This window comes from Sus scrofa, chromosome 7 (assembly GCF_054392235.1).
Source record: "Sus scrofa isolate SSC_HxYL_T2T_F1_AM1 chromosome 7, Sscrofa_HxYL_maternal_Yorkshire_Landrace_v2.0, whole genome shotgun sequence".
NCBI lineage: Eukaryota > Metazoa > Chordata > Mammalia > Artiodactyla > Suidae > Sus > Sus scrofa.
The window spans coordinates 26,243,338-26,315,426 of NC_139389.1; the positions used below are offsets into that span (position 1 = coordinate 26,243,338).

At 38.1% G+C, this 72,089-nt stretch overlaps 5 protein-coding genes and 1 pseudogene across 5 annotated transcripts; all 6 read left to right on the plus strand.

Annotated features, from left to right (window-relative positions):
- Positions 1-9,208: 9,208 nt before the first annotated feature.
- LOC100518792 (olfactory receptor 14J1-like) lies at positions 9,209-13,367 on the plus strand. Its single transcript, XM_021082299.2, has 2 exons — positions 9,209-10,111; positions 13,332-13,367. Exons 1-2 carry the CDS (start codon positions 9,209-9,211, stop codon positions 13,365-13,367), a joined length of 939 nt encoding a protein of 312 aa, XP_020937958.2.
- Positions 13,368-21,988: 8,621 nt separating this feature from the next.
- On the plus strand, positions 21,989-22,936 carry LOC146401437 (olfactory receptor 12D1-like). The gene has a single exon (XM_084970387.1). It carries the CDS (start codon positions 22,010-22,012, stop codon positions 22,934-22,936), a length of 927 nt encoding a protein of 308 aa, XP_084826513.1. The 5' UTR covers positions 21,989-22,009.
- An 8,493-nt stretch (positions 22,937-31,429) lies between these two features.
- LOC146401438 (olfactory receptor 14J1-like) lies at positions 31,430-32,368 on the plus strand. The gene has a single exon (XM_084970521.1). The coding sequence runs from the start codon at positions 31,430-31,432 to the stop codon at positions 32,366-32,368; it is 939 nt and encodes a 312-aa protein (XP_084826647.1).
- Positions 32,369-45,788: 13,420 nt separating this feature from the next.
- LOC110258123 (olfactory receptor 12D2-like) lies at positions 45,789-46,784 on the plus strand. The gene has a single exon (XM_021081281.2). The coding sequence runs from the start codon at positions 45,810-45,812 to the stop codon at positions 46,782-46,784; it is 975 nt and encodes a 324-aa protein (XP_020936940.2). The 5' UTR covers positions 45,789-45,809.
- Positions 46,785-57,301: 10,517 nt separating this feature from the next.
- On the plus strand, positions 57,302-58,240 carry LOC110258918 (olfactory receptor 14J1-like). Its single transcript, XM_021082197.2, has one exon. It carries the CDS (start codon positions 57,302-57,304, stop codon positions 58,238-58,240), a length of 939 nt encoding a protein of 312 aa, XP_020937856.2.
- Positions 58,241-68,695: 10,455 nt separating this feature from the next.
- LOC146401439 (olfactory receptor 1f45-like) lies at positions 68,696-69,602 on the plus strand (annotated as a pseudogene).
- The last annotated feature ends 2,487 nt before the right edge of the window (positions 69,603-72,089 follow it).

The window sequence follows — 72,089 nt, forward strand, 5'->3', positions numbered from 1 at the left end:
AAGATCACTTGAGTAGATCAGAAGGATCTTGGATAATGACTAATATAACTACTGATTAATCTCATAATATTTATTCATGATACATTTTTTCTGATGTTTTCTAATATCTACTGTGCTTTCATCTTTGTTTCTGTGCAATTCTCTTGCAGCTTGAGTAATCAAAACTTCCTGTCAATGTTATTTATTTCTTGCTTCACGATTGCACAGATTTGTTGACTACAAAATCTACATGACTGTAACAACAGATGGATGAAAATGTTTGATAAATTTCAATTATTTTATGATAATAAGTCTCAGGACACTAGAAATATGAATGCAACTAAATTTAATAAATGACAACTGAAAAACTTACTAAAATATTGTCTATCAAAACTACAGTCAATGTCATGTGCTGTGAGGAACTTTAGAAATATACCTTCAAGATTTGAAAGAAAAACAAATGTTTTCCACTATCACATTTCTACTATTATAATTGAAGTTCTCAGTCAATATAATTATATAAGAAACTAAACAGTAAATAAAAGAAGAGGAAAGTAAGAGGCAAAAATTCTAAAAATGAAGACTATATTATTATTATTGTTAAAACCCTGTAGATGTACCCTAATGAATTTTTCCATTCATACAAAAATATAAACATGGATGTTTATAGCAGCTTCATTTGTAACTGCCAAATCTTTTTTACTGATTTTTATTTTTTCCATTATATTTGGTTTACAGTGTTCTGTCAATTTTCTACTCTACAGCAAATTGATCCAGTAATACACACACACACACACACATATATATTCTTTTTCTCAAATTATGCTCCATCATAACTGACTAGATATAGTTCCCAGTGCTATATGGCAGGATCTCATTGCTTATCCATTCCAAGGGCAATAGTTTGCATCTATTAACCCCAGATTCCCAGTCTATCCCACTCCTTCCCCCACCCCCTTGGCAACCACAAGTCTGTTCTCCCAAGCCCATGAGTTTATTTTCTATGGGAAAGTTCATTTGTGCCGTATATTAGATTCCAGATATAAGTGATAGCATATGGTATTTGTCTTTCTCTTTCTGGCAATCTTCACTCAGTATGAGAGTCATTAGTTCCATCCTTGTTGCTGCAAATGGCATTCTTCTGTTCTTTTTTATTGCTGAGTAGTGTTCCATTGTGTACATATACCACAACTTCTTAATCCATTCATCTGTCGATGGACATTTGGGTTGTTTCCATGTCTTGGCTATTGTGAATAGTGCTGCAATGAACATACAGGTGCATGTGCCTTTTTCAAAAACAGTTTTGTCCAGATATACGCCCAAGAGTGTGATTGCTGGGTCATATGGTAGTTCTATATTTAGTTTTCTGAGGTACCTCCATAATGCTTTGCATAGTAGTTGTACCAATTGATATTCCCATCAACATTGCAGGACGGTTCCCTTTTCTCCACAGCCCCTACAGCATTTGTTATTTGTGGACTTAATAATAATGGCCATTCTGATTGGTGTGAGATGGTACCTCAGAGAAGTTTTGATCTGCATTTCTCTAAAAATCAGTGATGTTGAGCATTTTTTCATGTGCTTGTTGGCCATCAGTATATCTTCTTTGGAGAAATGTCTATTCAGGTCTCTTGCCCATTTTTTAATTGGGTTGTTGGCTTTTTTGGTGTTGAGTTGTATAAGTTGTTTGTATATTTTAGAGATTAGGCCCTTGTCAGTTGCATCATTTGAAGCCTTTCCTCCAGTCCATAGGCTTTTTGTTTGTTGTTTTTAAGGTTTCCTTTGCTGTGCAAAAGCTTCTTGGTTTGATTAGGTCCCATTGGTTTATTTTTGTTTTTATTTCTGTTGCCTTGGGAGACTGACCTAAGAAAACATTTGTAAGGTTGATGTCAGAGAATGTTTTGCCTATGTTCTCTTCCAGGAGTTTGATGGTGTCTTGTCTTATGTTTATGTTTTTAAGCCATTTTGAGCTTATTTTTGTGCATGGTGTGACAGTGTGTTCCAGTTTCACTGATTTACATGCAGCTGTCCAGGTTTCCCAGTCCTACTTGCTGAAAAGACTGTCTTTTTCCCATGTTATATTCTTTTCCCAAAGCCTCCTTTGTTGAAGATTAATTGGCCATAGGTGTCTAGGTTTATTTCTGAGTTTTCTATCCTGTTCCCATGGTCTGTATGTCTGTTTTGGTACTAGTACTACATGTCTTGATCACTGTGGCTCTGTAATATTGCCTGAAGTTTGGAAGAGTCATGCCTCCTGCTTGGTTTTTGTTCTTCAGGATTGCTTTGGCAATTCTGGGTCTTTTATGATTCCATATAAATTTTTGGATTGTTTGTTCTAGTTCTGTGAAAAATGTCATGGGTAATTTGACAGGGATTGCATTGAAGCTATAGATTGCTCTGGGTAGTATGGCCATTTTTACAATATTAATTTTTCCAACCCAGAAGCATGGAATATCTTTCCATTTTTTTGAATCCTGTTTCATTTCCTTAATTAATGTTTTATAGTTCTCAGCATATAAGACTTTTACCTCCTTAGTCAGGTTGATTCCTAGGTATTTAATTTTTGGAGTTGTGATTTTAAAAGGTATTGTATTTTTATATTCCTTTTCTAATATTTCATTGTTAGTATGCAGAAATGCAACCTATTTCTGAATGTTAATCTTGTATCCTGCTACATTGTTGAATTCATTGATCCATTCAAGTAGTTTTTGTGTGGAGTCCTTAGGGTTTTCTATATATAGTATCATGTCAACGGCATAGAGTGACAATTTACCTCTTCTCTTCCAATTTGTATACATTTTATTTCTCTTGTTTGTCTGACTGTTGTGGCTAGCACTTCCAATAATATGTTGAATAAAAGTGGTGAGAGTGGGCATCCTTGTCTTGTTTCAGGTTTAGCAGGAAGTCTTTCAGCTTTTCTCCATTGAATATTATATTGGCCGTGAGTTTGTCATAAATGGCTTTATCATGTTAAGATATGTTCCCTTTACACCCACTTTGGTAAGAGTTTTTATCATGAATGGATGTTGGACTTTGTCAAATGCTTTCTCTTCATCTATTGAGATGATAATGTGGGTTTGACTTTTCTTTTGTTAATGTGGTGTATGATGTTGATTGATTTGGGTATGTTGAACCATCTTTGTGAACCTGGGATGAATCCCAGTTGGTTTTGGTGTATGATCTTTTTTATATGTTGTTGGAATCAGTTAGCTAAAATTTTGTTGAGAATTTTTGTGTCTGCATTCATCAAAGATATTGGCCTATAATTTTCTTTTTTGGTGGTATCTTCATCTGGTTTTGAAATTAGGTGATGGTGGCTCCATAAAGTGTCTCTGGGAGTGTTCTTTCTTCTTCAACTTTTTGGAAAAGTTTTAGAAGGATGGGTATAAGTTCCTCTTTGAATGTTTGGTAGAATTCACCTGAGAAGCCATCTCATCCTGGACTTTTGATGTAGGGAATGTTTTTATGACATACTCAGTTTCACTTCTAATGATAGGTCTGTTCATCAAGGTCTGTTTCTTCTTGATTCAGTTTTGGTAAGCTATAATTCTCTAAAAAGTTGTCCGTTTCTTCTAGGTTGTCAAGTTTGTTGGCATATAATGTATCATACTATTCTCTTATGGTTTTTTGTATTCCTGCATATAACTGCCAAATCTTGGAATCAAATAAGATATTCTCCAAAAGGTGAATAGGTAAACTGGTACATCCACACAATGGACAATTATTCAGCAGTTTCAAAAAATACAACTATTAAGCTACAAAAAGACAGGAAGGCATTTTAAAGGCATATTGTCAAGTGAAAGAAGTCAATCTTTAAAAGGCTACATACTGTATGACTCCAAGAATATGGCATTCTGGGAAAGGAAAAACTGAAGCTAGTAAAAAGATCAGCGGTTGCCAAAGGTTTTAGGAGAGGGAGAGACAAAGTCATCATGCTCAGGATATTTTTAGGGCACTAATTGTCTTCTGTACAATACAGTAGTGGTGGATACATGACTATATACATTTGTCAGAATGCATAGAATGCACAACACAAAATTGAAACATAATTAGAATCTTAAGAAATTCTGCCTGATACAAGACCAACATATACAAATCAATCATTCATCTATAGCAGTAAGAATTATGAAGAAAATTTAATCAGACATAAGTTACAATGAAAATAGAAACAAATACACTTTTTAAAATGAATAAAATGTGCAAAAAATTTAAAATTCTATTGATATTTAAATTAAAACTGAATAAAAATACTAATACACCACATGTACAGATGAGATCATTAAACATTATAAACTTGTAATCCTGCATATACACAAAAATGAATTTAATATAAATAAATCCCAGGAGAATTTTGTGAGGAATTCAACAACCTGATTCTAAAATTTATATTGAAGAATGAGATCTAATCAAACTGACAAGCTTTTGCACAGCAAAGGAAACCAAAAAGAAAACAAGAAGACAACTTACAGAATGGGAGAAAATAGTGTCAAATGATGCAACTGACATGGGCTTCATCTCTAAAATATACAAACAACTTATACAACTCAACAGAAAAAAGCCAACAACCCAATTGAAAAATGGGCCAAAGACCTGAATAGACATTTCTCCAGGGAAGAAAGACAGATGGCCAACAAGCACATGAAAAAATGCTCAACATCTCTGATTATTAGAGAAATGCAAATACTATGAGATACCACCTCACAGCAGTCAGAATGGCCATCATTAATAAGTCCACAAATAACAAATGCTAGAAGGGGTGTGGAGAAAAGGGACCCTCCTGCACTGTTGGTGGGAATGTAAGCTGGTAGAACCACTATGGATAACAGTATGGAAGTACCTCAGAAAACAATATCTAGAACTACCATATGACCCAGGCATATATCTGGACAAAACTGTCCTAAAAAAGATACATCACCTCTATGTTCATTGCAGCACTATTCACAATAGCCAAGAGCTGGAAACAACACAAATGTCCATCAACAGATGACTGGAATAGGAAGATGTGGTATATGTACACAATGGAATACTACTCAGCCATAAAAAAGAATGAAATAATGTTATCTGCAGCAACATGGATGGAACTGGAGCCTCTCATCCTGAGTGAAGTAAGTCAGAAAGACAAAGACAAATACCATATGCTATCACTTATATCTGGAATCTCATATACGTTAAAAATGAACGTTTCCACAGAAAAGAAAATTATGGACTTGGAGAATAGACATGTGGTTGCCAAGGGGAAGGGGGAGGCAGTGGAGTGGTGGGGGAGCTTGGGGGTAATAGATGCAACCTATTGCTTTTGGAACGGATTAACAATGAGAGCCTGCTGTGTAGCACTGAGAACTATATCTAGTCACTTATGGTGGAGCATGATAATGTGAAAAAAAGAATGTATATATGTATGAGTAACTGGGTCACCATGCTGTACAGTAGAAAAAAATTTGTATTGGGGAAATAACAATCAAAAGAAATTTTTTAATAAAAAATAAAATTTATTTTGAAGAATAAATGGTCATAGATAGATAATTTTGCAGAAGAATTTTACTGACTGGACTTGATCTAAAAAATAGTGCAACTGGAATTTCCAATGTGTATAGCAGGTTAAGGATCTGGCATTGCTACAGCAGTGGCATAGTTCACAACTGCAGTGTGGGTTCAATCCCTGACCTTGGATCTTTGACATTCCAAGGGTGCAGCCAAAAAATAAGTAAAAAATAAAAAACAGAACAACTAAAGGAGCCCACATTAATAAAAAGCTATCATTTACTAGCATAAGAAGAGGTAAAGAGGAGTTCCCATCGTGGTGCAGTGGTTAACAAATCTGACTAAGAACCATGAGGTTGCGGGTTCGACCCCTGGCCTTGCTCAGTGGGTTAAGGATCTGGCATTGCCGTGAGCTGTGGTGTAGGTTGCAGATGTGGCTCAGATCCTGAGTTGCCATGGCTCTGGCGAAGGCTGGCAGCTATAGCTCTGATTAGACCCCTAGCCTGGGAACCTCCATATGCCACAGGAGCAGCCCTAGAAAAGACAAAAAGACAAAAAAAAAAATGAGAGGTAAATAAATCCATATACCCTATCTGTCTTGCTGTGAGAAGTCAACACACAAGGAGAGAATACATTCAGATGCTGCAGGTGCCCTGTTGAGTTTTCACCCAAGAGCCAATATCAATTGCTCATCATGTGAGCAAATCATTTTAGACTTTCATTGAAATTGAGTATTCAGGTGACTATGAACACTGCTAAAATCTGCCTGTAACTGAATAAGCGATCTCAAGCAAAAACTCTTCATCCACACATACTAGAGAGAAAATAATAAATTGTTGTTTTAAGTCACTTAGTTTGCTCTGCAGTGATGTACAACTGGAAGATGCTCACTAAGTGTTCCATCCTGGATGTACTGTGTAAGAGTTAAAAATTTTGCTGAGATTACTTGACTAGTAAAGTTCTCATATTACTTAAATTCTTAGGAGAGGAAAAAATTCCTCTATGTCTGTCACCAGAGGAAAAAAATATGTTAGAGCTTAATTAAATTCAATTCTACAGATAATTAAGAAGATCTGTTGTGGATAAGGCACAGTGCAAGATGGAGGTTGTAAAAAAAGATGAACTAGATAAGTCATTGTTTCAAAGAAATAACATTCTAATAAAATTTTTATTTTTTCTAATAAAATTATTAAAATAGCTGAGAAAATGATAAATATCTATAGAGTATTACCTACTTCAACTTTGCAGTGACACACAGAGGGAACATGAGTCCCTTGAATAGGAATTTTCGTTGCAGTAACAAACTGAAAAATAGATTTAACCCTTAGTATGTTGGGTTTTCCAGAATATATGCCACAAGTTGCAATGTGTTTCAATAATTTAATCCCATGAACACAAATAAGCAGAAATTCCAGATAACTAGGTATGATCATTAACTCAAATCAAGAGAAAAATATTCCATAGGAAAACTCTATATAATTGCAAGTTTTGGCCCCAGGGTATTTTCAAGGAGCCCCAAATACCAAGAGCATTTGAAAATCTCTCCACTCATGACAGAGGAGCTATATAGAGGAGCATAAACTCCAATAATGAGAATGGAAATCCTTATTTTTCCTCTCCACAGACAATGCTTTACTGAAAGTGGCTGAATTACCTTCTGCTAAGTAGTAGCTAACAAATTTTCCCCAAGTTTAGAAAGGAAGTTCCTGGATTTGCTCTGGTGAGTTTCTATGGGGTCTAAAATGGATGATTATACTCAATAATAGGGTTTGAGTGGGTGGGATAAAACCAGTCATTGTCATTTACTTCATAACAGAAAGTTTAAATATCAACTGTGAATTTTTTACATAAAAACTGAAAATCCAGGGAGAGATTTAAATTGTTTATTTCAGATACATTTTGTGCGGTTTAATTCCCATTTTCTCAGCAATTCCTTCCTTTTTGCAACTAGCAATCTAGAATAAATGAACCACAGAATGAAATCACTTGATATCCTTCTCTTCTTATTATTTATTTACCCTAACGGGGACTTAGAAGAGATGTGAGATCTTACCTATATCTGAGATAGAGTGTTCTAACAGTACGGAAAAACGAAAAAGCTGATGATGTATCAAAATATTGTAATGTCCGCAAACAACCACATTTTCCATTTTCACAAAACAAGGGCCAGTAAAGATCCCAGAGAGAAAGACTGTAAGGACACAAAGATTGTGAGAAGCATGTGAGAATATGGTTCCTGTCACAACCAGTCATCTGGGTTTCAAGTCTCTTCTATGTCTTAGGGAGAAATTCTGATGTCAATGAAATACAAAAATATTCAGTAACGATAAAGGCATGGTCCATATTTTGAGGGAAATACAGAAAATATTTCACAACCAGAAATAAATGATACAAATTATTAAATTATTCATATACACTTTTTGTTGTGTATTAAAAACACTAATATCTGCTTAAAAATAAGACCAAAGATAAAGGTATGAGGATTTCAATACCTCATATGCTAAAAGAGAGTCAAGTTGCAGAGAAAAAGTACTCACTGAGATCAGAGAAAAAAAAGTAATTAAAATTCTGGATCAACATTCAAAGTAGAAAGCTACAAAAGCTTAGCAATTTCACTAAAGAAGTGACTCTTTTCTATCACTAATAACTTCTGAATCACTGATAAATATATCTTACTCTTGCTTTAATTTTTATTTAATTAAGAATAAAGGATAGGTCTGAGAATGAAATCTTATAAAATTAGGTCATGATGATACTCATACAACTATAAATATAATAAAATTGATTGAGTTAAAAAAAAGAATAAAAGATGAGCAGTTGCTGTTGTGGCTCAGCAGTAATGAACCCAAGTAATACCCATGAGGATGTGGGTTCAACCACAGCCTTGCTCAGTGGGTTTAGGATCTGCAGTTGCCATGAGCTGTGATGTAGGTCGAAGATGCGACTCTGATCTGGTGTGGCTGTGGCTGTGGCGTAGGCCAGAAGCTGCAGCTCTGATTTGACACCTTACCTAGGAAATTCTATATTCCACAGATGCAGCCCTAAAAAGCAAAAAATCAATAAAATAAATAAAATAAAATAATGGATAAATAATTTTAGCCATTTATCAACATTTTATTTCCTTTTAAAAATAATACCAGAAAGTTACTGGCCTTTTCCACTTCCTAATAGGAACTTGGCTTACTTTGCATTAATTTATATAACATTTTGTGTTAAAGGTAATGATTATTTGTATATTATAATGCAAATAAGAAAATGTCAATAAAAATGTGATTTTCATTTTCAGTATTCATTTTTTCAAAAAACAACTACGAAAATGGATTGGGAATTTGTCCTCTCATACATGAAAGGAAATTTAAAAACTGCAGTGAAAGAATCAGTGTGGTGGTGGTACAAATAGATATAATAACTAATGAGGCAGAACAGTCACCTCAAAAACTTATTAATAAATATGAACATGTGTTTGAACTGAGTGAAAATTTTAACATCCATAAAATTTTGATGCACCATACTTCCCAATAATAAAATATTTTCCTTTCCTTGACCTGAAAAACATGACATTAAAATTCATAATCCAATTTACCTAACTCTTATGCTTCAGTCAAAGTTATTTAAAATTACTCAATATGATTATTAGTATACAAAGTTACATAACATTTACAATGATGAACTGTTGATTCTGGCATTATTTCCATAGGTCTCCATTCTGTCTTGCAGCCAGCAGCCTCCTTGGAAACTGAGAAGGAATATGGCCAATTTCACTACAGTGAGTGGGTTTCTCCTCATGGGATTTTCTGCCAAGCCTGAGCTAGAAGTCTTATGGGCCTCTCTGTTCTTAGTCTTATACTTAGTGGCTTTAACTGGCAACACACTCATTATCGCTGCAACTTCCATGGATGACAGTCTCTACTCCCCTATGTATTTCTTCCTCAAACAGCTTTCCTTCTTAGATATATGCTATATCTCTGTGACGGTACCAAGGTCCATTTGTAACTCTTTCAGGCATACTAGCAGTATTTCCCTCTGGGAATGCATACTACAATGTCTAGCTTTCACTCTCTGTGCATCTGCTGAGCTGGCCATGCTCACAGTGATGTCCTACGATCGCTACGTGGCCATCTGCCTTCCCCTGCGCTATGAAATCATCATGAATGTCAACACCTGTATTCACGGAATCCTAGCCGTCTGGATCAGTGGGGTCATCTCTGGAGTTATGCACACATCTGCTACTTTCTCCATCCACTTCTGTGGTGCCAACGTCATCCACCAATTCTACTGTGAGGTTCCCCAGCTCCTAAAACTCGCCTGTTCTGATGAGTATGTCAGTGAGCTTGGGGTCACTGGCTTTCTGTCCTTGGTGGCATTTCTTTGCTTCCTCTCCATTGGATTCTCCTACACACGCATATTCTCTACTGTGCTGAGGATCCCATCTGCCGAGGGGAGAGCCAAGGCCTTTGCCACTTGCCTCCCCCATCTAGCTGTGGTCACACTGTTTCTCTCTACTGGTGCCTTTGAGTTTCTGAAGCCACATTCTGACTCTCCAACTGCATTAGACTTTTTGCTTACTCTTTTTTATACTGTTCTGCCTCCCACACTTAATCCGATGATCTACAGCCTGAGAAACAAAGCCATGAAGGCAGCTCTACAAAAGGTTGTTAAAAGAAGAAAAGCTACCTCTTTTGCTGAATCACTGTAAACTTAATGAGGAAGTCTATTCCTTCCTCACTGAGGCAAATCACAATATACTGGAATAAGAGTCAATCAAGTAATTAAAGCTCTAATAGAAGTCATTATGAGCAAAGCCATAGGAATGGACTATCTTTGAGTATCAAAAACATTGACATGGAGTTAAACAAAAATTACACTAGTATGTGCAATAGATTTAAATTTTAGTCCACAATGTCAAGTATGGTGAAAACGTGAATTTCTTTCATTCAAAAGTCTCCAAATTGATTTCCCTTCCTGGTTCATTTCTATCAAAGTAGAGGAAAATTCTTTTTTTTTTTTCCTGAGTTACAATCAAGTTTGAAATATTATATAGTATTGAAGCATGCAGAATAACCACCTGGTTCAATATTCTCTGGCTATTCAAGCGTCCAACTGCTGTTCTAGTCATCTTTCAGGGTTTCAATTGGTAATGCACAATGGTCACCATGGAAAAGTCTATGTCAATTGTGTTATGTGAGTGAGAAGCTTAAGTAGTACAACAATCAGTGAATCAGAGAATGAATACAAGAAGAAATAAAAACACAATTAAAATAATGTTTTAAAAAGTCACATTTGAAAAATAGCAAAAACTTGATATAAATACAATATATAGTGACCAAAAATTAAAACCTGATGGATAGTACAAGCAGCAGATAATATTCAAGAAAAGACAGAAACAGGAGTTCCCGTCGTGGCGCATTGGTTAACGAATCCGACTAGGAACCATGAGGTTGCGGGTTTGATCCCTGCCCTTGCTCAGTGGGTCAAGGTTCTGGCGTTGCCGTGAGCTGTGGTGTAGGTCGCAGACGCTGCTCGGATCCTGCGTTGCTGTGGCTCTGGCGTAGGCTGGCAGCTACAGTTCCGATTCGACCCCTAGCCCGGGAACCTCCATATGCCGCAGGAGCGGCCCAAGAAACGGCAAAAAGACAAAAAAAAAAAAAAGAAAAGAAAAAAGAAAATACAGAAACAATGCACTGACAGATCCAAGAATTTCCCAGAAAATGAGGAAAAAAGGAAGATACTTTTTGGTTAATGAAAAAGACTTTGGAGTCACAAATATACAGAGGAAAAAGTTCAATATTTGTCTAACAATAGTTTCAGAAAGATCTAATCTCCATGTATTAAGAGAATGCATAATAGGCAACATCCAGTGCAACAACATTGAAGCCATTTCCCCAGAATTCTTTTTTTTTAATATGTTTTTTATTATAGCTATTGTATAGTGTTCTGTCAATTTTCTACTATACAGCATGATGACCCAGTTACACATATATTATATATTCTTTTTTCTCACATTATCATGCTCCATCATAAGTGACTAGACAGAGTTCCCAGTGCTACACAGCAGGATCTCATTGCTTATCCATTCTAAAGGCAATAGTCTGCATCTATTAACCCCAAGTTCCCAATCCATCCTACTTTCTACCACTCCCCCTTGGCAACCACAAGTCTATTCTCCAAGTCCATGAGTATCTTTTCTGTGGAAAGGTTCATTTGTGCCATATATTAGATTCCAGATGTAAGTGATACCATGATATTTATCTTTCTCTTTCTGATTTACTTCACTCAGTATGAGAGGCTCTAGTTTCATCCATGTTGCTGCAAATGGCATTCTTTTGTTCTTTTTTATGGCTGAATAGTATTCCATTGTGTATATATACCACATCTTCCTAATCCAGTCATCTGTCAATGGACATTTGGGTTGTTTCCATGTCTTGGCTGTTGTGAATAGTGCTGCAATGAACATCTTGGTCATGTCTTTTTCAAGGAAAGTTTTGTCTGGATATATGCTCAAGAGTCACTTCCCCAGAATTCTTAAAAACACAGATCTTCAGGATTGAGAAGCATAATAAAAACTGGTCAGTGTACGTAAAATGAATGCAAAAGTAGTTATAGCATCCTGAAACCATGGAATAATAAAAATGGAAATTTTTTAAATTTTAAAACAGAAAAAGTGATTTTATGTATGACTGACTGGGTCACTTTGATGTATAAAAGAAATTGCCAGAACATTGTAAATCAATCATAATAAAAATTTATAAAAATAAAACTGTTGAAGTGTAAAAAAATTAAAAATATAAATAAAAGAATACCAGTATTGTATCCCAGAAGCTTTATTGTTTTACCTTTCATGTTTAGTTCTATAATCCATTGGAAACTTACCATTGTGATGGTATAAGGTGTTACTGGTCATTTTACTCACTGTTATCCAATTAACTACAATAATTACTTGGAAACAAACTTTCCCCCTACAGAATGCAGTTGGTGCATTTGGAATAAATTTAGGAATTGTATGTATGTAAGGGTCTCTTACCTGTTCAACTGATCTATGTGTTTATGCTTATTCTATCAAGCTCCATTAATTACTGTAGCTATATAGTAGTATTTTATATTGGATAGTGTAAGTTTTCTAACTCTGCTCTTCCAGATTTTGTTATCTACTCCACATCTTTTGCTTATCTATATGTTTTAAATCAGGTTTTTAATTTGAAAAAAATATCTACTAAGATGTTCACTGAAGTACACTGAATCCATAGCTCAAACTGAACTGTCCTTTTACCCCCACTGGACTTACCAGAGGATTTTAAAACCTTTACTTATAAGTCTACTGGCTCATTGCTATTGCTCATTTCAGTATGGTACACACATTCTTCCTCTAATTAAATAATAGAAACCAGTTAAAAGCATAAGAAAAAGAAGCCAAACTGTCTTCTTCAAAAGATTGTACCTACTAATGTACGAACAAGATACTTTTGCATTTTTTAGGTTCTTAAAAAATTCATTCAGGAATGATACATAATTTTGGAAGTACTGGGTTTTATACATTTTTCATTCAATTTGTTTCTCTATATCTGATGTTACTATAAAGTGTATTTTTAAAAATTTATTGTCTAATTTTTGTGGTCAGCATATAAAAATTCAGTTTATGCTTGTATACTGATTTATACTCATTGATCTTCTATATTTACTTATAACTTCTAATAGACCTTTACAGAGATTCTTTCAAGTTTCCATTCCACATTGTTTTCTGTAAATAAAGAGTTCTATCTCTTACTTGCAAACTTAAAACTTTTATTTATTTTCCTTATTTTGAGCTGGCCAGGGACAGACTAGGTCAAATTATGGTACAGATTCTCACTAGCAGTGCAATCAGGGGCAAGCAGCTTATTTTTTCTGAAACTTTTGTAGGCAAGACATGAATGCAACACCTACTCTGAAAACAACTGAGATAATGAACGTGATATATTGCACAGGTCTTTGCAAATTATCCAAAAAACAGCAGAAACTAGTAAGAAAAATAACATAGAATACTTAAATTCTGTAATGGTGTTGATTAAATCACCTTAAATCTAACATAAAAGCTAAAAGACAAAATCATTTAAAATTATTCTAGAAGAGTGATATCACCAAGAAGACAACATAGATAATTCCCAGCTTCTATCCTCCTCACAAGGAGAATAACTAGCAACTATTCATAGATAAGGCATCACAGAAAAAATGACAGAACACAGAGGTGAGGCCAAAGCAGTCCCCTGTACCACAGAGACCAGGACAAATGGCATTAGAAAGGGAGGAGGAGGAGCTCCCTGCTGCCTGCATTGCCCCTCCCCCAGGTCAGTGCAGCACCACACTGAGAGGTCTCCCTTGAGCCTATGGTTTCTCCAGTGGGGAAAAGAAAGATCAAGGTGGACATCCCACGCTCCCCAGCATTGCAGGTCACTGCGTGGGGACCCCTTCTCCAGGCTTACACCACAGGGACGGCAAGAGGGCTCTACAGAGCTTGACTGCTGGGAATGTGAATGTGATGGAGAAGAGGAAGGGGCTTCCAAAAACTAGTATTTGCATCTTGGCAGCAGAGTCCCTGCCTGTACCACCCAATAGTAGTCCCAGCTAGCAGTTTTGCTCATTTTCAGAATCAAGAAAGTGGCACAGTCCATCCAGAAAAGTGGTCAGGGCACACAACTGCCTATTAAGGGCCCTCAAAAGAAGAGCCTTTCCAGTCCTGCAGCCTGGGATATGGCCATCATCAAAAAGACTACAAACAATAAATGCTGGAGAGGGCATGGAGAAAAAGGAACCCTATTACACTGTTGGTGGGAATGTAAACTGCTGCAACCACTGTGGAAAACAGCATGGAGATTCCACAGAAAACTGGAAATAGAATTACCATTTGATCCAGAAATCCCACTCCTGGGCATCTTCCAGAGAAAACCATTACTCGAAAAGACACATGTACTCCAATGTTCATTGCAGCACCATATACAATAGCCAAGACATGGAAACAACCTAAATGCCCATCAACAGAGGAGTGGATCCAGAAGATGTGGTACATATACACAATGGAATATTACTCAGCCATTAAAAGGAACGAAATACTGGCATTTGCAGCAACATGGATGGACCTAGAAATTATCATGCGAAGCAAAGTCAGTCAGACAATGAGGCACCAACATCAAATGCTATCACTGACATGTGGAATCTATAAAAAGGATACAATGAACCTCTCTGCAGACAAATACTGACTCACAGCCTTTGAAAAACTTACCGTTTCCAAATGAGACAGACTGGGGGATGGGGGGATGCACTGCGGGTTTGGGATGGAAATGTTATAAAATTTGGTAGTAATGATTGTTGTACAACTATAAATGTAATAAAATGCATTAAGTAGTAAAAACAAATAAATAAAATTTTTTTTTTTTTTGTCTTTTGTTGTTGTTGTTGTTGTTGCTATTTCTTGGGCCGCTCCCGCGGCATATGGAGGTTCCCAGGCTAGGGGTTGAATCGGAGCTGTAGCCACCGGCCTATGCCAGAGGCACAGCAACACATGATCCGAGCCGCGTCTGCGACCTACACCACAGCTCACGGCAACGCCGGATCGTTAACCCACTGAGCAAGGGCAGGGACCGAACCCGCAACCTCATGGTTCCTAGTCGGATTCGTCAACCACTGCGCCACGACGGGAACTCCTAAATAAAATTTTTAAAAAGGGTTCTGAGCATAGAGAATCTTGGGATTAAGAACAATAAATAAAGTGCCCATAAATAAGCATTTGGGAGGAAATCTCCACTCTTTACCACCACGTTTACAGAGTCACTTAACACCAAGGCTGTCACAGAGCATATATGGTATATGGGAAATGACACTAAATAGAAATTAGGAAAACTAGCTTCTAAGTCCCACTCCTAGTACAGGCTTATTTTATATATTCCCGAGTTAGGTACATGTGTTATATATTATACTATCATTATTGCAAAATATTATATCAGTTATATGTCAAAGGGAATATATTTTGCATGATAATATAGAAATAGGTATATTATATAAATATAATATCCTGAAGTGCGGACTGGATGAGCTGTTCTCTAAATTGCCTTAGAACACTAATATTATTGAAACTTGATCATCTACTTCCCTCATTACCAACATTTTCAACATCACTGCCATTTCTGTCACCAGTTCAATAATGAATATCCTCACCATCAGCTTTATATAGTCAATATCATTTTTGTTGTCATCAGAATCACCCTACAGATCACCATCTTTGATTGCATTCCCATCAATATCACCAGTCCTCATCATGAGTAAGAGCAGAAACAGGCGCTATGCACATTTCCCTCCTTAATGCATCATTTTTTCAGAATCTTTTGTCTAATTGTGTGTTTGAGCTATACTGAAGGTGTCTAAAGATTCTAGGCATCACTGCTGATATTGAAAGATTAGCAACAATTGGCCTATTTTAAGGTTATATTCCTGAGTTTTTAATAGAATTAAAAACATTTCCCATATAAGTGTTATTCATGAACTTTGTTCTGTAAAAATAAATTATCTATATATCACTCAAAAAAAGAATTCTTCTTTCTGATAAAGACTATCAAAAAGTGATGCAGAGAAAGGATTTACTGCATTTTAAACAGAATGTACTCCAAGTTACTCACTACTGCTCCACCTTGTCTCTATATACTAAGCACTGTATCAAAGCAGAGAATATGTATTGTGTTTCTTTATGATTCTCCCTGTAGTTCATGTTATGGTACATTGTGCATTGTAGGATCTGACGAAATAATGGATGATTAATTCTGTCTAGGAAACCACTCTAGCTAGATAGATTAGGTAGAACCCTAATTTAGTATGAGTAACTCAGATGAAGCAGCTGGAGGCTGTGATATAAAGCATTAGAGGGAAGACGCTATGGCTCTGGGACCCTAGAGGTACATGTGCATGGGGAGCCTGTGAGCTTTGACTGAAGGCAAGGCCATACATGTGAAGGGAAAAACTATTTGAGATGTAACAAAGAACAAACTGCTATAGAACTGAAATAAAAAGGACGCTAGGGATGGAGTAGGGCTTGGGGAAGAGGAACATCAGGAGAATATGATTTTCTGACCTATCTGAAGTGGGGAAATCTCACTAACACCTCATTAATAACACTGCCATCCAGGTGAGACAATAAATGGCCAAGCTTTTACAGTAAAATCTAGAGTATATATTAGTCAAGATTCAGCTAACAAAGCCCAAAACCAAATCCTACCAACGCCTTTATTTTTTACAATTACCCACATATTTTTAGTTTAAAATAAAAACAACATAAAGATTATTATAAACATAAAGACTAAATTGTTATCAGGAGAGGACCAAATGAATTATAGGATCCCATAATGAAATATTATGAACTCCATAAAAATGAAGTATCTCTAAAATAATGACATGAAAAAATGCCTACAGTACAAAAAGATTTGTGACCACTTTATATGTATTTTTTAATGTTAAGTATGTTATAACTAAACAAGTAGAAAAGGAGCTCTCTCAGCGGTAGAGTGTTTTTCAATTTTCAAATCCATATTTTTATAAGATTTAATTTTTTTGTCATTTTAGGGCTGAACCCATCGCATATGGAAGTTCCCAGGTTAGGAGTGGAATCGGAGCTGCAGCTGTCAGCCTGCACCACAGCCACACCATGTGGGATCTGAGCAGCGTCTGCGACCTATATACCACAGCTCACAGTAATGCCAGATCCTTAACCCACTGAAAAAGGCCTGACATCAAACCCGCATCCTCTTGGATCCTACTTGGGTTCCTACTGCTGAGCTACCATAGGAACTCTAAGATTTACTTTTTGAAAATAAGATGCATGACTTTTACATGAAAGAAAAACACTGAAGGGGGAAGGGGAGACAGGCAGGGAGTGTTTCCCATTGGTTCCCAGGCCCACAGCAGAACAGAGCACCAGAAAGCTGACTCCAAGGTTCTGTGAACCTCAGTCTTAACACTGAGCCATTTGAGCTCTTGCCAGCTACTTGGTTGGGCAGGAAGGGTTAACAGGGAACTCCATCTTTAGCCCTCAAAGCCTCCCTTGATGTGCACATGTCCTCTTGTGCCCCCTGCAAAAGAAATGAGCCAGTTGAAATGACTCCCTCCTTTCTCCCCACTGGGACTACTCTAACATCTCTGCTATGGAGATTAAGGTTTGCTGGAGCCATGAAAAGAAGAGAGGGAAGAGAAGGCCCTGGGATCTGCAGATCTTTCTAGAGGTATGTGGCCTGAGACTTCCCCTCTCCCCTAATCTCATTGAAACTGGAGATGAGGGTGGGCTCTGGAGAGACTGCTGGGTCTTGCCAGATTCTCAGGGTGGGGGGATTTAGCTGCTGAGCCCCCAAAAACTAGGGGGACAAGCCTGAGCAGTTCCTCCTTGGCACACTGGAAGCACCCACCAGCCTAATTTATATAACCAGCCATAGCTTCCCTTGTGAGCACCAATGTAATATCTCCAAAGTCTGCTATACATGTTTCAGCATCAGCTCAAAATCAGCATGTTCAACCACAAAACCTTTTATCTTCCCCCAACCACACTGTATACCAATAGAGTGACTTAAAAACTATGCCTTATATACCAGCTTACTACATAATAGTTATCTTTATTTTGACAACATCTTTCATTCCCCATCCCCCAATTCAGTAAAGGTTTATCAAGAGTTCCTCAAAAAAATTTTTAATATATTTTTTCCTCACTACCCCATGCCTATCTTAGCACAATGTCCCTCTATATATCCTCCTAGTTTCTAGTGTTTCCTCACCCTTATAAAAACAATCTTTCTTAAATATGTCTTAACTAGGTTTGTCAAGTGTTTATGTTATAAATATGATAAATGATAATGTCATAGGGAGCATAGGTACTGTGAGACCAGCATGAGATCAAACCTAGACTGGACTTGGGATGGGGGGAAGGTTGGGAAAGCATGAAAGCCTCCTAAAGAAGGTAGCAGGTAGGCTAGGTTTTAAAGGAGAGGAAACAGTTGGTCAGGCAAGGGACAAGGAACTAGGAAGGGCATTCCAGGCAGCAGGGGTATATTTGAAAGTCAAGATGTGCAATTCAGCACAGCACTTTTAAAGATTTGAAAATGAGTGTCTGTACCTGTAGAGAAGATGCTATCTAGAGAGATGTGGGTTTTATATTGAAGACCATGAGAAGACATCAGTGTTTGGGAGCAGACAGGAATGCTATGGGAAAAATATATGTAGATGTAGACTTAGGTATCTACATAAATACATACTTCCACTCTTAACACTGTTATTTCTAGTTGTCAAATTAATAAAGGAACTTCAAAAGAGTCCGAAAATAATTAATAAAATGGTAATAGTAAGTCTTTGCCTATTCATAATTCCTGTAAATATAAATGGATTAAATTTTTTAATCAAAAGATATAGAACATCTAAATGGATTTTAAAAAAACTGAGATCCATCTGTATGCTCCATACAAGAGACTCACTTTAAGGAACGGACTAAAAGTGAAGGGGTGGAACAGGTATTCTATGCAAACCTTTGTGAAGACAAACTTGCTGGTCTGTCTACACAGAGAAAAGGCAGAGCCAATTCTGGATGATTCTATGAAAACATTTAAATATGAACTCTATAAAACTGTAGTTCTAAATAGCAAGTATAAAACTTATCTCTAATAAACAAGAAGAGTTGACACGATTTGCTGGGGACAGTGTCAAATAAAAATGCAGTACCCTTTACACAAAAACTATTAAAAATTTCAAAATGAAGGGGAAAAAAAGCATTAAATCAAGCATGGGGCCCTGTTAACACAGATCCCTTAGTGACTGTATAGATGATATGCCCATGAAGCTTGCCTTGTAATAAAAGAACATTTTTAAGACAATGTCATTTTGACTTGAGGAAAAAAATAATTTGTAAGTAATACTTCAAAGAGACAAACATGAAACAGGAAAATCTCTGATCCTGACTTCATCAAAATGATGGCTTGCTAGACAATTGAGGAATCTGCAGATGAGATGATCAGTATTGGAGGAATACTATTACCCTCTAGAACTAGAAATCCTCAATTTAAATCCTATTTTCACAATTTGTTGAAAAAACAGGGAAATTTAATGATGACTATAGTTAATAATATGATATTGTATACCCAATTTATCATATTGTGCACCTTGAATATATGCAATTAATTTCTTCAACTGGTCCTCAATAGAGTTGAGGAAGGAAGAACAAATTTTATTTAAGTTGCCTGAGACTTGTGTTTCTTAAGATAAAATAGAAATGATTTTAGTACTTACTTCTCTGGGTGTTTGGAAGAAGTAATAGACTAATACATGTAAAGAACTCAGAATAATAATTTACACAATCAGCAAGCAATAACTGTTTTTTATTTGTATTATATTTATAGCATATTCTATAACAAGAAATTATTCATGGGATGAATATATAATGAACTTCTGGAAAACCACAAAAATGAACCTCAGTAGAAAGATGAACGAAGTACGCAGCATTCACAACTAATTAGAAAGCTTGGATAGATGTCAGAAAGCACACAGATATTCCTTGGATGAAGCAGAAAATATTCTGCCTAAAGGATATAGCAAGAAGTGAAGATACACATTGGAGAGACCAGCCTCATTCTCATGGAGAGAAATGTGAGCTTTAGGATCCCAAACTTAGAAAGTAATTTAGTGTCATTACCAACATTGAAGAGTCAGATTTGGAAGAAACAAAAGCAATACTACTCCGTAATCCTCTTCTTTTGTCTTCCATAGAACCACATTAATAAATGAGTAGAAAACTAAAGATAATCATCTTTCTATCTGAATCAATGGTATGTGATTGGCCTTCATGCTTTAACTGTTATTACCCAATTCTTTCAATTTTACACATAGAGTTTTTCTGGGGAAGTCCCCAAGATGAGAAAGTGTATCCTTCAACCCTGTCACAGGAAATGAAAAGTAATTTAACTACAAAAACAGGAGGCTAGAAAAGTAATTTAACTACAAAAACAGGAGGCTAGTAAGAATTGTACTGTCCACGGTTCTGAACCTAAGAAAGAAACATATTAGGGAAAAAAAAAAAAACAGAGGCAGAGTGAAAATAAAAATGGAACTCCAGATAGGAGTTCCCCAAGGAAAATTCTCCTAAATGGTAGATATAGGAACAGATCTTGTTTATTCTTACAATAATCTTCTCAAACCCAGGGGATACTCTCTCTCAGGGTTTGCATGTCTAGAGATCTGTGGCTCTTAAAAGACAAGCAGAATTTCAGGAAAAAATGGCTGGGGAAGATGACAAGCTTATGCTGCACCCCCAATAGAAGCTATCACTTCAAATATTTTTCTACTACTTCCTTTTCAAATATATTTCTACTACTTCCTCTTCATGAGTATAAACCTGAACAGATTCCATAGCTGTGAATTTGAATACTCAACAGGTATAAGAATGAATCACGAGACAAGCTGGGAAGCTACTCATGTTCTCTATCATCTTGCTAGTATTAAAGCTAAATGCCCAGAATTTAGAGCTGGTTTTCTATCTCAGCATAGACTCCTCATTGTGTTGGTGATTATGAAATCCCTATACTGCCTACATTTTTATTGCCATTTCTCTAGATAGTCTGCAAAGTAAATATGTAATCTCTAAATATTCATATGTGGTGAATAAAATAAATCATTTAGTAAAGGAAATCTTATTATAATTTTCTTTAAAAGTCAGGAAAATTTTTTCTCCAAGTGAATTTTTGATATAATATTGATTTGTGGGTCAGAGAACAAAAAAATTGTATTTAAACATATACGTCTTAAACAAGAGTAATAAATTTTAACAATATACACAATATATGCGGCTATAAAAGAAAGCTACTCTGAATTCCTTGAAGCCAGCATTTTATACTGGTGGAAAAAAATTTAAATAGTTCCTCAAATTTTTCTCTAGCCATATAGCCTAGAGACCCCTAGAAATGTTCCCTAGTTCACATTTTTTTTCTTTTTAATTCATACCAAATTTTTTTCTTCTCCTTTCAGGGATTTTCCAGTTTTTGAATGGGAGATTTTTAGAGGAAAAACAACAATTTCTGCATATCTATTCAGATGTACTTATAGATTTTATTTTTGTCAAACTATCTGTTCTTAAGTAAAAATCACTTCAGACAGTTTCTTACTAGGTCAGAGATAGTGGTGTAATGGAGTAGTTTAAAACTTACTCTCTGTTACAGCTGACTTAGGATAAGAAAAGGCAACTTGTATCAGAAAGTACAAGTTCGCAGTCACATCAGATGGCAGGATGGCAACAGGCTCTGAATCCCTGAGAGAAACAAAAATACTATGATAAATCTAATGAAGAAAAACAGGGAGGTGAGTAACAGTTCATAACCAATATCTAACCTTTGCATTTTATAAGCTAATGGTCCAAATACTGTAAAACCTCCATGCTGGGACTATTTACAACAACAATGCTCTCCCTCAAAATGTTGTCGTCCAGGAGGGAAGATCCTCAGCCAGAGGACTCTAATTTCCAGCAGAGATAGCATTCCATATACTCTTTTGTCTTTGCTTTTAAGTGATGCCCAATCAAACATCAGTCACTGAATTTCTTCTCCTCGGAGTGACAGACATCCAAGAACTGCAGCCTTTGCTCTTCGTGCTTTTCCTCGCAATTTACTTGGTCATCGTGGCTGGGAATGGAGCCATCCTGATGGTTGTCATCTCTGAGCCAAGACTCCATTCTCCTATGTATTTCCTCCTGGGAAACCTGTCCTGTCTAGATATCTGCTTCTCCACAGTGACACTGCCAAAGATGCTGAAGAACTTCCTCTCCTCACACAAAGCAATTTCTTTCTGGGGATGCATAAGCCAGCTTCACTTCTTCCACTTCCTGGGCAGCACAGAGGCCCTGTTGTTGGCCGTGATGGCTTTTGACCGCTTCGTGGCTATCTGCAAACCACTTCGTTACACTCTTATCATGAATCCTCAGGTCTGTGCTCAAATGGCTGTCACTGTCTGGATCATTGGTTTTTTCCATGCCCTGATGCACTCCATAATGACCTCTCACTTACACTTCTGTGGTTCCAACCATATCCATCACTTCCTCTGTGATATTAAGCCTTTGCTCAAGCTGGCCTGTGGGAACATTGAGCTTAACCAGTGGCTGCTCAACACTGTTACAGGGACTATTGCCATGGGCCCATTCTTTTTAACACTTCTCTCCTATGGCTACATTATCACCCATCTTTCCTTCAAGACCCATTCTTGCAGCATGCTTCATAAAGCACTGTCCACTTGTGCCTCCCACTTCATGGTAGTTGTTCTTTTCTTTGCTCCCGTTGTTTTCACGTATATTCGTCCTACCTCAGGTAGCTCCATGGACCAGGACAGGATCATTGCCATTATGTACAGTGTGGTCACTCCTGTATTAAATCCACTCATCTATACTTTGAGGAACAAGCAAGTAAAGGCAGCTTTGAAGAGGGTGATCAGAAGGAGGCTCTGAATTGAAGGAATCTAGAGAACTATTCTGAGTATAAATAGACAGGCAATGAGTAAGTTGAGATGTGAAAATAACCTGCTTCTCAATTATTTACCATATACATAACAGAGGAAACTGTATAAATAAAAAATAAATGGGAAAGTCTAGTTGACTTGTATAAAACAATGTGTTCTTAGGTAGGAAAAAGGAAACTTGAGCACATGGAACACTACCCGTCAAACTCCAATGCTAAATTTAGTTTTGACCTATGATGTGACAAAATTGACTTGTTATATATTCTAATGTGCTCACCTCTGAATTTATATATACAAATATGCTTATTTTATCCATGAAGTGTATAGATGGATAGTTTTTAGGTCTGATTATCTGTACGATCCCTCCAAGTTAGCAATTTCAGTATGATAAATAAAATCAGCAAGCTTTTATGTTTTTAAGGATTTTCATTTAAGACCATAATTACTCAATTAGAGAAATAAATGTTAACATACGTGCTTTAAGGAGAATTTTTTAAGACATACTTCATGATTTCTTGTTATCTAAGCAGGCAGGTACCAAAAAAAGTAATTAAAGAAAATGACGGAGTTCCCGTCGTGGCGCAGTGGTTAACGAATCCGACTAGGAACCATGAGGTTGCGGGTTCGGTCCCTGTGCTTGCTCAGTGGGTTAACGATCCGGCGTTGCCGTGAGCTGTGGTGTAGGTTGCAGCCGCGGCTCGGATCCCGCGTTGCTGTGGCTCTGGCGTAGGCCGGTGTCTACAGCTCCGATTCAACCCCTAGCCTGGGAACCTCCATATGCCGCGGGAGCGGCCCAAGAAATAGCAACAACAACAACAACAACGACAACAAAAGACAAAAAAAAAAAAAAAAAAAAAAAAGAAAATGACATTGTAATCATAAATTAACAGAAATAAAATAACCAGTGATTCATCTAAAAAGTTCTGGAACCATTATTTTCACAGATTTTTTACAAGTCAAACAGCCAAAACTGTCAAGGATTATGGTGAAATATTACTAAAAGTGGAGGCAGCTTTTTAAAAAATCCAAGAATATCTTTTATCCTATTTGTGGTTTATTTTTATTCTCAGCTTCATGTCATGGAGAGCATTGACTTACAAAATTTTTTCTACTTTTTTGTTTTGTTTTCCTATTCTACCCTTATTTCAACAAACTAAATTATTACTGTCATTTTTCAGTAACGTAGAAAGAAATAAAACTAGGTAAATGACTCGCTAAAGGTTATTGTTCACAGAGGAAGAAAAAAGAACAAAGATGTTTGGAGTCTTGAATTCTAATTTATGCTTATCCCCATGTGACAGTAATTGTATACAAAGACCCTGGTAAAGCAGTTAAGAAACAATGACATGAAACAAGAAAGTAAATAAAGAAAAAAATCTCACAGATAATGTCAAAAAAAGATAACTATACCTTGTCTAATAACTAAATAAAAGAGTATTTTTTAAAACTACAAAAAAAAGATACGTAGGTACAATAGATGTCCTTTCTGTGTTTCATATTATAGTAGACAACCGTGTATGCCTTTCTTGAATTCCAGATCAATTATGAGAGTTAAAGATCTGCATAAACTGACTTGGGATTTCCCAAGGCTGCTAAGGGAAGAGACAGATTAAGATCAAAGTTGCATGTATCATGCACCCGCATATTCATTGCAGCACTATTCACAATAGCTAGGACATGGAAACAACCCAAATGCCCATCAACAGATGATTGGATTCGGAAGATGTGGTATCTATACACAATGGAATACTACTCAGCCATAAAAAAGAATGACATCATGCCATTTGCAGCAACATGGATGGAACTAGAGAATCTCATACTGACCGAAATGAGCCAGAAAGACAAAGACAAATACCATATGATATCACTTATAACTGGAATCTAACATCCAGCACAAATGAACATCTCCTCAGAAAAGAAAATCATGGACTTGGAGAAAAGACTTGTGGCTGCCTGATGGGAGGGGGAGGGAGTGGGAGGGATCGGGAGCTTGGGATTATCAGACACAACTTCAAATAGATTTACAAGGAGATCCTGCTGAATAGCATTGAGAACTTTGTCTAGATACTCATGTTGCAACAGAAGAAAGGGTGGGGGAAAAAATGTAATTGTAATGTATACATGTAAGGATAACTTGATCCCCTTGCTGTACAGTGGGAAAATAAAAAATAAAAAAATAAAAAAAGAAACTAAAAAAAAAATGCATGTATCAGCTAGCACATTCTAGCAAGAATAACCGTGGATCTTAATTTTGAGAGTGCTTAGGAAAGAGACTGAACATAAAATTGGATTTTATGTTAGAATCTCTTCCTTCGGGGACACTGGATTCTTAGGCAAGGACCCAAGGAATGTGGCCCTGAGAAGCTTAAACAAGGCAGTGTTCCATGATATCAGTGTGGAAAATGCCTGAGTTGTTGTGGCAGATGGTACGAGAAGGATAAGAGAGATTCGGGAAAGTGGAGTGGACATATCATGTAAGGTGAGAAAATACACTAGAATCTTATGTTCCACGAGAGACCATAGAGGAGATATAGCACTCACCAAGATCAGCAGGAATGTTCTGGTAGAGGAGTATCAGAATTACCAAGAAGTTCAGTGGTGACTCTCCCCTGTAGAATGGGGATAATGGTTGGAGAGAAAATTACAGAGCTGGTCCATTAACACTGATGGAGAAAAGGGGCATCTTAAACAATAGAGGACAGATGGTAGAACTGAACCACCAGAATCAAGACACTTAAAATTTTCATAAAATTTTCAAGGCAGCCAAGAAGCCCTGACTTACAGAGTTGTGGACACGGTTAAGAGAGTATGGTATCTCTGGGGGCAAATTTAGGGAGCAGTCAACAGGGATACTGCTTAAACTCTACAGTTAAAAGGCAAGAGTGGAGAAGCAGGACACTGATGTTCTTCCCCAGTAAAAAGTCAGGATTACCTACTCTGTTTCTTAACCTTCTTGCCTGAAAACGTAATCATGGCCCTGGAGAAGTGGCCTGCAACACCATGGCAAACATTAACTGAAAAGATACCCCTATTTCTCCCCAAACGGAACTATCTCCATTTCTGCTGGATTTAACTGTATACTGAGAAAATGAAAATACCAAAATATTTCAAGGACTATTAGACACTTGGTCTGAGTTGGCATCAACATGTTAGAGTGGGCATAGGGAGATCAGGTAATAAATGGAATCAGGTTAAGTCCCAACTTACAGTGTATCTCCTGGTACTGCAGACACCTTCAATGGTCATCCCCCAGCAATTAGGCATAAAATTGGGATTGAACTACCTAGAAGCTCCTTCAGCGTGTCCTTGGTCAGTAGGAAATGAGCTATCATATTCAAGAAGACCAAGTGGACACCATTGAATGTGTCCATCTGGCTGGGATATTAAACTAAAACCAGTAACATATTCTGAGAGGAATAGCCAAGATGAATGTCCCCTTTAAATATCTAATGACAAAGATCACTCGAGGACATCAGATGGATCTTGGACGATGACTAATCTAACTACTATTTATCTCATAGTATTTATTCATGTTGTATTTTTTCTGAAGTTTTCTAATATCTACTATGCTTTTATCTTTGTTTCTGTGCAATTCTGTTGTAGCCTGAGTAATCAAAACATCCTGCCAATGTTATTTATCTCTTGCTCGACTCTGCCACGGAATTCTAAACCACAAAATTTACAAGAGTATAATAACAGATGGATGAAAATGATGATAAATTTCACTTATTTTATGATAACTCTCAGGACACTAGAAATATAAGGAACACAACTAAATTTAATAAATTATAGCTATGAAACTTACTAAAATGTTGTCTATCAGAACTACAGCCAATGTCACGTGCTATGAAGAACTTTAGAAACATCCCTTCAAGATGTGAAAGAAAAACAAAGGTTTTCCACTATCACATCTCTGCTACTATAACTGAAGGTCTCAACCAATGTAATTAAACAAGAAACTAAATAGTAAATAAAAGAAGAGGAAAGGAAGAGGCAAAAATCCTATTCAATGAAGAGTACATTATTATTGATATTTTTAAAATCCTGTAGATTTACCCAAATGAGTTGAAAACTTCTGTTTATACAAAAACGTGTACATGGATGTTTATACCTGCCCAAACTTGGAAGGAAACAAGTTATCTTTTAATAGGTGAATGGGTAAACCAGCACATCCATACAATGGACAGTTTACAAAAATATACCTGTATCAAGCTACAAAAAGACACAAAGTCATCTTAAGGGCATATCCTTAAGTGAACAAAGCGAATCTTGAAAAGGCTACATACTATATGACTCCAAGAATATGGCATTCTGGAAAAGGAAAAACTGAAGCCAGTAAAAAGATCAGCGGTTGCCAGAGGTTTGAGGAGAGGGAGAGATAAAGAGGCCATGCACAGGGAATTTTTAGAGCAGTAAAATATTCTGCACAGTACAGTAATAGTGGATACATGACTATATACATTTGTCAAAATGCATAGACGGCACAAGGCAAAGAAGGAAACAATTCTAATCTTAAGTAATGCTGCCTGATACAAGACAGACATATACAAACCAATTATTCATCTACAGCAGTAAGAATTATTTAGAAAGTTTAATCAGATATAAGCTACAATGAAAATAGAAACAAATTTCACTTTTGAAAATGAACAAAATTTGCAAAAAAATTTTTTTTTCTTTCTTTCTTTCTCTCTCCCTCTCTCTCTTTCCTTCTTTCTTTCTTTTAGGGCTTCACTGCAGCCTATGGAGGTTCCCAGGCTAGGGGTCTAATTGGAGCTGTAACTGCCGGCTTCCACCATAGCCATAGCAACAGGGGATCACAGCCGCGTCCAAAACCTGTAACACAGCTCAAAGCAATGCCGGATCCCTAACCCACTGAGCAAGGCAGGGATTGAACCTGAATCCTCATGGATGCTACTCAGATTCGTTTCCGCTGAGCCATGACGGGAACTCCAAAATTTGCAAAAATTTAAAAATTCTATCCATAGATTTTAATTAAATCTGAATAAAAATAAAAATACAACACATGTATAGATGAGATAATTAAACATTATAAACTTGTAATTTGCACATGCACAAAAATGAATTCAACATACTTTAAAGAAATTTCAGGGGAATTTTGTGAGGAATTAAACAACCTGATTCTAAAATTTATACTGAAGAATAAATGTTCATAAATAGATAATTTTGCAGAAGAATTTTAATGATTGGACTTGGTCTAAATAACAGAACAACTGGAAGTTCCCATGTGGTGTAGTGAGTTAAGGAACTGTCGCTGTTGCAGTCGTGGCACAGGTTACAACTGCAGCGTGGGTTCTATCCCTGGCCTAGGAATTTCCACATGCCAAGGGTGCAGCCAAAAAATAAGCAAAAAATGAAAAACAGTACAACTAGATGAAGCCACATTAATTAAAAAGCTCTCAGTTACTAGCATAAGAAGAGGTAAACAAATTCTAATAACCTAACTGTCGTGTTGTGAGAAGCCAAATCATAAGGAGAGATTACATGCAGATGCTGCAGTTGCCCTGTTGAGTTTTCAGCCAAGAGCCAACATCAATTGCCCAATGCTTGACAGCTCATCAATGTGATGATGATTAATTGCTCAGCAATGTGAGCAAATCATTTCGGACTCCCATCTAAATTGAATTTTCAGGTGTCTATAACAACTGTTGAAATCTGTCTGAAACTGAATAAGAGAGCTCAAGCAGAAACTGCTCATCCACACATACTAGAGAAAAATAATAATTTTTTAAGTCACTCTGTTATGCAATGATGGACAACCAGAAGATGCTCACTAAGTGTTCCATCCTGGACGTACCGTGTAAGAGTTCAAAATTCCTGCTGAGATTATTTGATCACTAAAGTTCTTATATTACTTAAATTCTTAGGAGAGAAAAAAATTCCTGTCTATGTGTCACCAGAGGAAAAAATATGTTAGAGATTAATTAAATTCATTTTCACAGGTAATTAACAGGATCTGCTATGGATAAGGCAGAGCGCCAGACAGCATTTGTAACACAGAGATGAACTGTTTCATGGAAACAGAGTAAGTCACTGTTTCATGGAAATAACATTCTAATAAAAATTAATAAAAGAGTTGAGAAAAGGATAAATAACAATAGATTACTGACAATTACTTTGAATTGGCAGTGATACACAGAGGGAACATGATTTCCCTGAATAGGTATTTACATTGCAATGAAGAAACTGAAAAATCGATTTAACCCTTAATGTTGGGTTTTCCCAACAAATATGAGCCACAAATTGCAATGTGTTTCAATAATTTAATCCAATGAACACAAATAAACAGAAGTTCCAGATAACTAGGTGTGATCATTAAATCAAATCAACAGAAAAATACTCCACAGGAAAATTCTATATAATTGCAAGTTTGGGTCCCAGGGTATTTTTCAAGGAGCCTCAAATACCCACAGCATTTGAGGATCTCTCCACTCATGACACGGGAGCTATATAGATGAGCATCATGAGAATGGAAATCCTTATTTTTCCTCTCCACAGAAAATGTTTCACTGAAAGTGGATGAATTACCTTTGGCTAAGTAGTAAATGATTAATTTTCCCCAAGTTTAGAAAGGAAGTTCCTGGATTTGCTCTGGTGAGTTTCTGTGGTGTCTAAAATGGATGATTATACTGAATAACAGAAAGTCAGTGAATAACAGGGTTTGAGTGGGTGGGATAAAACCAGTCATTGCCATTTATTTCATAAATGCCAAAATTAAAAAGCATTTTAATGTGGATTTTTTAAATGAAAATTGCAAATTCAGCAGAGAGATTTAAATTGTTTGTTTCATAAACATTTTGTGCAGTGTAATTCCCATTTTCTCAGCAATTCCTTCCTTTTTGCAACTAGCAAAGAAATCTGGGATAAATGAACCACGGAATGATACCACTTGATATCCTTCTATTCCTGTTATTTATTGACCCTAACGGTGACTTAGAAGAGATGTGAGATCCTACCTATATCAGAGATAGAGTATTCCAACAGTACAGAAAAATGAAAAAACTGAGTAACAAAATATTGCAGTGGCAGCAAAACAACCATATTTTCCATTTTCACAAAACAAGGACCAGTACAGACCCCAGAGAGAAAGACTGTAAGGCCACAAAGATTGTGAGAATATGCTTCTTGTCACAACCAGTCATCCAGGTTTCAAGTCTCTTCTATTACTTAGGGAGAAATTCTGATGTCAATGAAATATAAGAAAAATTCAGTAACAATTAAGCCATGTTCCATATTTTGAGAGAAATACAAAAAATATTCCATGATCAGAAATATATGATACAAATTATTAAATTATTCATATACACTTTTTGTTATGTATTAAAAGCACTAATATCCACTTTGAAATAAGACAAAGACATGAGGATCTGAACGCCTCATTTGTTAAAAGAGAGTTAAGTTGCAGAGAAAAAGTACTCAGTTGAGATCAAAGAAGTAAAAGTAATTAAAATTCTGGATCAACACTCAAATTAGAAAGTTACAAGAGCTTTGTAATTTCACTAAAGAAAAGTGACTCTTTTCTATCACTATTTCTGAATCACTGATAATTTTATCTTATTGTTACTATAATTTTTTAATTAAGAATAAAGGATTAAATAATTTTTAGGTGTTTATCAACCTTTTATTTCCTTTCAAAAATTATACCAGGAAGTCGCTGGCCTTTCGCCATATCCTACAAGGAATTTCAAAATTTTCAAATTAATTTATTTAATATTTTATGTTAAAGGTAATGATCATCTCTATATATCATAATGCAAATAAGATAATGTCAATTAAAATGTGCTTTTTATTTTTGGAATTATTTATTTTTTCAAGGAATTCTTAGAAAAAAGCATTGGGAATTTTTTCTCTCATATATGACACATACTTATAAAATTGCATTGAAACAGTGGGTATTTTGATGCTAGAAATAGATATAATAACTATATCTAGTCACTTATGATGGAGCATGATAATGTGAGAAAAAGAATATATACATGTATGTGTGACTGGGTCACCTTGCTGTACAGTAGAAAACTTACAAAACACTGTAAACCAGCTATGATGGAAAAACAAAATTCATTAAAAAAAAACTAATGAGAAAAAAAGTCACCTCAAAAATTTATAAATATGAGTTTGTGTGTTTGAACTGAGTGAAATTTTAATGTACATAAAATTTTGATGCACTGTATTTCCTAAAAATAAAATAATATATTTTTGTTCCTTTGCCTGAAATGCATGACATTAAAATTCACAATCTACTTTACCTAATTCCTATGCTTAAATCAGAGTACTTAAAATTGTTCAATATAATTATTAGTATACAAAGCTACATAGCATTTACAGTGATATAATAGTGATCCTGCCTTCCTGCCTTAACATCCCTGAGTAAGTGGATTATATTGATAATTAAAAAAAAACTTCATTTCTATTGGTTTCAATTTTGTCTTGCAGTCAGCATCCTTCTTGGAAACTGAGAAGGAACATGGCCAATTTCACTACAGTGAGTGGGTTTCTCCTCATGGGATTTTCTGCCAAGCCTGAGCTAGAAGTCTTATGGGCCTCTCTGTTCTTAGTCTTATACTTAGTGGCTTTAACTGGCAACACACTCATTATCGCTGCAACTTCCATGGATGACAGTCTCTACTCCCCTATGTATTTCTTCCTCAAACATCTTTCCTTCTTAGATATATGCTATATTTCTGTGATGGTACCAAGGTCCATTTGTAACTCTTTCAGGCATACTAGCAGTATTTCCCTCTGGGAATGCATACTGCAATGTCTGGCTTTCACTCTCTGTGCATCTGCTGAGCTGGCCATGCTCACAGTGATGTCCTACGATCGCTACGTGGCCATCTGCCTTCCCCTGCGCTATGAAATCATCATGAATGTCAACACCTGTATTCACGGAATCCTAGCCGTCTGGATCAGTGGGGTCGTCTCTGGAGTTATGCACACATCTGCTACTTTCTCCATCCACTTCTGTGGTGCCAACGTCATCCACCAGTTCTTCTGTGAGGTTCCCCAGCTCCTAAAACTCGCCTGTTCTGATGAGTATGTCAGTGAGCTTGGGGTCACGGGCTTTGTGTCCTTGGTGGCATTTCTTTGCTTCCTCTCCATTGGCTTCTCCTACACACGCATATTCTCTACTGTGCTGAGGATGCCATCTGCCGAGGGGAGAGCCAAGGCCTTTGCCACTTGCCTCCCCCATCTAGCTGTGGTCACACTGTTTCTCTCTACTGGTGTCTTTGAGTTTCTGAAGCCACATTCTGACTCTCCAACTGCATTAGACTTTTTGCTTACTCTTTTTTATACTGTTCTGCCTCCCACACTTAATCCGATGATCTACAGCCTGAGAAACAAAGCCATGAAGGCAGCTCTACAAAAGGTTGTTAAAAGAAGAAAAGCCTACCTCTTTTGCTGAGTCATGTCTATCCCTTCCTCAAGGATTTGTGATTTGTGATTGAGACAAATCACAATCTACTGGAAAAACATAACAGAGTCAATCAAGAAATTAAAGCTCTGGAGTTCACGTCGTGGCGCAGTGGTTAACGAATCCGACTAGGATCCATGAGGTTGCGGGTTCGATCCCTGCCTTTGCTCAGTGGGTTAACGATCCGGCATTGCCGTGAGCTGTGGTGTAGGTTGCAGATGCGGCTCGGATCCCGAGTTGCTGTGGCTCTGGTATCGGCCGGAGGCTACAGCTCCGATTAGACCCCTAGCCTGGGAAACTCCATATGCCGTGGGAGCGGCCCAAGAAATAGCAAAAAGACAAAAAAAAAAAAAAAGAAATTAAAGCTCTAATAGAAGTCTTTATGAGGAAAGCCATAGGAATGGACTATCTTTGAGTAACAATAACATTGACATGGAGTTAGACAAAAATTACACTGGTATGTGCAATAGATTTAAATCTTAATCCACAATGTCAAGTCTGATGAAAATGTGAATTTCTTTCATTCTAAAGTCTCCAAATTGATTTTCCTTCCTGGTTCGTTTCTGTCAAGGTAAAGGAAAATTCTTTTTTTTCCCTGAGTTACAATCAAGTTTGGAATATTATATAGTATTTAAGCATGCAGAATAACCACCTGGTTCAATATTCTCTGGCTATTCAAGGGTCCAACTGCTGTTCTAGTCATCTTTCAGGGCTTCAATTGGTAATACACAATGGTCACCATGGAAAAGTCTATATCAATTGTTTTATGTGAGTGAGAAGCTTAAGTAGAACAATAGTCAGTGAATCAGAGAATGAATACAAGAAGAAATAAAAACACAATTAAAATAATGTTTTAAAAAGTCACATTTGAAAAATAGCAAAAACTTGATATAAATACAATATATAGTGACCAAAAATTAAAACTTGATGGATAGTACAAGCAGCAGATAAAATTCAAGAAAAGACAGAAAAAATGCACTCACTGACAGATCCAAGAATTTCCCAGAAAATGAGGAAAAAAGGAAAATACTTTTTGGTTAATGAAGAAGACTTAGGAGTCACAAAGATACAGAGGGAAAAGTTCACTATTTGTCTAATAATAGTTACAGAAAGATTAGTGTCCATGTATTAAGAGAATGCATAATAGGCAACATCCAGTGAAACAACATTGAAGCCAATTCCCCAGAATTCTTAAAAATATAGATCTTCAGGATTGAGAAGCACAACAAAAATTGGTCAGTGTATATAAAATGGATGGAAAAGTAGTTATACCATCCTGAAACTGTGGAATAATAAAAATGGAAATTTTAAAAGTTTTAAAACACAAAAAGTGACTTTATGTATGACTGACCGGGTCACTTTGATATACAAAAGAAATTGACAGAACACTGTAAATCAATCATAATAAAAATTATAAAAATAAAACTGTTGAAATATAAAGACAAAAATTAACAATAAAAATAAAACAAACCAATCTTATATCCCAGAAGCTTTACTGTTTTACCTTTCATATTTAGTTCTATAATCCATTGGAAAATAAACATTGCAATGGAATAAAAAAAGTGTCATTGGTCATTTCACTCATCGATATCCAGATTAATTGGAAATAAACTTCTCTCAAAAAATTGCAGTTGGTGCCTTTGTAATAAATTTAGAAATTATATGTGTGTGAGGTTCTTTCATCTATTCAGTTGATCCCTGTGTTTATGCTTATTCTATCAAGCTCCATTAATTACTGTAGCTATATAGTAGTATTTTATATTGGATAGTGTAAGTTTTCTAACTCTGTTCTTCCAGATTTTGTTATTTGCTCCAGATCTTTTGCTTATCCATATGTTTTAGAATCAGGTTTTTAATTTGAAAAAAAATATCTACTAAGATGTTGACTGAATTACATTGAATCCATAAATCAAACTGAACTGTCTTCTTACCCCACTGGACTTATCAGAGGATTTTTAAAACTCTCCTTATAAGTCCGCTGGCTCATTGCTATTGCTCATCTCAGTATGGTACATAAATTCTTCTTTAATTACATAATAGAAACCAGTAAAAAGCAAAAGATAAAAACTGAACCGTCTTCTTTAAAAGGAGGCATTTTCCAATTTATTACCAAGAAACTTTTAAATTGATCTAGGTTCTTAAAAACCCTATCAGAAATGATAACTAAATTTGGAGTAGTGGTTTATACATCTTTGATTTGATTTATTTCTATAATTCTAATGTTACTATAACATGGAATTTTAAAATTTAATTGTCTAATTTTTGTGGTCGCTATATAGAAATTCAATTTATTTTTGAATATTGACTTAATATACATTCATCCCCAAAATTTACTTATTATTTCTAATAGATCTTTATAGAGGCATTCAAATTTCTATTACACATTGTTTTCTGTAAATAAAGAGTTTTATCTCTTATTTCACATAACTTAAAACTGTTACGTATTTTCCTTGCTTTTGAGCTGGCCAAGGACAGATTAGAATCAAATTATGGTTTACCTTCTGCCTATCAGTGTAATCAGGGGCAAGTGCTTATTTTTTCAGGAACTTTTGTATGTAAGACATGGATGCAACACCTACCTTGAAAAACAATTCAGATAATGTGTATGATGTGTTGCACAGATCGTTGCAAGTTGCCCAATAAATAGTAGATACTAGTAGGAAAAATAACAATAGTCAAATGCAGAACACTCTAATACTGTAATGGTGGTGATTAAATCACCTTAACTTTAATATAAAAGGTAAAAGATAAAATTATTTAAAATTACACTAGAAGAGTGATATCACCAAGAAGAAAACATAGATAATTCCCAGCTTCACTCCCCATCCCAAGAAGAATAACTAGCAACTGTTCATAGATAAGGCATCACTGAGAAAATGACAGAACACAGAGATGAGGCCAAAGCAGCCCCCTGCACCACAGAGACCAGGACAAATGGCATTAGAAGGGGAGGAGGAGGAGCTCCCTGCTGCCTGCACTGCCTTTCCTCCAGGTCAGTGCAGCACCACACTGAGAGGTCTCCCTTGAGCCTATGGTTTCTCCAGTAGGGAAAAGAAAGACCAAGGTGGACATCCCATGCTCCCCAACATTGCGGATCACTGCATGGGGACCCCCACTTCAGGCTTACCCCATAGGGACGGCAAGAGGGCTCTACAGAGCTTGACTGCTGGGAATGGGAATGTGATGGAGAAGAGGAAGGGGCTTCCAACAACTAGCATTTGCATCTTGGAAGCAGAGTGCTGCCTGTACCACCCAAATCATAATCCCAGCTAGCAGTTTTGCTCATTTTCAGAGAAAAGAAGGTGGCACAGTCTGACCAGGAACGTGGTCAGGGCACAGGTCTGCCTACTGGGGGCCCTCAAGTGTAGAGCCTTTCCAGGGCTGCAGCCTGGGATGTTGCCTCTGCCACCTAAGCATTGAGCCAAGTCATAGCCCAGCGCACAGCTGAATAGAGCTGCCAGCACCACCTGACTAGAAAGCCTGGTCAGAACACCTACACAGCTGCATAGCCCACTAATGCTCTTCTGGAATGCCTGGAAGGCATAGCTGATTGTTTATACAGTAAATCCACTGACTCTGATCAGTAAGGGAACTTGGGATTTGGGTCAGCTTGAGTCATGTCCATGAAGAGTCCTGCTAGCCTTGGAGCTGGTTCTCCCCCTCCACATAGGCAGGGAGACAGATTGGTAGCCACATCCATTATCTAATGGACCCTTCAGCTTTCCCAACCAGGGAACCTAGCTAGACTATGGGGAAGCTTCACAGCCCATATAGCAGCCCTGCTTAGAGTGGATTTGAACGAAGAACACAACCCATGGCATTCCCCATCTACAGAGCAAGCCAGTGGCCCCATTTAGTCAGGGAAATCAGTACACAGCATTGCCTCATCCAGGACACAAACAACAAAATGTGCAGACCCTGCCAGGGCAGAGAAGCTAATTCATACCCTCACCTATGGATCAGTATAGGAAGCATGACCAGAGAACCCAGGATAAGGCATCACAGAGACCATCCTACAGCATCACACTGGAAAGAGAACCAAGCCAGTAGCCATATTCTACTATTTCTCAGTCAGGGGAACACTCTCCTCCCCTCCACCACCTCATAGCTCAGGATGTAGCCTATCACAAAACTAGACCCTGACCACCTCATAGCTCAGGATGTAGCCTATCACAAAACTAGACCCTGACACCAAGCCCAATTGCTCAAGGAGATTACCAGCAATCTACAGATTCAATGGAATCTCTATCAAAATACCAATGGCCTTTTTCACAGAACTACAACCAATAATCCTAAGATTTGTGTATAATTACAAAAGACACCAAATAGTCAAAGCAATCTCGAGAAAGAAGAACAAAGCTGGACAAATTACTCTCCCTGATTTCAAGCAATAGCACAAAGCTATACTACAAAGCTATGGTCAAAGTAATATGATAGTGGCATGAAACCAGGTGTATAGATCAATGAAACAGAATAGAGAGCCCAGAAATAAACCCTCACTCATGTCGTCAATTAATCTGTAACAAAGGAGGCAAAAATATACCTTCATGAATCGGTGCTGGGAAACTGGACACCTACATGCAAAAGACCAAGCTGGACTGCTTCCTCACACTATCTATGAAAATAAATTCAAAATGGGTTAAACTTAATGTAAGACCCAAAACCATGAAACACTTAGCAGAAAACATAAACAATACACTCTTTGAATTGATCTTAACAATATTTTTTTGGATGTTTTCACCTCTGGCAAAGGCAACAAAAGCAAAAAAAAAAAACAAAACAAAACAAGTGGGACTACATCAAACTGAAAAACTTTCATACAGTGAAAGAAATCATCAACAAAATAGAAGACAGCCTATTGAATAAGAGAAGATATTTGATAAGGAGTAAATTTCCAGAATAGACAAAGAACTCATAAAACTCAACATCCAAAAGCTCCAAACTGATTGAAAAAAGGCAGACAAGAGTTACCTGCTGTGGCTCAGCAGGTTAGGAACCTGACATAGTGTTCATGAGGATGCAGGTTCGGTCCCTGGCCTTGCTCAGTGGGTTAAGGATCCAGCGTTGCCACAGCTGCAATGTAGCGGGCAGATGCGGCTCAGGTCCAGGTTTGCCATGGCTGTGGCATAGGCCAGCAGCTCCAACTGGAAGCCTAGCCCAAGAACTTACAAATGCCACAGATGCAGCCATAAAAAAATAAAATAAGCAAATTTTACTTAAATTCTCTGAGCCTCACTTTTCTTGAGGTATATAGGAATGGTTTTAGTACTTCCTTCACTGGTTGTTTGAAAGAAGTAATAAACTAATACATGTAAAGAACTCAGAACAATAATTTATACAATCGGCACACAATAATTGTTTTTTATTTGTATTATATTCATAGCATATTCTATCATAAGAGATTATTAATAGGATGAATATATAATGAACTTATGCAAAGCCACAAATATGAACTTCAATAGAAAGATGGACAAAGTACATAACATTTATAATTAATTAGAAAGCTTGGAGGGGATAAGGATCAAGATGGTGGAGAAATAAGATGTGATGCTCACTTTTTCCCATGAACACATCAAAAAAAATTGACATGCAGAATGATCTGCACAGAACATCTACTGAATGCTGGTCTTAAACCTTCAAAAAGGGCAAGAAACCCTTCACATAACTGGGTAGAACAAAAGAAAAAGAGGTGGGGGGAAGGAGAGAAAAGGAATCAGGATGGAACTGGCACTCCTGAGAGGGAGCTGTGAAAGAAGAAAGGAATCCACACCCTGGAAGCCACCTAATTGACGGGGAGATTTGCCAGGATGGAGGGACCTCAAAGTTGCCGAGAAAAGCACAGCAACTAGACCGAGGACAAAGTAGATGTGAGCCACACAGACAATCTGCACCACTGCCACCAGACACCACAGACTGAGATGCTTGAGCAGGGGCTGGGCGCTGAGATTCACACTCCTGAGTTCAATTCCTAGGAGAGGACTAGGGTTGGCTGTGTGGAGACAGCCTGAGGGCCTAGGGAGCATTGCACCATGGGCCAGGGAGCAGAACGCCATAGCTGAGGAAACCTCGGAGGAGGTCTGGGCCCATAGGAGAAGCAAGCTGCCATTGTTGGGAGGGCGAGAGCAGGAGGGGCAGACCACCATAGGAATATCTTTCCCTGAGCACATACAGAGTCTCAGAGGGCAGGGTGCCTCTAGCGCAGGCTACAGTTGGCGAGGCACCACTTGCTTGGGCTACAGGAGACCAGGTGTCTTTTGTGCGGGCTATGGGTGGCCAGGCACCTCTTGTGTGGGCTAAGGGCAGTAGGGTGGGGGTGTTAAGTGCCATGTGGTGTCTCTTCTGTGATCTACTGGGGGGTGGAGGGGAAAAAACCACAGCATTCATCTCAGAAACCAGAGGGGGGGTGTGGTCCACCACAACTAGGGGTCTGTGAACAGGCTCCACCTGAGGACCCAGTCACCTCAAAATTCGGAAAAAAAGAGGGCACTGCAACCAAGCACCACCTGTTGCTGCTCCCACTCCTGCGGGAACACACACTGCTGCTGCCACTTCCACACAATAGACACAATAGAAAAGCTAGACTTCACTGACATTTTCAGGACACCATATCCAAAAAAATCAGGATATACATTCTTCTCAGGTGCACATGGAACATTTTCAAGGATCAATCACATAAGGGGCACAAAACTAACCTCAACAAATTTAAGAGTACAGAAATTATTTCAAGTAACTTCTCTGACCACAATTGACAAATGATAATCAAAACACGACCATTCGAAATCTGAGATTTCAGAAAAGAAGTGCCTAGAGGGAAGTTAATAGTGATACAGGCCTTCCTCAGAAAAGAATAAAAATCTCAAATTGACAATATAACATACCACCTAAAACAACTAGAAAAAGAAGAACAAACAAAATGCAAAGTCAGCAGAAGGAAGGAAATCATAAAAATTACAGAGGAAATCAGTAAAATAGAGATTCAAAAAACAATACAAAAATAAATCAATACAACGAAGAGCTGGTTCTTTGAAAAGGTAAACAAAACTGACAAACGACTGGCCAGACTCACGAAGAGGAGCGAAAGAACAGAAATAAACAAAATAAGAAATGAAAAAGGAGAAATCACAATGTACACTGCAGAAATACAAAAAAAAATAAGAGATTACAATAGTATGCCAACAAATTTGACAACCTAAAAAAATGGATAACCTTCTAGAGAATTACAGCCTCTCAAAACTGAGTCAAGAAGAAATAGATCAACTGAACAGACCAATCACTAGATATGAAATTGAATATGTCATAAAAACACTCCCGGAGTTCCCGTCATGGCGCAGTGGTTAACGAATCCGACTAGGAACCATGAGGTCGCGGGTTCGGTCCCTGCCCTTGCTCAGTGGGTTAATGATCCGGCGTTGCCGTGAGCTGTGGTGTAGGTCGCAGATGCGGCTCAGATCCCGTGTTGCTGTGGCTCTGGCGTAGGCCGGTGGCTACAGCTCTGATTCAACCCCTAGCCTGGGAACCTCCATATGCCGCGGGAGCAGCCCAAGAAATAGCAACAACAGCAACAACAACAACAACAGACAAAAAGACAACAGACAAAAAAAAAAAAAAAAAAAAAAAAACTCCCTACAAATTAAAGTCCAGGACCAGATGGCTTCACAAGAGAATTCTACCAAACATTCAAAGAGGAACTGATACCCATCCTCCTTAAACTTTTTCAAGAGGTTGAAGAAGAAGGAACACTCCCAAATGACACCACTTTTATTCCAATACCAAAACCAGACAAAGATACCACCAAAAAAGAAAACTATAAGCCAATAGCTTTGATGAATATAGACATAAAAATTCTCAACAAAATTTATAGCCAACTGAATCCAACAACATATAAAAAAGATCATACACCACAACCAAGTGGGATTCACCTCAGGTTCACAAGGATGGTTCATCATACCCAACTCAATCAATGTCATATACCACTTTAACAAAAAAAGTAAAAAAACCACGTGATCATCTCAATAGATGTAGAAAAAGCAATTTACAAGGTCTAACATCGATACATGATTAAAAAAAGCGGCTATAGAGGGAACATACCTTTAACATAATAAAAGCCATTTATGACAAACCCACAGCAAATATAATACTCAATGGAGAAAAGCTGAAAGACATCCTGCGAAAATCTGGAACAAGACAAGGACGCCCACTCTCACCACTTTTATTCCACATAGTACCGGAAGTCCTAGCCACAGCAATCAGACCAAAAAAATGAAATAAAAGGTATCCAAATTGGAAGAAAAGGAGTAAAATTGTCATTGTATGCAGATGACATGATACTAAATATAGAAAACCCTAAGGACTCCATACAAAAACTACTCGAACTGATCAACAAATTCAGCAAAGCAGTAGGTTATAATATTAGCATTCAGAAATCAGTCACATTTCTGTATACTTACAATGAAATATTAGAAAAGGAATACAAAAATACAATACCTTTTAAAATCGCACCCCAAAACATCAAATACCTGGGAATAAACCTGACCAAGGAGGTAAAATACTTATATACTGAGAACTATAAAATATTAGTCAAGGAAATTAAAGAAGATGTAAAGAAATGGAAAGCTATTCCATGCTCCTGGGTTGGAAAAATTAATGTTGTAAAAATGGCCATACTACCCAAAGCAATCTACAGATGCAATGCAATCCCTGTCAAATTATCCATGACATTTTTCACAGAACTAGAACAAACAATCCAAAAATTTATATGGAACCACAAAAGACCCAGAATTGCCAAAGTAATCCTGAGGAACAAATCCAAGCAGGAGGCATCTCTCTCCCAGACTTCAGGCAATATTACAGAGCCACAGTGATCAAGACAGTGTGGGTACTGGTACCAAAAGAGACATACAGACCAATGGAACAGAACAGAGGACCCAAAAATAAACACAGACACCTATGGTCAATTAATCTTTGACAAAGGAGGCAAGAACATAAAATGGGGAAAAGACAGTCTTTTCAGCAAGTATTGCTGGGAAACCTGGACAGCCACATGCAAATCAATAAAACTAGAACACACCCTCCCACCACACATGAAAATAAACCCAAAATGGCTTGAAGACTTAAATATAAGACAAGACACCATCAAACTCCTGGAAGAGAACATAGGCAAAACATTCCCTGACATCAACTGTAAAAATGTTTTCTTAGGTCATTACCCCAAGGAAACAGAAATAAAAACAAAAATTAAACCGAAGGGACCTAATCAAACTGACAAGCTATAGCACAGCAAAGGAAACCAAAAAGAAAACAAAAAGACAACTTACAGAATGGGGGAAAATAGTGTCAAATGATGCAACTGACAAGGGCTTAATCTCTAAAATATACAAACAACTTATACAAGTCAACAGCAAAAAAGCCAACAACCCAATAGAAAAATGGGCAAAAGACCTGAATAGACATTTGTCCAAAGAAGATATACAGATGGCCAATAAGAATATGAAACAATGCTAAACATCACTAATTAACAGAGAAATGCAAATAAAAATTACTATGAGGTACCACCTCACACCAGTCAGAAATGGCCATCATTAATAAGTCCACAAATAACAAATGCTGGAGAGGGTGTGGAGAAAAGGGAACCCTCCTGCACTGTTGGTGGCAATGTAAACTGGTACAACCACTATGGGAAACAGTATGGAGGTACCTCAGGAAAGCAAATACAGAATTACCATATGACCCAGCAATCCCACTCTTGGGCGTATATCGACAAAACTTTCCTTGAAAAAGTTACATCACCTCTATGTTCACTGCAGCACTATTCACAATAGCCAAGACATGGAAACAACTTAAATGGCCATAGACAGAGGAATGGATTAAGAAGATGTGGTATATATACACAATGGAATACTATTCAGCCAAAAAAAAAAGAACAAAAGAATGCCATTAGCAGCAACATGGATGGAACTAGAGACTTTCATCCTAAGTGAAGTTAGAAAAAGAAAAATACCCTATGATATCACTTATATCTGGAATCTAATATATGGCATAAATAAACCTTTCCACAGAAAAGAAACTAAGGTGGACATGGAGAACAGTCTTGTGGTTGCCAAGAGGGAGGGGCAGGGAGCAGGATGGACTGAGAGTTTTGGGTTAATAGATGCAAACTATTTCATTTTGTTGGATAAGCAATGAGATCCTGCTGCTTAGCACAGGGAACTATATCTAGTCACTTGTGATGGAACATGATGGAGGATAATGTGAGAAAAAAGAATTTATATGTATATATGTGTTTGACTGGGTCACGTTGCTGTATAGTAGAAATTGACAGAACATGGTAAATCAACTATAATGAAAAAAATAAAAATCATTTTTAAAAATGGAAAAAATTAGGGAGTTTCCGTCGTGGCGCAGTGGTTAACGAATCCGACTAGGAACCATGAGGTTGCAGGTTCGATCCCTGCCCTTACTCAGTGGGTTGGGGACCCCACCTTGCCATGAGCCGTGGTGTAGGTCACAGACATGGCTCGGATCCCATGTTGCTGTGGCTGTGGCATAGACCAGCGACTACAGCTCCGATTTGACCCCTAGCCTGGGAACCTCCATATGCCATGGGAGTGGCCCAAGAAATGGCAAAAAAAAGACCAAAAATTTAAAAAAAAATTTTTAAATAACAATAATAAAAATGGAAAAAACTCTGCTAAAACTTAGAAAAAAAAATAACTATGAGGTACTACCTGACACTGGCCAGAATGTCAATCATTAACGAGTCAACAAATAAAAATGTTGGAAAGGGTGTGGAGAAGAGGGTACCCTCCTTCACAGTTGGTGGGAATGTAAACTGGTACTACCACTACGAAAACAGTAAGGTGGTACCTCAGAAAACTAAATTTAGAACTACCATAGGATCCAGCAATCCTGGGTATATATCTGGACAAAACTTTCATTGAAAAAGATACATGCACCCCCTATGTTCATTGCAGCACTATTCACAAAAGCAAAGACATGGAAACAACACACAAATCAACCAATGAATGGATTAAGAAGATGCAGTAATATATACAATGGAATACTATTCAGCCATAAAAAAAGAACAAAATAATGCCATTTGCAGAAACATGGATGGAACTAGAGCCTCTCATACTAAGTGAAGTAAGTCAGAAAGACAAAGACAAATTCCATATGATATCACTTATATCTGGAATCTAATATACAGCACAAAGAACCTATCTTACAGAAAAAAAAAAAAACCTCATGGACTTGGGAAACAGACTTGTGGTTGCCAAGGGGGCAGGGGGAGGGAGTAGGATGGACTGAAAGTTTGGGGTTAGTAGATATAAACGATTGCAATTGGAGTGGATAAGCAACGGGATCCTGCTGTATAGCACATGGAAATATATCTAGTCACTTGTGATGGAACATGATGGAGGATAATGTGATAAAGAATGTGTACGTATATACATATGTATATATGTATGACTGGGTCACTTTGCTGTACAGCAGAAATTGATAGAACATTGTACATCAAGTATAATAGAAAAAATAAAAATCTTAATAAAAATTTAAAAAGCAAAACGTATCCAGAGTTCCCATTGTGGTGCAGCAAAAATGAATCCAACTAGGAACCATGAGGTTGTGGGTTCCATCACTGGCCTCGCTCAGTGGGTTAAGGATGCGGCATTGCCGTGAGCTGTGGTGTAGTTTGCAGATGTGGCTTGAATCTGGCATTGCTGTGGCTGTGGCTTAGGCCAGCGGCAACAGCTCCAATTAGACCCCTAGCCTGGGAACATCCATATGCCACGGGTGCGGCCCTAAAAAGACAAAAAAAAAAAAAAAAAAAAAAAAAAAAGTGCATCCTTTCAATCCAATGGCAGGAAATGAAAGGTATTTTAACTAAGAAAACATGAGGCTGGTGAGAATTGTACTGTCTATGGTCTGAAATTAAGAAAGAAATATGTTAGGGAAAAAACATAGGAACAATGAAAGCAAAATGGAACTCAAGAAATATTCCCCAAGGAATATTCTCTTAATACAGCAGATATAGGAAGGGATCTTGTTTATTCTTACAATAATGCTCTCAAACCCAGGGGACAAGCTCTCTCAGGCTTTCCATGTCTAGAGATCTGTGGACTATAAAAGACAGGCAGAATTTGAGAAAGAAATAGCTTGGTAAGATGATGAGCTTATGCTGCAAACCCAATACAAGCTATCACCTCAAATATTTTTCTACTATTTACTTTACAAATATTTTTCCCTTTATTTTTCACGAGTATAAACCTGAAAAGATTTCATAGCTGTGAATTTGAACACTCAAATCAGGTATGAGAATGAAAACAGGAGACAAGCTGAGAAGTTACTCCTATTCTCTGTCATCTTCCTAGTATTGAAGCTAAATGCCCAGCATTTAGAGCTGCTTTTCTATCTTAGGATGGACTCCTCATTGTGTTTATGAATTAGGAAAATGCTTTACTGCCTACATTTTTATTGCCATTTCTCTATATATTCTCCAAATATGTAATCTCACAATGTTCACACTTCAGTGAAGTAAATCATTTAGTACAGGAAATGTGATTGCTATTTTCTTTAAAGGGTAGGAAATTTTTTCCCCAAGTGATTATTGATACAATATTGTTTTGTGGGTCAGAGAACAAAATATGTATCTTAAGCATTTATACGTTAAACAGGAGTAATAAATTTTTTAAATATACAAAATATAAGTGGCTATCAAAGAAAGCTACTCTGAATTCCTTGAAGCCAGACTTTTATAGAAGTGGATTAAAATTTAACTAGTTTCTCAAATTTTTCTCTAGTTATCTATATAGCCTAGAATCCCATGGGATCCCTAGTAATGTTCCCTAATTCATATTTTTATTCTAGTCACATTAAACATTTTTCTTCTCCTTTCAGAGATTTCCCAAATTTTGAATCATTCCCTTTTTATAGGAAGCACACTAATGTCTGCATATCTATTCGAATTTTCTTACAGCTTTATTTTTCTCAACTTGTCTCTTCTTAAGTAAAAACCCTTCAGATGGATACCTACTAGGTCAAGAGATAGCGGTGTAGTGGAGTAGTTTAAAATTTACCCTCTCTTACAGCTGACTTGGGATAAGAAAAGGCAACTTGTATCAGAAAGTACAAGTTCGCAGTCACATCAGGTGGTAGGATGGCAACAGGCTCTGAATCCCTGGGAGAAACAAAAATACTATGATAAATCTAATGAAGAAAAACAGGTAGGTGAGTAACAGCTCATAACCAACACATAACCTTTGCAGTTTATAAGCTAACGGTCCACATCCTGTAAAACCTTTGTGCTGGGACTATTTACAACAACAATGCTCGCCCTCAAAATGTTGTTGTCCAGGAGGGAAAATCCTCAGCTGGAGGACTCTAATTTCCAGCAGAGATAGCATTCCATATACTCTTTTGTCTTTGCTTTTAAGTGATGCCCAATCAAACATCAGTCACTGAATTTCTTCTCCTCGGAGTGACAGACATCCAAGAACTGCAGCCTTTGCTCTTCGTGCTTTTCCTCGCAATTTACTTGGTCATTGTGGCTGGGAATGGAGCCATCCTGATGGTTGTCATCTCTGAGCCAAGACTCCATTCTCCTATGTATTTCTTCCTGGGAAACCTGTCCTGTCTAGATATCTGCTACTCCACAGTGACGCTGCCAAAGATGCTGGGGAACTTCCTCTCCTCACACAAAGCAATTTCTTTCTGGGGATGCATAAGCCAGCTTCACTTCTTCCACTTCCTGGGCAGCACAGAGGGCCTGTTGTTGGCCGTGATGGCTTTTGACCACTTCGTGGCTATCTGCAAACCACTTCGTTACACTCTTATCATGAATCCTCAGGTCTGTGCTCAAATGGCTGTCACTGTCTGGGCCATTGGTTTTTTCCATGCCCTTCTGCACTCCGTAATGACCTCTCGCTTACACTTCTGTGGTTCCAACTACATCCATCACTTCTTCTGTGATATTAAGCCTTTGCTCAAGCTGGCCTGTGGAAACATTGAGCTTAACCAGTGGCTGCTCAGCATTGTCACGGGGACTATTGCCATTGAGCTTAACCAGTGGCTGCTCAACACTGTCACAGGGACCATTGCCATGGGTCCATTCTTTCTAACACTTCTCTCCTATGGCTACATTATCACCCATCTTTCCTTCAAGACCCATTCTTGCAGCATGCTTCATAAAGCACTGTCCACTTGTGCCTCCCACTTCATGGTAGTTTTTCTTTTCTTTGCTCCTGTTGTTTTCACATATATCTGTACTACCTCAGGTGGCTCCATGGACCAGGACAGGATCATTGCCATTATGTACAGTGTGGTCACTCCTGTATTAAATCCACTCATCTATACTTTGAGGAACAAGCAAGTAAAGGGAGCCTTGAGTAAGCTGGTAAAAAGAAGATTCTGACTTGAACAAATCTAGAGAAGTCTTCTGAGGCACCAAAAAAACGGCATTAAGAAACTTTAGATGTTGGAGTTCCTGACATGGCTCAGTGGTTAACCAACCTAAGATCCATGAGGATGCGGGTTCAATCTCTGGCTTCACTCAGTGGGTTAAGGATCCAGCATTGCCACGACCTGTGGTGTCGGTCACAAGCACAGCTCGGATCTGGCATTGCTATGGCTGTGGCATAGGCTGGCAGGTACAGCTCCAATTAGACCCCTAGTCTGGGAACCGCCATATGCCATGGGTGTGGCCCTAAAAAGACAAAAGACAAAAAAAAAAAAAGAAGGTTGAGATAGGAAAGTATATTGGTCCTCAAATCATTTACCATATGTATAACAGAGGGAACTAGATAAAGAAAAAATAAATGGGTCTTAGTCAAGTTGTATTGAACAATGCATTCTTATGTAATAGAAAACTGAACAAATGGAACACCAGCCATGGAACTCCACGGCTGAATTTGTTTTTGAGATATCAGGTGATAAAATTGATTTGTTACATAATCTAATGTGTTCGTCTCTAAATTTACATATGGAAATATGCCTATATTCCCCATGAAGTGTATTATTTTTAAGTCTCTTTATATATATTATCCTTTCAAGTTACTAATTTTAATATATTTTTAAGGATTTTCACTTAGGACTATCATAACAATAAGAAAAATAAATGTTAACTTACATGCTTTAAGAGGAATTTTAACATGTACTTCATGATTTCTTGTGGTCCAAGCATGGGGGTAAAAAAAGTAATTAAAAAAATGACACTGTTACCATAACTTGACTGACATAAAATAACCAGTGGCTCATCTAAAGAGTTCAAGAACCATTATTTACAGATGTGTTTTAGAAGTCCATATCTTGGCTATTGTGAATAGTGCTGCAATGAACATGCGGGTGCATGTGTCTTTTTTAAGGAAAGTTTTGTCTGGATAGATGCCCAAGAGTGGGATTGCTGGGTCATATGGTAGTTTTATGTAGAGTTTTCTAAGGTACCTGCATACTGTTCTCCCTAGTGGTTGTACCAGCTTACATTCCCACCAACAGTGCAGGAGGGTTCCCTTTTCTCCACACCCTCTCCAGCATTTGTTATTTGTGGACTTATTAATGATGACCACTCTGATTGGTGTGAGATGGTATCTCATGGTAGTTTTGATTTGCATTTCTCTAATAATCAGTGCTGAGCATTTTTTCATGTGCTTGTTGGCCTTCTGTATATCTTCTTTGGCGAAATGTCTATTTCCATTGGGTTGTTGGCTTTTTTGCTGTTGACTTGTATAAGTTGTTTGTATATTTTAGAGATTAAGCCCTTGTCAGTAGCATCATTTGACACTATTTTATCCCATTCTGTAAGTTGTCTTTTTGTTTTCCTTTTGGTTTCCTTTGCTGTGCTATAGCTTGTCAGTTTTTTTTTTTTTTTTTTTTTTTGGTCTTTTTGTCCTTTTTTTTTTTTGTCTTTTTGTTGTTGTAGTTGTTGCTATCTCTTGAGCCGCTTCCACGGCATATGGAGGTTCCCAGGCTAGGGGTCGAATCGGAGCTGTAGCCACCGGCCTACGCCAGAGCCACAGCAACGCGGGATCCGAGCCGCGTCTGCAACCTACACCACAGCTCACGGCAACGCCAGATCATTAACCCACTGAGCAAGGGCAGGGACCGAACGCGCAACCTCATGGTTCCTAGTCGGATTCGTTAACCACTGCGCCACGACGGGAACTCCAGCTTGTCAGTTTGATTAGGTCCCTTCGGTTTAATTTTTGTTTTTATTTCTGTTTCCTTGGGGTAATGACCTAAGAAAACATTTTTACAGTTGATGTCAGGGAATGTTTTGCCTATGTTCTCTTCCAGGAGTTTGATGGTGTCTTGTCTTATATTTAAGTCTTCAAGCCATTTTGGGTTTATTTTCATGTGTGGTGGGAGGGTGTGTTCTAGTTTTATTGATTTGCATGTGGCTGTCCAGGTTTCCCAGCAATACTTGCTGAAAAGACTGTCTTTTCCCCATTTTATGTTCTTGCCTCCTTTGTCAAAGATTAATTGACCATAGGTGTCTGTGTTTATTTTTGGGTCCTCTGTTCTGTTCCATTGGTCTGTATGTCTCTTTTGGTACCAGTACCCACACTGTCTTGATCACTGTGGCTCTGTAATATTGCCTGAAGTCTGGGAGAGAGATGCCTCCTGCTTGGATTTGTTCCTCAGGATTACTTTGGCAATTCTGGGTCTTTTGTGGTTCCATATAAATTTTTGGATTGTTTGTTCTAGTTCTGTGAAAAATGTCATGGATAATTTGACAGGGATTGCATTGCATCTGTAGATTGCTTTGGGTAGTATGGCCATTTTTACAACATTAATTTTTCCAACCCAGGAGCATGGAATAGCTTTCCATTTCTTTACATCTTCTTTAATTTCCTTGACTAATATTTTATAGTTCTCAGTATATAAGTATTTTACCTCCTTGGTCAGGTTTATTCCCAGGTATTTGATGTTTTGGGGTGCGATTTTAAAAGGTATTGTATTTTTGTATTCCTTTTCTAATATTTCATTGTAAGTATACAGAAATGTGACTGATTTCTGAATGCTAATATTATAACCTACTGCTTTGCTGAATTTGTTGATCAGTTCGAGTAGTTTTTGTATGGAGTCCTTAGGGTTTTCTACAGATAGCATTCGCAACAGCCAAGACATGGAAACAACCCAAAGGTCCATTGATGGATGATTGGATTAGGAAGATGTGGTATATATACTATTAAGCCATGAAAAAGAACAAAATAATGCCACTTGCAGCAACATGGATGGAACTAGAGACTCTCATACTGAGTGAAGGAAGTCAGAAAGAGAAAGACAAATACCATATGCTATTACTTATATCTAAATCTAATATAGGGCACAAATAAAACTTTCCACAGAAAAGAAAATCATGGAATTGGAGAATAGACTTGTGGTTGCCAAGGGGGAGGGGGAGGGATGGATTGGGAGCCTGGGGTTAATAGATCCAAACTGTAGCTTTTGGAATGGATTAGCAGTGAGATCCTGCTGTGTAGCACTGGGAACTATGTCTAGTTGCTTACAATGGAGCATTATAATGTGAGAAAAAAGAATGTATACATGTATGTTTAACTGGGTCACCATGCTGTATGGTAGGAAAAAAATATTGGGGAAATAAATTTTTTATTTTTTTTAAGAATTAAAAATTTAAAAAGAAGTCAAATGGTCCAACTGGCAAGGATTATTGTGAAATGTTATTAAAAGTGGAGGGAGATTTAAAAAAAGTCTCAGGAGTACCTTCTATCCTACTTGTGGTTTATTTTTATTTCTCAGCTAATAGTCACGGAAAGCTTCAACTTACAGAATTTTTTCTACTTTTCTGTTTGATTTTCCTATTCTAAACTTATTTCACAAACTAAATTATTAGTTTTATTTTTCATTTCTGTAGGGGGAAAAAAACTAGGTAGGTGACTTGCTAAGGTTATTGTTCATAGGGGAATAAAAAAGAACCAAGATGTTTGGACTCCTGCATCCTAACTTATGTTTATTCCCATGTGATAGTAATTATATACAAAGAACCTTGTAAAGCAGTTAAGAAAAATGGAATGAGACAAGAAAGCAAATAAAGAAAAAATCACGCAAGTAATGTCAAATAATATATCTCTACTTCTCTAAATAAAATAATACTTTTAAAACTTCAAGAAAAAAAGGTATTTGGGGTACAACAGATACACTTTCTGTCTTCCATATTATAGTAGACAATCATGGATGCTGTCCCTGGATTCCAGGCTAATTCCCAGAGTCAAATTTCTACAGAGACTAACTTGTGATGTCCAGAGGGAAGAAACAGAATAAATGTAAAATTAAATGTATCAGCTAGCACATACTAGCAGTAGTAACCGTGGAACTTGATTCTGAGAGTGCTTAGGAGACTGAAGCATAAAGTTGGATTTTATGTTAGAATCCCTTACCTCAGGGACATTGGATTCTTAGGCAAGGACCCAAGGGATGTGGATCTTAAAAGCTTAGATAAGGCAGTGGTCGAGATGATGAGTGTGGAAATGACTGAGTTGCCCTGGCAGAAGGCAGGAGAAGGATAAAGACATTCAGGAAAGTGGAGTGGACATGCCATGTGAGGTAAGAAAACACACCAGAATCTTACATTCCATGCGAGAGCGTAGAGGAGACATACCATTTCCCAAGATCATCAGGAATGTTCTGCTAGAGGAGTACCACAATCACCAAATCCAGTGGTGAGGCTCTCCTCTGTAGACTGGGGATGACTGAAGAGATAATTACAGAGCTGGATCATTAATAGTGCAGGGGAAAAGGAGTTCTTAAACAATAGAGGACAGATGATAGAAGTGAACCACCAGAATCAAGACAGTTAAAATTTCCATAACGAACAGTGAGGTCAGAGGGGCAGCCAAGAAGCCTTTACCCACAGAGAGTTCTGGAGATGGTTAATATACTATGGTGTGTCTAGGGGCAAAATCAGGGATCAGTCAACAAGGATACTGCTTAAACTCTACAGTTAAAAGGCAAGAGTGGGAAGCAAGAAACTGTGATCTTCCCCAGTAAAATGTCACAGTTACTGTCACTGTTTCTTGACCTCATTGCCTCATCATGACCCACATGACAGAGAGGGCATGGGGAGATCAGGTAATAAGCGGAGTCACATTAAATCCTGACTTACAGTGTATCATTTGGTACTGCAGACACATCCAATAGTCATTCAGCAGCAATTAGGTATAAAATTGGGAATGAACTACCTAGAAGCTCCTTCATCATGTCCTTGGTCAGTAAGAAATGAGCTATCATACTAGAGAAGGCCAAGTGAAATACTTTTAATGTGCCCATCTGGCTGGGATATTAAACCAAAAACAATGTCATATTTTGAGAGGGATAGCCAAGATGAATGTCCCCTTTAAATATCTAATGACAAGGATCATTTGAGGACATCAGATGGATCTTGGATAATGACATATCTAACTTCTGATTTATCTCATAAGATTTATTCACTCTACATTTTTTTCTGATCTTTTCTAATATCTACTGTGCTTTCATCTTTCTGTGCAATTCTGTTGTAGCTTGAGTAATCAAAATATCCTATCAATGTTATTTATTTCTTGCTTGACTCTGCCACAGGTTTGTAGACAACAAAAATCTACATGAGTATAACAACAGATGCATGAAAAAGCTTGATAAATTTCAATTATTTCTATGATAAAAACACTCAGGACACTCGAAATGTAAGGAACACAACTAAATTTAATAAATGATAGCTGCAAAACTTACTAAAATCCTGTCTATCAAAACTATAGCCAATGTCATGTGCTATGAAAAACTTTAGAAATACCCCTTCAAGATTTGAAAGAAAAATAAAGGTTTTCCACTATCACATCTCCGCTACTATAAGTGAAGGTCTCAACCAATGTAATTAAATAAGAAACTACATAGTAAATAAAAGAAGAGGAAAGGAAGAGGCAAAAAGACTATTCAATGAAGAGTACATTATTATGGATATTTTTAAAATCCTGTAGATTTACCCAAATGAGTTGAAAACTTCTGTTTATACAAAAACCTGCACATGGATGTTTATATTAGGTTTATTTATAACTGCCAAAACTTGTAGCAAACAAGTTATTCTTCAACAAGTAAATGGGTAAACTGGTACATCCATACAATGGACAATTATTAAGCAGTTTCAAAAAATATAGCTATCAAGCTACAAAAAAAACACAAAGCCATCTTAAAGGCATATTGTTAAGTGAAAGAAGCCCGTCTTGAAAAGGCTACATATTATATGACTCCAAGAATATGGCATTCTGGGAAAGGAAAAACTGAAGCCAGTAAAAAGATCAGCAGTTGCCAGACATTTGAGGAGAGAGAGAGATAAAGAGCTCATGCACAGGGAATGCTTAGGGCAGTAATTATATTCTGTATGATACAGTAATGGTGGATGCATGACATTATACATTTGTCAAAATGCATAAAATCCACAATACAAAGAATGAAACATAATTAGAATCTTAAGAAATGCTGCATGATACAAGATCAACATACACAAATTAAGATACAATGAAAATAGAAACAAATTCACTTTTAAAATGAATAAAATGTTCAAAGATTTTTATATGTTACCAAGGATTTAAATTAAAATTGAATAAAAATACCAATACATCCACATGTATAGATGAGATAATTAAACATTATAAACATGTAATCTGGGAGTTCCAGTCGTGGGACAGTAGAAACGAATCCGACTAGGTCCCATGGACTTGTGGGTTCCATCCCTGGCCCTGCTCAAAGGGTTAAGGATCTGGCATTGCTATGAGCTGTGGTGTAGGTGGCAGACACAGCTGGGATCTGGCATTGCTGTGGCTGTGGTGTAGGCTGGCAGCTGTAACTCCGATTACACCCCTAGCCTTGGAACCTCCATATGCCACAGGAGTGACCCTAAATTTAAAAAAAAAAAAAGACAAAAAAATAAACATGTATCTGCATACACACAAAAGTGAACTTAATATACTTTTAAGAAATTCCAGGGGAATTTTGTGAGGAATTCAACATACTGATTCTAAAATTTATTTATTTATTTTCCTCTTTTTTAGGTCTGTACCTGCTGCCTATGAAGTTCCCAGGCTAGGGGTCAAATCAGAGCTGTAGCCTCCAGCCTATACCACAGCCACAGCAACGTGCTATCCCTGACCCACTGAGTGAGGCCAGGATCTGAACTCACATCCTCATAGATACTAGTAGGGTTCCTACCACTGAGCCACAATGGGAACTGCTGATTCTAAAATTTATATTAAAGACTAACTGTTCATAAATAGATGATTTTACAAAAGAATTTTAACAATTGGACTTGATCTACAAAATAGTACAACTGGAAGTTCCCATATGCTGTAGCCGGTTAAGGATCTGGTATTGTTGCAGCAGTGGAGCAGGTCACAACTACGGTACGGTAACTTCTACATGCAAAAAGTGCAGCCAAAAAATAAGTAAAAAAATAAAAAGCAGTACAACTACATGAAGCTACATTAACTAAAAGGCTCTTGGTTACTAGCATAAGAAGAGACAAATAAATCATGGAACCTAACTCTTGTGCTGTTAGAAGCCAACAAAGAAGGAGAGATGACAAGCAGATGCTGCAGGTGCCCTGTTGACTTTTCAGCCAAGAGCCAACATCAGTTGCCCATCATGTGAGTGAATCATTTTGAACTTTTATCTGAATTGAGTTTTCAGGTGACTATAATCACAGCTGAAATCTGCCTGTAACTGAATAAGAGATTCCAAGCAAAAACTTCTTATCCATACATCCTAGAGAGAAAATAATAAACTGCTGTTTAAAGTCACTTAGTTTGTTATGTAGTGACAGACAACCAGAAGATGCCTACTAAGTGTTCCATCCTGGACGTACTGTTTTAAGAGTTCAAAATTCCTGCTTAGATTATTTGATCACTAAAGTTCTTATATTACTTAAATTTTTAGGAGAGAAAAAATTCCTGTATGTCTGTCAGAGCAAAAACATGTTAGAACTTAATTAAATTTGATTCCACAGATAATTAACAGGATCTGCTATGGATAAGGCACAGTGCCAGACAGCGTTTGTAACACAGAGATGAACTAGATTAAGACATTGTTTCCTGGAAATAATATTCTAATAAAAATTATTAAAACAGCTGAGAAAAGGATAAATATCAGTAGATTATTACCAATTACTTCAACTTTGCATTGATACACAAAGCAAACATGATTCCCCTGAATAGGCATTTACTTTGCAATGAACAAACTGAAAAATAGATTTAACCATTAACGTTGGGTTTTCCAGAATATAAGTCACAAATTACTAAGCGTTTCAACAATTTCATCCAATGAATTCAAATAATCAGAATTTCCAGATAACTAGGTGTGATCATTAAATTAAATCAACAGAAAAATACTCCACGGGAAAGCTCTATATAATTGCATGTTTGAGTCCCAGGGTATTTTCAAGTAGCCCCAAATGACCAGAGCATTTGAGGATCTCTCCAGTCATGACACAGGAGCTATATAGAGGAGCATAAACTCCAGTTATGAGAATGGAAATCCTTATTTTCCTCTCCACAGAAAATTTTTACTGAAAAGTATCTGAATTACCTTCTGCTAAGTAGTAACTGAGAAATTTTCCCCAAGTTTAGAAAGGAAGTTCCTGGATTTGCTCTGGTGAGTTTCCGTGGTGTCTAAAATGGATGATTATACTGAATAATAGAAAGTAAATGAATAACAGGATTTGAATGGTTGGGATATAACCAGTCATTGTCATTTATTTCTTTAAAGGTAAAATTAAAAATTTACCAACTATGCACTTTTTAATAAAAATTGGGAATCCAGGAGAGAGATTCAAATTCTTTGTTCCAGAAACATATTGCACTTTTCTCAGCAATTCCTTCCTTTTTGAAACCAGCAAATAAATTTGGGATAAATGAACCTCAGGATGACACCACTTGATATCTTTCTATTCTTGTTATTTACTGACCCCTACGGTGACTTAGAAGAAATGTGAGATCCCACCTATATCAGAGATTAAAATAGAGTGTTAAAACAGTAATGAAAAAAAAAAAAAACAAGAATATAACGAAGTATTGTAATGTGACCAAAACAACCATATTTTCCATTTTCACAAAATAAAGACCAGTAAAGATCCCAGAAAGAAAAAATGTTAAGGACACAAAGATTGTGAGAAGCATGTGAAAAAATGCTCACTGTCACAACTAGTCATCCAGGTTTCAAGTCTCTTTCATTTCTTAGGGAGAAATTCTGATGTCAATGAAATACTAGAAAATTCAGTAACAAGCCATGGTCCATATTTTGAAAGAAATACAGAAAATATTTCACAACCAGAAATAAATAATAATAAATTATTAAATTCTTCCTATAGACTTTTTGTTATGTTTTAAAAGCACTAATGTCCACCTAAAAACAAGACAGAAGCATAAGAATTCCAATGCCTCATTTGTTAAAAGACAGAAAGTAGGGTACAGAGAAAACATACTCAGTGAGATCAAAGAAGCAAAAGTAATTAAGATTCTGGATCAACACTGAAAGTAGAAAGCTACAAGAGCTTTGCAATTTCACTGAAGAAAAGTGACTCTTTTCTATCACTAATAATTTCTGAATTACTGATAATTATATCTCATTCTTGCTTTAATTTTTATGTAATTAAGAGCAAAGGATTAGGAGTTCCTGTCGTTGCTCAGTGGTTAGGGAATCCGACTAGGAACTATGAGGTTGCGGGTTTGGTCCCTGGTCTGGCTCAGTGGGTTGGGGATCCGGCATTGCCATAAGCTGTGGTGTAGATCGCAGACACGGCTCGGATCCCGTGTTGCTGTGGCTCTGGTGTAGGCCAGTGGCTACAGCTCTGATTAGACCCCTAGCCTGGGAACCTCCCTATGCCGCAGGAGCAGCTCAAGAGGTGGCAAAAGGACAAAAAAAAAAAAAAAAGCAAAGGATTAAATAATTTTTAGATGTTTACCAATCTTTTATTTCCTTTTAAACATTGTACCAGAAAGACTCTGGCCTTTTGCCATTTCCTAATAGGAAGTTCAAATTTTTTGGATCAATTTATGTGGTATTTTATGTTGAAGGTAACGATCATTTGTATATCATAATGCAAATAAGAAAATGTCAATAAAAATGTGCTTTTCATTTTTAGTATTACTTATTTCTTCAAGGAATTCTTTGGGGGTTTTTTTTGTTTTTGTTTTTGTTTTTTGTCTTTTTGCCATTTCTTGGGCTGCTCCTGAGGCATATGGAGGTTCCCAGGCTAGGGGTCGAATCAGAGCTGTAGCCGCTGGCCTACGCCAGAGCCACAGCAACGTGGGATCCGAGCCACATCTGCAACCTACACCACAGCTCACCGCAACACCAGATCATTAACCCACTGAGCAAAGGCAGGGACTGAACCCACAACTGCATGGTTCCTAGTCAGATTCGTTAACCACTGCAACACGATGGGAACTCCTCAAAGAATTCTTTAAAAAAGCATTGAGAATTTGTTCTCTCCTACATGAAATGAAACTAAAAAATTGCAATTTAATAATCAGTTGATGGTGGTACAAATAGATATAATAACTAATGAGAAAGAATAGTCACATCAAATACTTATTTATAAATATGAGTTTGTGTCTGAACTTGGTGAAAATTTTAGTGTACATAAAATTATGATGCACTATTATTTCCCAATAACAAAATATTTTCTTCCCTTTGCCTGAAATGGATGACATTAAAATTCATAATCTACTTCACTTAATTCTTATGCTTAAATCAGAGTACTTAAAATTGTTCAATATAATTATTAGTATACACAGCTACATAGCATTTACAGTGATGTACTAATGATCCTGCCTTCCTGCCTTAACATCCCTGAGTAAGTGGATTATATTGCTAAATAACAAAGCTTAATTTCTATAGGTTTCCACTTTCTCTTGCAGCCAGCAGCCTCCTTGGAAACTGAGAAGGAATATGGCCAATTTCACTACAGTGAGTGGGTTTCTCCTCATGGGATTTTCTGCCAAGCCTGAGCTAGAAGTCTTATGGGCCTCTCTGTTCTTAGTCTTATACTTAGTGGCTTTAACTGGCAACACACTCATTATCGCTGCAACTTCCATGGATGACAGTCTCTACTCCCCTATGTATTTCTTCCTCAAACATCTTTCCTTCTTAGATATATGCTATATCTCTGTGACGGTACCAAGGTCCATTTGTAACTCTTTCAGGCATACTAGCAGTATTTCCCTCTGGGAATGCATACTGCAATGTCTGGCTTTCACTCTCTGTGCATCTGCTGAGCTGGCCATGCTCACAGTGATGTCCTACGATCGCTACGTGGCCATCTGCTTTCCCCTGCGCTATGAAATCATCATGAATGTCAACACCTGTATTCACGGAATCCTAGCCGTCTGGATCAGTGGGGTCATCTCTGGAGTTATGCACACATCTGCTACTTTCTCCATCCACTTCTGTGGTGCCAACGTCATCCACCAGTTCTTCTGTGAGGTTCCCCAGCTCCTAAAACTCGCCTGTTCTGATGAGTATGTCCGTGAGCTTGGGGTCACGGGTTTTGTGTCCTTGGTGGCATTTCTTTGCTTCCTCTCCATTGGCTTCTCCTACACACGCATATTCTCTACTGTGCTGAGGATCCCATCTGCTGAGGGGAGAGCCAAGGCCTTTGCCACTTGCCTCCCCCATCTAGCTGTGGTCACACTGTTTCTCTCTACTGGTGTCTTTGAGTTTCTGAAGCCACATTCTGACTCTCCAACTGCATTAGACTTTTTGCTTACTCTTTTTTATACTGTTCTGCCTCCCACACTTAATCCGATGATCTACAGCCTGAGAAACAAAGCCATGAAGGCAGCTCTACAAAGGGTTGTTAAAAGAAGAAAAGCCTACCTCTTTTGCTAAGTCACGTCTATCCCTTCCTCATTAAGAGACAAATCACAATCTACTGGAAAAACAATACAGAGTCAATCAAGAAATTAAAGCTCAAACAGAACTCGTTATGAGGAAAATCACACGAATAGACTGTCTTTTAGTTAATGAAAACATTGACACAGAGTTATTACAATAATTACTCTTTTAAAAGCAATAGATTTATATCTCACCCCACAACGCCATGTATGGTAAAATGGTGAATTACTTTAATTCCAAAGACCCCAAATTAATTTTCCTTCCTGGCTCATTTCCTTTTTTTTTTTTTTCTTTTCTTTTTTTTTTTTGCCTTTTTGCCTTTTCTGAGGCCACTCCCACAGCATATGGCGGTTCCCAGGCTAGGGGTCAAAATGGAGCTGTAGCCGCCAGCCTACTCCACAGCCACAGCAACGCCGGATCCTTAACCCACTGAGCAAGGACAGGGATCGGACCCTCAACCTCATGGCTCCTAGTCAGATTCGTTAACCACTGAACCCCAATGGGAACCCCTTTCCTGGCTCATTTCTACCAAGGTATAGAAAATTCTTTTTTTTTTCCCTGAGTTACAATCAAGTTTGGAATATTATATAGCATTTAATCACACAGAAGAAGCACCTGGTTCAACAATCTCTGGCTGTTTAAGGATCCAGCTACTGTCCTATTCATCTGGCAGGGCTTTAACTAGTAATACACAATGGTCACCATGGGAAATCTCACTATGTCAATTGTATTATGTGAGTGAGAAGTTTAAATAGTACAACAATCAGTGACTCACAGAATGTATATAAGAAGAAATAAAAACATAACTAAAATAATATGTTTTAAAAAGGCATATATGAGGAGTTCCAATCATGGCGCAGTGGTTAATGAATCCAACTAGTAACCATAAGGTTGCGGGTTCGATCCCTGGCCTTGCTCAGTGCGTTAAGGATCCAGCATTGTGGTGAGCTGTGCTGTAGGTCGCAGACGTGGCTCAGCAGCTACAGCTGGCAGCTACAGCTCCGATTAGACCCCTAGCCTGGAACCTCCACATGCCACAGGTGCGGCCCTAGAAAAGGCAAAAAGACAAAAAAAAAAAAGCACATATGAAAAATAACAAAAATTTGATATAAATACAATATATAGTGACCCAAAATTAAAACTTAATGGATAGTATAAGCAGAAGATAAGGAGTTCCCATCGTGGCGCAGTGGTTAATGAAGCCGACTAGGAACCATACAGTTGTGGGTTCAGTCCCTGCCCCTGCTCAGTGGGTTAATGATCCGGCATTGCCGTGAGCTGTAGTATAGGTTGCAGACGCGGCTCGGATCCCGCGTTACTGTGGCTCTGGTGTAGGCTGGTGGCTACGGCTCTGATTCGACCCCTAGCCTGGGAATCTCCATATGCCGTGGGAGCAGCCCAAGAAATAGCAAAAAAACAAAATAAATAAATAAATAAATAAAATAAAAAGAAGATAAAATGCAGGAAAAGACAATTTGCTGACAGACTCAAGAACTTCCCAGAAAAATGGAGAAAAAAGGAAATGTTTTTTTTTGTTAATGAAAAAGACTTAGGAGTCGTGAAGATGGGGGGGCAGAGTTTAATATTTGTCTAACAATAGTTCGAGAAAGATCCAGTGTCCATGTATTGAGAGACTGTATGAGAATAAATATCCAGAGAAATAACTTTTTAAGACTTTTTCCCCAGAATTCTTAAAAACACAGATGTTCAGGTTTGGGGAGAACCACAAAAATTGGTCAGTATATGTAAAATGAACGCAACTTAGTTAAATCATCCTGAAACTAAAGAATAATAAAAACAGAAACTTTTAAACAGAAAAAGTGATTGTAAAATAATACCAATGCTACACCTCAGAAGCTTTATTGTTTTGCCTTTCATAGTTAGTTCTATAATCCATTGGAAAATAATCATTATGATGGAAATTAAAATTAGTGTCATTGGTCATTTCACTCATTGATATCCAATTAAATACAATAATTAATTGGAAACAAATTTCTACCCATAAAAAATTTCAGTTGGTGCCTTTGTAATAAACTAGGAATTGTATGTGTGTGAGGTTCTCTCAAGTGTTCAATTGATCTATGTTTTTATACTTATTCTATCAAGTTCTACTAATTACTGTAGCTACACAGTCATTTTTATGTTGGATAGTGTGAGTTTTCTAATTCTATTCTTCAAGATTTTATCTACTTCAGATCTTTTGCTTATCCATATGTTTTAGAATCAGGTTTTTGATTTTTAAAATATACCTATGAAGATTTTGACTGCAGTACACTGAATCCATAAATCAAACTGAACTGTCTTCTTATCCCCACTGGACTTAACAGAGGATTTCAAAACCTTTTCTTCTAAGTCTACTGACTCAATGCTATTGCTCCTCTCAGTATGGTACATACATTCTTCTTTAATTACAAAATATACCATTAAAGCATAAGAAAAAAAACTAAACTGTTTTCTTAAAAGAATGTATCTTCTAATTTACGAATAGAAAATTTTTGCTTTTATATGGGATCTTAAAAATTCTATCAGAAATGATACATAATTTTGGATATAGAGGTTTATACAGCTTTGATTTATTTCTATGATTTTGATATTGTGTAAACAGTAATATTAAAATTTAATTGTCTAACTTTTGTGATCAGTATATAGAAATTCAATTTGGAGTTCCTTTCGTGGCTCAGTGGTTAACGAATCCGACTAGGAACCATGAGGTTGCAGGTTCGATCCCTGGCCTTGCTCAGTAGGTTAAGGATCCGGCATTGCCATGAGCTGTGGTGCAGGTTGCAGACGTGGTTCGGATCCTGTGTTGCTGTGGCTCTGGCGTAGGCCTGTGGCTACAGCTCCGATTCAACCCCTAGCCTGGGAATCTTCATATGCTGCGGGAGCAGCCCAAGAAATGACAAAAAGACAAAAAAAAAAAAAAAAAAAAGTTCAATTTATTTTTGTACATTAACTTTATATTCATTCATCTTCCATATTTACTTGTAACTTCTAAATGATCTTTACAGGGTCATTCAAATTTCTATTACACATTCTTCTCTGTAAATAAAGAGTTTTATCTCTTACTTTTTAAACTTAAAACTTTTATTTATTTTCCTTGCTTTTGAGCTGGTCAGGGACAGATTAGAATCAAATTATGGTTTACCTTCTCCCTATCAGTGTAATCAGGGGCAAGTGCTTATTTTTTCTGAAACTTGTATGTAAGACATGGATGCAACACTTACCTTGAAAAACAATTCAGATAATGTGTTTGATGTGTTGCACAGATCTTTGCAAGTTGTCCAATAAATAGTAGATAAATTTATAATAAAAAATAACCATCAAATTCAGGATAATACTGTAATGGTGGTGATTAAATCACCTTAAATATAACATAAAAGCTAAAAGACAAAATAATTCAAAATTATTCAAGAAGAAAACATAGATAATTCCCAGCTTCTACCCCCTCACAAGGAGTACAACCAGCAACTATTCATAGATAAGGCATCACAGAAAAAAATGATAGAACACAGGATGAGGCCAAAGCAGCCCCCTGCACCACAGAGACCAGGACAAATGGCATTAGAAGGGGAGGAGGAGGAGCTCCCTGCTGCCTGCACTGCCTTTCCTCCAGGTCAGTGCAGCACCACACTGAGAGGTCTCCCTCAAGCTCATGGTTTCTCCAGTGGGGAAAACAAAGATCAAGGTGGACATCCCACTCCCCCAGTATTGCGGGTCACAGCATGGGGACCCCCACTTCAGGCTTACCCCATAGGGACGGCAAGAGGGCTCTACAGAGCTTGACTGCTGGGAATGGGAATGTGATGGAGCAGAGGAAGGGGCTTCCAACAACTAGCATGTGCATCTTGGAAGCAGAGTGCTGCCTGTACCACCCAAATCATAATTCCAGCTAGCAGTTTTGCTCATTTTCAGAGACAAAAAGGTGGCACAGTCTGTCCAAAAAAAGTGGTCAGGGCACAGGTCTGCCTATTTGGGATCTTCGAGTGAAGAGCCTTTCCAGTCATGCACCCCAGGATGCTTGCCTCTGCCACCTAAGCACTGAGCCAAGTCATAGCCCAGCGCACAGCTGAATGGAGCTGCCAGCACCACATGACTGAAAGCCTATCCAGAACACCAACACAGCTGCATATCTCACTGATGCTCAAGTGGAAAGCCTGGAAGGCAGAGCTGAGTGTTTACAGAGTAAATCCAGTGACTCTGAAATCAGTAAGGGAACCTGGGATATGGGTCAGCTTGAGTCATGTCCATGAAGAGCCTTGCTAGCCTTGGAGCTGGTTCTCCCCCTCCATGTAGGCAGGGAGACAGATTGGTAGCCACATCCATTATCTAATAGACCCTTCAGCTTCCTGAACTAGGGAACCTAGCTAGACTATGGGGAAGTTGTGCAGCCCATATAACAGCCCTGCTTAGAGTGGATTTGAACCAAGAATACAACCCATGGCATTCCCCATCTACAGAGCAAGCCAATGGCACCCTTTGGTCAGGGAATTCAGTGCAGAGTATTGCCTCATTCAGGACACAAACAACAAAATGTGCAGACCCTAGGGCCAATTTGGCTGAACTGCCAGGGCAGAGAAGCTAATTCATACCCTCGCCTATGGATCAGTATAATACCCAGTTGCAAAAGTCTAGGAAGCCTGATCAGAGAACCCAGGCAACAGTAGAGACCTGGGTCTTACAGCATCACATGGGAAGAGAACCAAGTCAGCAGTCCTATCCTACTATTTCTCAGCCAGGGCAACACTCTCCCCACTCTGGTACCTCATAGCTCAGGAAGTGGCCTCTTAAAAAACTAGACCGTGACACCAAACCCAACTGCCCACAGAAATTACCAGCAATCTACAGATTCAATGGAATCTCTACCAAAATACCAATGGAATTTTTCACAGAACTACAACTAATAATCCTAAAATTTGTATAGAACCACAAAAGACCCCAAATAGCCAAAGCAATCTCAAGAAACAAGAACAAAGCTGGACATATTACTCTCCCTGATTTCAAACAATATTACAAAGCTACTGTAGTCAAAACAATGTGATAGTGACATAAAAACAGATGTATAGATCAATGAAACAGAATAGAGAGCTGAGAAATAAACCCTCACTCATTTGGTCAATTAATCTATAACAAAGAAGACAAGAATATACAATTGGGAAAAGACAGCCTCTTCAAGAAACAGGGCTTGGAAAACTGGAGAGCTATGTGAAAAAGAATCAAAATGGACCATTTTTCTCATGCTATATATAAAAGTTAACTCAAAATGGATTAAACACGTAATGTAAGACCTGAAACCATAAAACTCTTAGAAGAAAACATAGGCAGTATTCTCTTTGAATTGGTCTTAACAACATTTTTTTTTTTTTGTCTTTTGTCTTTTGTCTTTTTGTTGTTGTTGTTGTTGTTGTTGCTATTTCTTGGGCCGCTCCCGCGGCATATGGAGATTCCCAGGCTAGGGGTCCAATCGGAGCTGTAGCCACCGGCCTACGCCAGAGCCACAGCAACGCGGGATCCGAGCCACGTCTGCAACCTAAGCCACAGCTCACAGCAACGCCGGATGGTTAACCCACTGAGCAAGGGCAGGGACCGAACCCGCAACCTCATGGTTCCTAGTCGGATTCGTTAACCACTGTGCCACGACAGGAACTCCTTAACAACATTTTTTGATGTCACCTCAGGCCAGGGCAACAAAGCAAAAATAATTAAGTGGGGCTACATGACACTGAAAAAAAACCTTCATATAGTGAAGGAAAATGAAAGACAACATAGTGAATAGAAGATATTTCATAAGAAACAGAAAAAGAACAGAAAAAGAAGTCATATAACTCAACATCTAAAACAACCAAACTGATTAATGGAGTTCGCGTCGTGGCGCAGTGGTTAATGAATCCGACTGGGAACCATGAGGTTGCGGGTTCGATCCCTGCCCTTGCTCAGTGGGTTAACCATCCGGCGTTGCCGTGAGCTGTGGTGTAGGTCGCAGACGCCGCTCGGATTCTGCGTTGCTGTGGCTCTGGTGTAGGCCGGTGGCTACAGCTCCGATTCGACCCCTAGCCTGGGAACCTCCATATGCCTCGGGAGCGGCCCAAGAAATATCAAAACAAAAACAAACAAACAAAAAAAAACAACCAAACTGATTAAAAAATGGGCAGAGGATCTGAATGGACATTCTCCCAAAAAAGACATACAGATAGCCAACGAACGCAGGAATATATCCAACATCACTAATCATCAGAGAAATGCGTATTCAAACTACAATGAGACATCACTTCATCCCTGTCAGAATGAGCATTACCAAAAAGACAACAAATAAAACATGTTAGTGACAATGTGAAGAAAAGGGAACCCTCATATAGTGGGTACAACAAAAATGGAAACAGTATAAAAGTCTGGCCCCAAATTAAAAATAAACCTACCATATAATCCAGCAATTCCACTATGGGTATCTATCCTAAGAAAACAAAAACACTAATACAGAAAGATATAAGCAGCCCTATGTTCTTTAAGGGTTAGGAAATGTTATGGCCACATGTGCACCTCTTCAAGATAAACTGACTTAAGGACAGAGCAGTAACCACAGAGCGAATGTGAATTTTTAACTATCTTTCTGATTTGACTTCCAAGTCCTTCTATTTTTTTAATGGCCACACCTTTGGCATATCGAAGTCCCCAGGCCAGGGATCAAATCAGTACTGCAGCTGCCAGCCTACGCTACAGCCATAGCAACGCCAGATCTGAGCCGCATCTGTGACCTACGCTGTAGCTGGCAGCAATGATAAATCCTTAACACACTGAACAAGGCAAGGGATCAAACCCACATCCTCAGGGACACTATATGGGGTTCTTAACCCGCTGAGCCACAATGGAAACTCCCCAAGTCATTCTTAATAGCAGACTTCTGTTTAACCGTCGATTCTATTCCTCAACACCATGTATAGACAATTTTCTCAATGGAAAATTCCTCCGGATTTGCCACTAATGAGTAAATCTGGTGGCAGTCTCCAAGGACAAAAAAGATTCCTAATGCAAGCCAACCCCTTCCAATCCTAAGAGAGATGAAGACTGTTAATATTCAGATCTTCACTACCTGTGGACGTCATCTCACCAAATGTAGGCAAAGGATCCTGGGTTCTCTGGACTCTCCCACTTGCTTTATAAGAGCACTGGATAAAATACATATATCCAACACCATCACTCATGGAATGAAGATTAGGAAAGCTAGTAGGTAAGTGTGAAAGGTAGCACTTGACAAACAGTATAATAGGCCAGACTTCCCAGTGGAACATAGTGGATGGAAGTTCTGCACTCAGGGGCTAGATCTGTATCCATTTCCAAATCTGTATGTAAAGCAGTCTAGCAGTAGGAAATATCTTAAGAGAAGTGGACGAGCAGCTGGAGAAGGCTGAGGCAGACACAGTAAAATATTAGGATATTGTCTGTTTGAGACTGAAATTTTACAACATTAGGACTTCACACTTTTACATAGGTAAGACCTCCTATATTTTCGATGCTGAAAATTCACAAAACCTCAGTTCTTAACCACATCTGATCTGAGACACAACATCAGTGATTATTTTTCAGGTGAATTACGTGGAGATGGATACAACAGCAGTAAGATAATTCAAGCAAAACCATCAAGAAGATCCAACTTGGGAAAAGATGAAAAAATGGGAGAGAAGCAGTTATGTCTGAGCTGAAGGAAGTATTGTTCTTAAGAGACAAAGAAGTAAGAGAAGCCTTAATCTTATAGGAAAAGGGAAACTCCCCCAGCTCCCAATTTTAAAAATCCTCCTAAAACCTATTTTATGGGGGAGAGAGCCCAGAAACCTGTAACTTCACTAGCTCTCCAGGTCAAAGTTAGAGAAGCTCTTTCCCAAGTATTAACAAATGCTCTGCATAAAGAGGGAAAAGATTATTTCCCTTTATCCTAAATCAATTATCCACTGGCACATTTAAAGAGTTACTAGATGTATGATGTAATGGAAAAATAAAAGGAAACTGTGCCATATAATTAGAGAGAAGCAATTGGATGGTAAGTTTTGGACAGACCTTACGCTCAAATTTTGACTGTTAGTTTAAAGGACTTTTAAAAGGAAAATGTGATTCCTACTCTGAAGGTATTTATACTATAATTAATAAGAGAAAACGTGTATGTCATAAAGATTAGAAACACCTTAATACAATATTCAATTAAGGGCTAGATTATCTTATCTACATAACAGTGTATAAAAGCATAAATAATCATATACATGGAGCTATGACGTGATTGCCCCAAGAAGAGAAGAGATTAAATAGTGATGAGTAGTAGAAAATCATGTTTATTGATAGGTGAATAAAAAAGTAGAAGTTCTTGATAACCAGGCACAGATAGGTATAAGTGCCACATTAGAAAATAAGACAATAGGAGTTGTCATCATGGCTCAGCAGAAACAGATCCCTCTAGCATCCATGAGGATGCACTTTCAATCCCTGGCCCTGCTCAGTGGGTTAAGGACCTGGCATTGCCATGAGCTGTGGTGTAGGTCGCAGATGTAGCTCGGATCCTTCATTACTGTGGCTGTGGTGTAGGCCAGCAGCTACAGCTCCAATTCGACCCCTAGCCTGGGAACCTCCATATGTTGTGGGTGTGTCCCGAAAAGACAAAAAAAAAGCAAAACACAAAAAAAGAAAATAAGACATCAGAGATACTTGAGAAAGGAATAATCAGGCCAAAAGCAAAAAGTTGTACATTTTTTGGAAAATGCTTGTAGCACGGATGTTAATAGTTGAAAGAGAATCAATGAAGCCACTTAAACTGCTGACAAAATAAACCAGGAGTGAGTTGATGGGAAAAATTCCAAAGAAGGTAAATGTGAAAATGGTGAGAAAAAGACAAAATGAGGATCATTTTGTTGTTGGAAAAAAGCAATATATTAGTAGTCTGGATTTTAGGGGACAAAGTAAAAAGATAAAAAGATGAAACAATGTTTCTGGCCCATATTATTAGAAGAGTATATGGAGGAAAAACTGTTATTCGTAAACTGTTGAAATGGAATGAAGGACACTTCAGCACAAGGGGAGGACAACATATTGCCCTCTCCTATCTTCAGTCTCAATTAATTAATTTGTTTAGTTATTTTGTGACAAACATTGTCTTATGGATGCCAAACACCAAGGATGCAAGGGAGAAGAAAACTATATGCAATATTTGTCATAATGCACTTCATAGCCTTGTCAGGAAGTCTAACGGTAACTGAATATCTTAAACAAGAGTTCCTGTTGTGGTGCAGCAGAAACAAATCTGACTAGGAACCATGAGGTTGAGGGTTCGATCCCTGGCCTCACTCAGTGGGTTAAGGATCCAGTGTTACAGTGAGCTGAGGTGTATATAGGTCACAGATGTGGCTCAGATCTGGCGTTGCTGTGGCTCTGGTGTAGGCCAGCAGCAACAGCTCTGATTAAGCCCCTAGCCTGGGAAGCTCCATATGCCGTGGTGTGGCCCTAAAAGGAAAAAAAGACCAAAAAAAAAAATCTTAAATAAATATTTTAACAAAATAAATATGAATTACATGGTCTGCATTACAACTGCAGTGATTTTCCAAAAGTTATAAAGTTATATAAAAGGTAGGTTTGACTTGATCAAAACGCAAGAGAAAACTTCCCTAAGAAAGCCACCAAATGACCTGAGACTGAAAGGGTTGGCAAGGAGTTGGCTCAGGATGAGGAAAAGGAATACAGCACCCAGGAGGGGGTCGAATGCAGCCAGAGGGGCTGAGGAGCAGAGCATGAGAGGACTATAGAGTAAGATGAGGCTGCTGAGATATCTCAAGGTCAAAACACATTGAGCTTTGTTAGACATGGCGGGGATTTTTTAATAAGACCAATGGTGCTCCAGACACCTGTTTTGAAACAAGTAAGAGACATGACCAGATTTTCTTCTTTGAAAAGATTTTTCTGGTGGCAGTGTGGAGAACACATTAAATGAGGCAAGAGTGGACATATTAAACCACTTAGGAAGCTAGCAATACTCTAGTCATTAACAACAGCTTAAACTAGACTCAAGACTGTGTAGATGGGTAGGAGCATCTACTGAGTTCCTACTATGTTCCAAGCATTATGCCAAATACTGAGATGCAGTCTGTGCCTTGAAAGACTCATGTCTGGTAATGAAAACTGATTCACAAACAAGTAATGACAGCATCCAATAATTAAAAGTTGAAGAAACCTCTTTTACACATAAAGAACTCCAGGAAGCTTCTGTTGTTCCACTCATTCCCTCATCTTTGTGCCTCCTTCAAAAAATCCAAATATCGTCCCTCTTACTGCTATTTTAATTTCTTTTCTTCACTCTTCACATTAGTTGTATAAAGGAACCCACTAGCACAGACAAGATCCAAGTGCTGTCCATCTCAGGAGTTCAGAGTAATGAATACTATTCATGCGGATTCCTTTCTTCTAGACATCAGGACCAGAATGAACTGCAGCAAGAACCCTGACTTTGTCCTGTCAGGGCTGCTGAGTGACCCAGACAAACGACAGTTCCTCTTTGGTCTCTTCATGGCCCTCTACTTGTTGGGTCTCTTGGGAAACTTGCTACTTCTGCTGGCTATTGGTGCTGACATCCGCCTCCACACCCCCATGTACTTCTTCCTCAGTCAGCTCTCTCTGGTCGATCTCTGCTTCACTACCACCACAGCCCCCAAAATGCTGGAAGCTTTATGGACCAACAATGGATCAATCACATTCTCTGAATGTCTGGCACAATTATATTTCTTTGCTGTTTTTGCTGATATGGACAACCTGCTTTTGACTGCCATGGCTATCGACCGCTATGCTGCCGTCTGCCATCCTCTGCACTATCCACTCATAATGACTCTTGGCAGATGTGGACTGCTGGTGGGTGGGTCATGGGGGGTGGCCCTCTCTGTCTCTCTTGTCCATGCCCTCTTGCTATCCCAACTAGCATTCTATACTCATCAAGAGATTCCCCACTTTTTCTGTGATTTTGGCCCACTCTTTCAACTTTCTTGTTCTGATGCCCACCTCAATGAGAACCTGATGATGGTTCTGGCAGGACTTTTAGGAATCAGCCCTCTCCTCTGCACCATAAGTTCTTATGTCCATATTTTACATGCTGTAGCTAAGGCTCCATCAGCACAGGGGGAAAAAGAAAGCCCTGGTCACATGCAGCTCCCACCTCTCCGTGGTCATCCTCTTCTACAGCACGGTCTTTGCCACCTACCTGAAGCCCCCATCCACCTCTCACTCCTCTGGGGAGCTGGTTGCTGCTGTCATGTATACCCTGGTAACTCCCACTCTCAATCCTTTTATTTACAGTCTGAGAAATAAGGATGTGAAGAGTTCACTAAAAAGGGATTAGGAACAATAAACGAAATGACCATAAACAAACATCTGGGGGAGAATCCCCACTCTTCACCACCACAGTTACAGAGTCAGTTAATAGCAAGGCTGTCACAGAGCAAATATGGTATATTGGAAAGAATACTAACTAGAAATTAGGAAAACTAGGTTCTAAGTCCCACACAAGCTACAGGCTTATTTATACATTCCAGAGTTTGGTGTATGTATTATACATTATATTATTATTATTTCAAAAGACTATGTCAGTAATATGTCAAAGGAAATATATTTTGCATGATAATATAGAAAAAGATATATTATAAAAATATAACATCCTGAAGGGTGGATTGGATGAGCTGTTCTTTCGGTTGCCTTGGAACACTGATACTATTGAAACTTGGTCATCTAGTGCCCTCATTAGCACCATTCTGACCATCACTGCCATTTGCGTCACCAGTTTAACAATGAAGAGCCTCACCATCAGCTTTACTACAGTCAATATCATCTTTGTTGTCATTAGAATCACCATACTAATTACCAACTTTGGTTCAATTCCCAACAATATTATGTTGTCATCATGAATAAGAGAGTGTCCTAAAGAGTCTTCCCCTTTTAAGGCCTCATTTTTTTCAGAAAGTTTTGTTTAACTGTGTGTTTGCATTATTTTTGAAGATATCTATAGAGATTTTATTCATCACTGATGAGATTGAAGGACTGCCAACAATTGGAAGATTTTAAATTATAGTCCTTGGTTTTTAATAGTATTAAAAATGATTCCCATGTAGGTTTGATTGATTGATTGACAGATTTCAATTCAGAGCTGCAACTGCAGCATATGGAAGTTCCTAGGCTAGGGTCAAATCAGAGTTGCAGCTGCCGGTCAATACCACAGCCACAGCAACAACATGGACCCGACCCTCATCTGTGACCTATACCACAGCTCACAGCAATGCCAGATCCTTAACCCACTGAGCAAGGCCAGGGATTGAACCTGTGCCCTCATGGATGCTAATCAGGTTCTTTACTGCTAAGCAACCACAGGAAGTCCAAGATTAACTTTTTAAAAATAAGATGCATGAATTTTATATGAAAGGAAAACACCGAAGGGGTAGGGGGAATCATGTAGGGAATATTTCCTGTCATATCCCAGGGCCCATAGCAGAACAGAACACTAGAAAGTGAAGGACTACAAGTATCTGTGAACATCAGTCCTATTGCTGAGCCCTTTGGCTCTTGCCAGCTACTTGGTTGGGCAGGAAGGGTTAACAGGGCACTCCATCTTTAGCTCTCAAAGGCTCCCCTGCTGTGCCCGTGTCCTCTTTTTCCCACTTTAATAGAAAGGAGCCAGTTGAAATGACTCCCTCCTTTCTCCCCATCAGGACCCCTCTAATACCTCTACTAAGGTGAGTAAGGTTTGCTGGAGCCAAGAAGAGGGCAGAGGTAAGAGAAGGCCTGGGGTCTGCAGATCTTTCTAGAGGTATGTGACCTGGGCATCTGAGACTTCCCCTCTCCCCTAATCCTGTTGAACGTGGAGATGAGGGTGGGCTCTGGATGGAATGCAGGGACTTGAAAGATTCTCAGGGTGGGAGGATTTAGCTGCTGAGCCCCCAGAACTTGGGTGACAAGCCCAAGCAGTTCCTCCTTGGCCCACAGGAACCCCCACCAGCCATAGCCTCCCTTGTGAGCCCCAATGTAATATCTCCAAATGTCTGCTAAACATGTTCCAGCATCAGCTCAAAACCAGCATGTTCAACTACAAACTATTTTATCTCCTCCCAACCACACTGTAAACCACTAGAATTATTTAAAAATATGCCTAATATGCCAGCTTATGATATCATAGTCATCTTTATTTTGACAACCTCTTTCTCTCCTCATCCCCCAATCAGTAAAATTTTATCAACAGTTGCTTGGAAAATGTTTATATATTTCTTCCTCGCTAGCCCATGCCTATCTTAGCACAATGTCCCTCTATGTAGACTCCTAGTTTCTAGTTTTACTTCACCCTTATCAAATACTGTCTTAACGAGATCATTCAAGTGTTTATGATAGAAATATGATAAATGATAATGTCAAAGGAACTGTAGGTGCTGTGAGACCAGTGAGAGTCATAGCCCGAACTGGGCTTGTGATGGAATGGGGGGAAGGTTGGGAGGGCAAGGTCATAGAAGGCCTCCTAAGAAGGTAGCAGGTAGGCTAGGTTTTAAAGGAGAGGAAACAGGAGTTCCCGGCGTGGCGCAGTGGTTAACGAATCCGACTAAGAACCATGAGGTTGCGGGTTCGGTCCCTGCCCTTGCTCAGTGGGTTGACGATCCGGCGTTGCCGTGAGCTGTGGTGTAGGTTGCAGACATGGCTCGGATCCCACGTTGCTGTGGCTCTGGTGTAGGCCGGTGGCTACAGCTCCGATTCGACTCCTAGCCTGGGAACCTCCATATGCCGCGGGAGCGGCCCAAGAAATAGCAAAAAAAAAAAAAAAAAATCCAAAATCACTGGCTGAGCATACGCC

Bases quoted from the DNA above. Each gene is read 5' to 3' on its own strand.
- LOC100518792 (XM_021082299.2), top strand. From the start codon at position 9,209: ATGGCCAATTTCACTACAGTGAGTGGGTTTCTCCTCATGGGATTTTCT. The intron at 10,112-13,331 runs GTTGTTAAAAGA...AGGGGCAAGCAG, and splicing joins TGAAGGCAGCTCTACAAAAG to CTTATTTTTTCTGAAACTTT.
- LOC146401437 (XM_084970387.1), top strand. From the start codon at position 22,010: ATGCCCAATCAAACATCAGTCACTGAATTTCTTCTCCTCGGAGTGACA.
- LOC146401438 (XM_084970521.1), top strand. From the start codon at position 31,430: ATGGCCAATTTCACTACAGTGAGTGGGTTTCTCCTCATGGGATTTTCT.
- LOC110258123 (XM_021081281.2), top strand. From the start codon at position 45,810: ATGCCCAATCAAACATCAGTCACTGAATTTCTTCTCCTCGGAGTGACA.
- LOC110258918 (XM_021082197.2), top strand. From the start codon at position 57,302: ATGGCCAATTTCACTACAGTGAGTGGGTTTCTCCTCATGGGATTTTCT.